The 72,089-nt window shown below is 34.9% G+C and overlaps 1 protein-coding gene across 5 annotated transcripts; it reads left to right on the top strand.

The window, feature by feature from the left end:
• The first annotated feature begins 4,548 nt into the window (after nucleotides 1-4,548).
• Nucleotides 4,549-57,327, top strand: GABRA1 (gamma-aminobutyric acid type A receptor subunit alpha1). Of its 5 annotated transcripts, none has more exons than XM_003808011.5 (11): nucleotides 4,549-4,770; nucleotides 5,548-5,779; nucleotides 8,147-8,235; nucleotides 11,508-11,620; nucleotides 23,089-23,156; nucleotides 30,497-30,717; nucleotides 32,943-33,025; nucleotides 39,937-40,080; nucleotides 48,274-48,426; nucleotides 53,027-53,229; nucleotides 54,472-57,327. In XM_003808011.5, exons 3-11 carry the CDS (start codon nucleotides 8,162-8,164, stop codon nucleotides 54,781-54,783), a joined length of 1,371 nt encoding a protein of 456 aa, XP_003808059.2. In that variant the 5' UTR covers nucleotides 4,549-4,770; nucleotides 5,548-5,779; nucleotides 8,147-8,161; the 3' UTR covers nucleotides 54,784-57,327. The 5 variants fall into 5 exon arrangements, with proteins under 5 accessions (XP_003808059.2, XP_057158357.1, XP_034816810.1 ...); XM_057302374.1 differs by lacking the exon at nucleotides 4,549-4,770 and adding an exon at nucleotides 5,088-5,143; XM_034960917.2 differs by lacking the exon at nucleotides 4,549-4,770 and having other exon boundaries at nucleotides 5,324-5,779.
• Nucleotides 57,328-72,089: the final 14,762 nt, after the last annotated feature.

The following is a 72,089-nucleotide window of genomic DNA, read 5'->3' on the forward strand; positions in this document are numbered from 1 at the left end:
CACATTAAACTCTTCAAATATTTAAACTAGACATATCCTAACATGCCAGCAGGTTATGAATAAGCTGAATGCAGTTTCTTGCTACAAATATGCCTAATGGTTTTCATTATTTTTGATATATAATCTCTCTAAGTTGACTCTCTCACTTAGATCTATGTTTCTTTCTGCAAGATAGACACTTAGTCGTTGTTACTGATTGGATATGTATTCATTCTGTTAACTTTAACAATGAAAAACATAAGTAAACATACATTCCTATGGTTTAAAAGGAGTTTACACATAGACTATGTGTGTGCATATATTTATGCACTTTAATTTTACCAAAGGAGACACATAAACATCCTGAATGCCTGATTTTAGCTATAAATTTTTTTAATTGCATGTTTCATCAATCAAGTTATATAGGATACAGCATTTTAAAGTATTTAATCTAGAGAGTTGTGACAGCATTTTAATAAATTATATTTATTTTCTTACCTCCCTCCTGACTTACATTAGTCATCATGTTACCAATTTTATTTGGAGAGTCAAAAAATTCTTCTTCAAGGATTTCAAAAATAATTTATATATTATTTGAACTTTTAAAATAAATAATTGTTTCTAATCATCAGCTTATTATCATTTTTCCTAACTCTGAATAAATCTGCATTTACCTTCTTGGATTGATGGGTTAGACATCTGTGAAAAGAAAAGTCTTTGAAAGAAAATGGGTGAATCTGGGTTACATTTGAGTTGCTGATAAACTGAAAACTGCCAAAAGAGGAAAATTGGATAGTGCCCTACTTACATTACTGTTAAATAGACTCTGATTCTCACATACATATTTTTATTCCTGATGAGTATTTGTTGCATCTTATGGAAAAATAATGTAAATGTATCTTTTGGGAAGCCTGTGGTTGACTGTACTAGCTGTGGTTTGAACATTTGCTGTGGTTGGCTATACCCTGTATTATATTCTCTTCAAATGTTACTGGTTTAACGTGTATGTAAAATACTCTATGCCCAAGGCCCATGTAGGAAAATTTCCCCGACTCAACATCTTAAAAATAAAAACATGGGCCTAGGATTAAGATGGCACAGGAGCTAGCTTTTCCCACTACCTGTCTAAGTGAAAATTTTATTTCAACAGTATGCAAAATGTTGACAGTACTATCAGTATTATTAGTTATTTAAACATGCTGTAGATAATGCACTAAAATGCAGAGAAAAGAATAATTTTATGGCAAGAAAAAAGAGAGAGGAAAATTGGCATTCATTAGATGTCTATTAGGTGTCACACAAGAGGGCTATCTGATTCACACTTGTTTTCCTATGTAATGCCACCACCAGCTTATAAAATATCATTACTTCATTTGAAAACTTCAGAAAAGTTTAGCAATGTGCCCACGGCCTTACAGTTCTGAAACATCTGTGACTTCAAGTATATATTAGTGCATAATCATTTATTGTGCCATGCTAACCTGGGTTCTACTTCTGTAAAGATCATGTGAAAAGTTACGTAAGCTTTGTGACCTGTCAAAGTGGTTGGGGCAAACAATCTCTAAATTCCACTAGAGTGCCAAACACTTATGACTCAAATATACATAAATTTTGTTTTTGCTATATTTACCATGTTTCTCTGTATGCTGAAATACCAAATGAGACTTCCAGCCTGGGAAATATAATTTGTCTAAATAACCCAGATGACAAAGATGTCTAGATTAAGGTACAAAAAAAATAACCTATTACTTAAACCACATTTATTTTCTTTTACTCCTACTGAGCTATTATTTCAATATCACTTATAAAAGAAGAGACATCCCTCTGGATATGCTAGTATAGTCAATTAAACATGGTGGTCTGTATTATATACAGAGGAATTAGAAAAGTGGGACTACATAAATGAGTGTAATGAAATATTCCATATAACTATTCATATATATAATGTATAATGCTAAAACACAATTTCATTGTAGATATCTGAGCCATTCAAATACACTTTAAAAGATCAATTTTTTCTGAGTTTCAACGAAAGTTTATTTGATATTTTATTATTTTTACTTATTTCTTTTCCTTCACCCTACATTATTTTGTAAACGATAAAAAGACACACTGAATAAATGAGAACACTCTTGCTATTTTTTTCTCATTTGGTTCACATTTAGTTAAAGAAAGTAAAAACGTTTCTCTGTTGAATAGAATCAGCACCACTTCATCAATTAGGTCAGGGCTTCCTGCCATTTAAAATTGACAGGAAAAGCGAAATGTACCAGACTGCAGCACTGGAGATAGAGTGATTAGGCATCCCTAGGATCCCTGGTTCTAGATTTGACCTCAAATTCTTTCTGCCAAGACTTTGTAACTGCTCGGAGGGTCTTGGCCACCGGCCTCATGAGACAAAAGAAAAGTAGCTTAAATCTCTGAAATACTAAAGTAAGCCTGATTCTATGTTGCAGTTGGATGTACTGGATCATCAAAATAAAACTCTTGCCATGAATAAATAATAATAAATATTCAGAGATGAGTTTTATGTGACTGATATAAAGGTGGTCTAGCATGGATATAAAATGAATGAAAAAGATTTTACTATGAGCTCACAGTCTCACAGTAAGGAAAGAGAGTAATGTAGGAGTGTGGTTAAGAGAATAGGCTTTGAAGTCAGAGCATTTGGATTTGCATTTTAGTGTGGATATTCACTAGCTGTGTGACCTTAGGCAAGTCTTTTGACCTCTCTAGTCTACAATTTACTGAATGATTTGTATAACAGAAATATTAAGACCATCTCTCATAGAGACTCATTTTGAGAATCAAATTGAATTATTATGAAAATTACTTTTCACATTACTTGGCACCAAGTAAACACTCTAAGAATATTAAACACCATAGTTATTATCATTAAAAAAACTGACATCATTATATGCACACATAGTTTGAAGTGGTTCATTCTGGCTAAAACAAAACACAAGAATATCAAAAATTATATAAAATATTGAATATAAAAACAATATAAAGTAAGTATTTTCTTGTCATTAATTTATTATATTTTATGGTAGTATGTGCATATATTAATGACATATCAGATGGAACACAATAAACACACCCATAATTAGAGTATCAATTGATGTTTTGGAGTATTAAAATATCAATATTTTTAAACACTCACAATTTATGAAAAATATAGATGTCTTAAAGCAAATTACATGTATGTGTGTATGTATACATACATGCATATATATATTACAAGCTGATATGCATAGAGAATCATCTAGTAAAATCTACCTTGTATTACATTTTAAAGAGAGAATCATAGTATAGGTATTTCCATTTCCATATACACACTATAGCCCCCAAATTATTTAATATTTATTTCTTTAAATGTGTGAAAATGCTGTGCAATTGTATCCTGCTTCATAGTCACATAAAATTTTTTAATCTGAAGCAGAATGTAATTGGCATTGCTCTGAGACTATTGTTCACATGATGAAGCTTCAGTGAATTTGTTTGCAAAACCAAAATCAGTAGATTGATTTGGTTGTGTTTCATTAGATAAAGGATATAAATTTATTTTCAATTTGTAGAAGATCATAAAAGGACCTGCAACAGTTTAGCCAGGAGAACACTAAAAATTCAGATTTTTATAACTGTTGACTTTCATTAAAACAAGACAAAACTGTGGAATTGCATTGTAGATGAAGTAAAAGAATAATGTTTTCTAATCGTTAACTCAGGATTTCATTATTAATTATAAATCTCATTAAATTCAGTTTTATTCTCAAAACCACTCAATAAATTAATTAATCAATGGATAAGTAAATAAAAATTGGGTAATGACACATAGGGAAGCTGTGATGTTTCTTCAGCGAATATCTTTAAGAATACATTGGCATTTATTATATCTGAACATAACAGGCAATTAACTACTGCCCAGAAACAGGGCTATCTTAACATAATCTTCAAATCTCTCTTCCAAAAGTTTATCTCTAAAATCACTTCCCAGTTGACCCTTGACCACAAAACTCAGAAGGTAACCAAGCCCAACCCCTAATGTGGTCTTCAATTTTATATTCCTTATTATTGCAATCACCTTATTTAAGTTTTAATCATTAAGCTGATTGCATTGCTGCACAAGGTCAAGAGGCACTTGTAGAATCAGAAACCCCAAAGTGGTTATGGACTGGCTACTCAGATTTTTTTCTTCACTTGCTCAGGCTCCGCCCCATCTGAAACGTCTTCTCTGCTAGGAACTCACTAGGAGAAAATGACCAGTGAGCTTACCAAAGCTCAGACCTTATCCACCAGAAACATTGCATGGGGCACCTCACCTTTTCAGCACCTCCTGCCATAACAGGACGGAAGTGCTGAAGGGACAGCTCCCAGTGTTTTAGGTCTTAGTAAGCGCTCCCAGGAAGACAGCACCCATCCCCTCTCTGCTACAAACAGCCATTCACAAAATCCGAGGAGGAAACCAAGTCATCCCTGATTCCTTGGAAATTTAGTTAGACTGATGTTGAAACACACCCCCCTTTCCTAGTGTATAATTATTTGTGGGTGGAGAGCTACCAGGGAGGGTAACAGAAGATGCCGGAGAAGGGGGGGAAAAAGTAGATGCGGATTTCGTCCTGACTTCTAAAAATTCCTCCTCTCCCTCTCCCATTTTCCTAATCCGAGAATGATGGAGCTCGAGGCAAAGGAATGATTCCGGAAATGGAGATATGATTCTCAAACCTAGAAATGATCGGAGTGATTTATTAGTTAAATATTCTTCGTTCAGGAACCCAGCACAATTCAGAGGTAACGGCGCCTGCGTTTTCTCCATGATAACATAGACAAACAGTTGCCTCCAAAGGTAAAAACCCGGTTCCGGAGGGTATTCTTGCTGTCCTCTAAGCTACAGAAGAAGGTGGGGTGGAAAGCGCTCCCAACCTGAGAAAGTGTGAAAGACTCTAAATCCAGTAGCCAATTTCCTACCTGCCAGAACTCTTTCCTACCATCCGTCACCATTCGTGACTCTGCAAGACACGGGGACTTAGACATATGTGTGGGAGTGTGTGTGTGAGGGAGAGAGGCGAGACGAGTGCTCTCCCCACACGTGTAACCCTGCATCTCCCTGTTTCAGAGCTTGCGTTCATTCATATGCAGGCAGTGGTTTAATATTTGATCAAAGGTAGAATAGTTGCACTAAATAGTTGTATTTTTAATGGGCTCACCTTAAAATCGGGTGTTCATAAATTGCAAGTGTGAAAAGACTCTAAGTGCAGTCCGTATGTCTCTCACCCTTTCTACCCTTCCCTCCCCCATTGCCGCTCCCCTCAAAAAGAGAAGCTTGCAGCAGATTGTAGAAGGATTTGAGCCTGCAGCTAGCGAGAAGGGGATTAGGGCCAGAGTGGTGCAAGTTAAATTGTGCTGCATATAAAAAATGGGCGGATTGGTCTCCAGATCCAGAGGCTGGTACCACCTTCCTTTCTAAAATAAAATCTCTCTGGCATGAAGTCACCGCCTATTTCACATCCGGTTTGCCCTGGGACGTATTACTACTGTCTTGGTAAAGAGAAATCTTTTGTTGTATAGCTGCAGATTGGATATTGGGAAGCAAATTTGGGTGTGAAATCTTCAGCAAAGGAGCACGCAGAGTCCATGATGGCTCAGACCAAGTGAGTGAGAGGCAGAGCGAGGACGCCCCTGTGCTCCGGCGCTCCCGGACTCGGACTCGCAGACTCGCGCTGGCTCCAGTCTCTCCACGATTCTCTCTCCCAGACTTTTCCCCGGTCTTAAGAGATCCTGTGTCCAGAGGCGGCCTTAGGTAAGTGCGACTTTGGACCACGATACACAGACAGAGCTTTGAACGTGGCTTTTCCTAGCTGGAGAGACAGGAATGTTATAGTCGGGGGGGGGGGCGGGGGGGAGACGGGGGGCAGAGAGAGAGAGAGAAGAAGGAGAGCGAGCGAGCGAGCAAGGGAGCGAGCAGGACAGGAGCCTGATCCCACAGCAGGTAGAAACAACGAAATGTTTTTCTTTCAGGGTGAAACCGCAGCAATATAAGAGCATTATTTTTTTTTTCCCCGCTGTCTTTCTTCTTTTCCTCTCCTCTTTCTTAGGCATATTTGAATGTATTCCGCAGGGTGGGTGGTGGCATGTTGTTTTGGTCTTTTATTTATTTATTTATTTATTTGCAAGGGGGAGCTGGGGTGAGTTGGGGAGGGGCGTCGGGGGCCATCATCTAAAGTTAAGACGCTGGGACGGAAAACCTGTCTCACTGTTCCATCATCCTAGGGAAGGCACGCTCTTGTCCTGGCTGCAAAATTGCCTGTTTTTCCCTTTCCAGTGGACGCTGGTGAAATGCCCTCTGGTGTAGGGGTCTCTCCCATTCTGAACACGAAAACTCAACTTAGTCTTTGATATGGATGGCATGGGATGGTAACGTTTGGAGTGTGTGTCTAGGGGAGGGGGAGGTTGAAGGTAGAAAGCGGTAAGACTGCAGCTTAGCCTTTCTTTTAAACTATTATGTTTGTATTTGCAAGAAACTTTCTTAACAACTGAAGTGCCATGATAGGTTTGTTTTTCTCTTTTAAAAATGTCAGAAGAGGTCAAAAAGCTATGGTGCCTTGTCAAAGGGTTTTGCTGTGTTTTGTTTACCCATTCAGATATTCAATCTTTTTAAAAAGATCAACAAAAATTAATAGGGCTAAGAAAAGTTGTTTTTCCCTTGTAACAAACGATGAAGATTAGTAAAAGGGTAAATTAAAATTTTGCAATTTAGATGTAGCATTTTAACATAATATTTATCCAAGATTTCTTGTCATAGTCAACTAATCTGTTTCAAAACCAGTCACTAAATTACTAAATTAAGGAAAAGCTATGATGAGGCTCAGAGTTCTTATCTCTAGACCATTTCGCTCTAAACATATTATGTTTCATTGCTTACATGCCTGTTTGTAATGGTTTTTAGTGATTTAAATGATTTCCCGAGACTGCAGAAAGCATTTTGTAGATGTATTTAAAGGCATACCACATTAAACTATAGAGGGTTTAATGAAAAAGAAGCTTTAAAAGATTGCAGTCTATTAATCACTTACCCTACAAAGAAATATAGATTAAATACTTTGAACATTCCTTATATTATGACTGGAATTAATTACAGAACATTAAATGTTACCATAGCTGCTCCTTATCCAGGTAGTGCATTGAATTTCGAAAACTGACTCCACACATAGACTATATACATTTTTAATTCTCTAAGCTTTCTGTACTCTTCCAGTTCTCCAACATTCCACTACCAAGTCTAAATTCAACAATCAGATGGTGATTGATTGCACTTTACCTAAGAGGTAAAAAGATACCTTTATTCATGCAAAGCAAAGCACTCCAGCTTCCATCTGTTTGAGATGAAACATTTTCTAGCAGCAACCTGGCAGAATTTGAGAGGGCTTGAAAGATATGTGTGGGCATGTTTGTGTGCATTTGTGTGTGTGTGTGTGTGTGGTTTGTATGTGAGAGAGATCAGCACATGGCTTGACTATAAAGTGTGTCCTTTAGCTTCACAGAAACATTAGGAAGCATGTTTAACAAAGCAGTCACAGGAACAGAATAAAAGCACGACTCCGGCATTCAACAGTGTGTTTCCTATGTTTTAAAATAGAAATAAATACAGTTGCTTCTGAAATCAAGGTACCTGCAGAATTCAAAGAGGAATTCAGCCATCACAACATGTTAACCTATCCCATCCAATCCCTAAATATGTTCTTCCTGTTAGAGACACCAGCTTAAAAATTTTAATGCACAGTTCACTGTGGAAACTGAAATCATAAAAGTCCAAATTTTTAGATGATAAACAACAAGAAGAGAATAAACCAAACTATATTCTAAATATAAAACCTAGAGGTAAACAACTCACAGTTTTTATGTTGAGCAATACTGTCACCTGAAAGCGTTTCAGCTTGTATTCTTTTACAGGAGAATAAGGACACTGATATATTTCTGAATGGAGAAATGGAAGGGAAAGTGGAGAATGGATGGTCCAGGTTTCCATTGCTTCCAATGAGGTGTCATATCCCAGTGAGGTCATTTCCTGACTTCAAAGCATTCATCTAAACTGCCTCAGTCAGCCCTGGTGGTTATAACCTGATGTTTCTTGCTAGAGACATTGATCTCTACTTATTCTACTTTTCAGCTGCTCCAGCCCGCGATGAGGAAAAGTCCAGGTCTGTCTGACTGTCTTTGGGCCTGGATCCTCCTTCTGAGCACACTGACTGGAAGAAGGTGGGGACACTTTTTTAAAAATCTGCATGAAAATTTCTGTAACTTTTCATTTATTTTATCGGGGGAAGAAAATTGTCCTCAAATGAATTTATGACTAAGGGAATTCAGAAAACTTAACTGCAATAATTTCCAGCTAAGAATAAAGAGGAGCAGTATGAAACAAATCATTATGTTTGCACGTTAGTTAGAATACAATTAACAAGCCATTGTTAAGACATGTATTAATTCAACATTTAAGTCTTAGATTGAACTTCTCACTGTTCAGTTGGAACTGAACAAAACGTGCGGTTTCCTAATTCATAGAAAAAGTTACCCCAATTAGTGGTTGCATACTGTGTAACCTGATTTTACAACAAGAAAATTTCTAGCCTATTGTAAAGATCATAGAGTAACTTTTGTGTTTATAGAAATGGAAAGTTTTAAATAATATCTGTTATTTGAAAATCATGTCTCTCTAAATGCATATGCATATCATGTTTTGAAATCGTTATCTATATAACTAATAAAAGTGGACTATATGAGACAAATATTTAAGAACTTTGGTAAAATCAAATTTCCCTATTAAAAAAACAATTACTAATTGTTTATAAAGCTTAATCATAGTCAAAATATGTTCTAATGATCCAATCAAGCATGTGAAATTAATATAATAGAAACTATTTACATGACTAAGTATTACAGATTTTTCTTTATCTGCTTTTGTATTTCTTGTGTAGCCTATTCCTGTGACCCATAAGAAGGTCAGACATATAATAAAAACATGAGTTTATTCAAAATGTAATGGCAAGGGGACTCTTAAGAGTTAAGATAGGGAGATGGAATAGTCTGGAAAGACATATGAATTTAGGAAGATTTATTTTAATTCAGAAGTTTTCTGTTGTTGTTTTTTGCTATTGTGTATGGTAAACACTGACAGACAGGCATTATTATCAGATATCCTTAATGAGAGAAGTTAAATGTCTTTACTGCTTTTGAAAAATTATATGAAGTGTTACTATTGCAATGACCTGTAGATGGAGTTAGTGCACAGTGTTTTATTATATAGTGGTTCATATGGAATCAAAATCAGGTACTGTAACTGGCATTTCTCTTCAAAATATATATTCAGTTTAGGAAACACTACATTGGGATGAGTGTTTAATACAAAATGAATAAGCATCTTATTCGTAGGGTTTTTTTCTGGCAATTAAAACTTGACATAGTAAGTTAGAAGTAAAGATGAAATGTCATTAAAAAATCACGTAAAATAAAGATTTCCATTCCAGCTGGGAAAGCAGAACTGGTCTTGGGGAAAAGGCAGTGGTCTCTTTGGGCATCTGCATTCCAATGCAAACAATTGGTGAAAACATTTGTAAGATAAAACCAGGAAGAAAAGCATTTTCTGAATTTCATATAAGCTGTAAAAACTTAGAGGGTGTAGATAAAGGTAATAAACACTCTATATTGTAAGAATTGTTTTAATAATTTAAGTTTATTTAGTCATGTTACCCCATTTCATCTTTATTTCTTCTTATTGTATTGCTTTCTTCCTCAGAGTTCCCGATCAGGGCCTCCTCACAACTTAGGGTGTTCTAGCATTTATTTTCCATCTTTATCAAGATGACCTTCCAGCATCCTTGAAAGATGCAGGGATGGCAGTTGATTTTGTGACAATGAGTTTTTATAAATAATTGCATTCACAAAACTATTTTTGCCTTACTGTTGTCTTCTGCCAATGAGACATACTGGAAGACACTTAGCTTGTTGAAAATTTGATTTAAAAAAACAGCAGGATGTTTAATTTTGCCAAAAGAGAGTAAGCCCTCAATCTGCATGGCATCAATGTTGAAATTAGGAGAATGAAAAATTGTTTCAAAGAGACACATTACATATATCCAATATTATGGATAGCCTTTAGTTTTAGTAACTTTATCAAATTAAAACTTTATCAGAATAATAGCCATTGCATTTTGCCGATACGAAATTAATTACCTGCAAAACAGTGTTTGTTTTTGAAATGATTTTTTGATCATATATCTTGCTGCTGTCAAATAAGTGAATTCTGGTTTCAAATGTTACTATTTTTCTTATATTTATCAGTAACATCAACACACAGGAATGAAGCCCAAAGCATATTAAGTAGAAAATACAAAAGTGATATATTTGTGGCAGTTTCTTAGTTTACACCCTATATTCATTTTGCTTTTGTACTCAAGGTCAGAACTATGATTGAAATATATCAGTAAATGTGATCCATCCTAAGATAGAAAACAATTCTCTCAAAGGATTTTGGAGTTGTCATGCTAATCATCACATAAAATATGATTCAAGGAGCATAGATAGCAATGTGATTGATGTAGGAAATACACAATTTTTGAACTGAGGTCACTATGTGGTCGAAACACAAAGACTAATAATGGTAAGGGATACAAGCTACATCTCCAACTAGCAACGTTTAAATATAAATAATTATCCCAATATAGAAGAAGAAAATAAAGTTTCAGACTAGAATTTGAAGAAAGCTAGGTTCTAGGTCAAGGTTTGCTCACAAATAGGTGTGCCTTCTTAAACAAAACACTAAAACTGTGCTGCAGCTTAGTCAACCACAAATTAAGATTATTGAACTTGATCTTTCTAAAGGATCTTTTTACATCTGAGACTAGAAATAATAAAAATTAATTAGATGTTTGAACAGACAAATTTTAATCATTGGGTCATGAATCTTAAGAGGAATGGAAATTTGCACACTGACGTAAAAATATAATTGTCCTAAGAAATGTTTTACCTAAATCTCTTAAAAGAACATCAAGAAAATCCCACCAAAACACAGACCTATATGAAGTGAATGAAGGAAAGGATGTTGGTAGGTAAAAACTTAGGCTTTTGCTGCATGTTAAATAAAAAAGAAAATCAGTTGTTTTGGTAACTCTTTTTAATTTGGAAAGAACTTTCCTAGGTTTGTTTTCTCTATTTTTTTTTATGTGCATTAGCATTCTTGCTTGCTCAGAGAAGACGTGCATTGCAATGTAATAAACATGATGAGAATTCAAAAAGTAAACAGACAGAAGTCATTTCTTACAATTTTCCTTTCACATTTAAAAACTGAAAATTAAAAATATAATTAAATGCCCAGAGTTTAAAAATAACATTCTTTTTTACCTTGTGAAAAAATAATTTTCAAGTTAAGGTTCAGTAGAAACCAAAGTAGAAAAACTGAGAAAGGATTTATTTGGAAAGAGGTTTTAGTAGAAATGTATAATTTAGCTATTGCTTCTCTTTATGTTTTTTTTCAGCTATGGACAGCCATCATTACAAGATGAACTTAAAGACAATACCACTGTCTTCACCAGGATTTTGGACAGACTCCTAGATGGTTATGACAATCGCCTGAGACCAGGATTGGGAGGTAGATTGCATTATTGTATTTTTGTTTTAGAGAATAATATGAGATCTTTACTATCACAGCCTTAATTTACCTCTAAATGGTCAAATAATAAAAATGGTGACATGTAATTTAATGACAAATCTATTTTTAATACATCACTCTATGTTAATTCAAGTTACTCTGTAGTTTCATATCCATACGTAGTAAAAGGCAGACACAAACTTCTAATAATGACACGAAGCAGATGCTACATTTATATGATAAGCACAGTACTTTCTGTGTAACGATTTTATCATATAGGTAAAAACTGGGATAATATTCTATCTTCCAGCACAATGACTGCAGCTATCTCACCTGGTACTGCTATGTCTGCATTTAATTCCAACAGGATATCTTTGATTCTATTGGTTCAAACATTTATTTTGGAATATTTCATATTGATCCACTATTATGTGTTAAATTGCCACCACCTCTAGGATAATAGGGGAATGAGATAGATGGTAGTGTTGTGGTTTAACTGTGCATTTGAACTTATACCCTAATTTTCTGTAATACAATTTTATTTTACTTGGTATATCAATTACTCGGTTATATTGATACATTTCTGCTTAGGAAGAAGACAGCACTTAATAACATAATATATATAACAATAAGAGTAAATAGTTCTAGGAATTGCACACATTTGAATAACACTTGAATAAGATAATCAAGCTATCTTATTTGGTTAAACAAAGACTGATGAAGCCAAATCAAAATATTGATCTCAGAGTAAAACAAGTGAAGCAAGGAAATAAATTTTCTTTCAAAGTCACACAGAAAACCAAGGTTAGAATCCATGATTCCCAACTATAGCTGATACTGAACCTTTCCTAAAGCATTTGTAGTAGCTATTTAATAGCAATATTTAAATAGTGATTAAATGGCAATATTAAGAAAGCCACTTTTTCTTCATTTAGACAGCACAGATAAGCAAAGAATAAAAAGCTTACAAATTCAAACAATGATTTTTCAACTAAATGGTTGCATGGATTTACAGTTACTTTTAAATAAATATTTTTCACAGTATAATGACATGGATGTGTATTATGGGTCTATTTTGAAGCTGCCAAATGTCATTAGTGTCTCAGAGGTTTAAGGGAAACTGCCTTGGCAAAGACACAACCCAAATATATGTCAAAGGTCTTACCAGGTGTCCTTTCTAATCAATTTCAAACATTCATTTTAGGACATACTATACAAATTTCCCCAGGTTTAGACTTCACCAAGTTTATATTGAAGTTTTTAGAAAAAATTCTTTAAGTCAAAATAGAGTGGTCACAAAATGGGGAGCCTAATTTTGTATATGATATGTTAAAATACTGCTTGTGTATATTTAAACATCTCAATTGGCTTCAAATTTTTTTTATTTATAAAATTTGCGATAAATTACAAAACTAGCTAGATGAGGAATGTATGAAAAGAAGAAATAGCCAGGCTAGTGATATAAATTTTACATAGCAAGACTTTTGAAAATACTGGTTGTAATGTACCTGATTACTTTACCTAATCTCCTCCCTACCCTATGATCTCATTCCCTAAAAAGTCAGCAGAATTTTACAACATATTTAAAAAATTTCTCTTCATCCTAGTTTAGAAAATTCTATTTAATATTTTGGCATGTAAATATGAGTATTATTTGACAGATTTGTGCGTCATCTTCAATTTATTAAATAATTTTACACACAAACTGTTAAAATATTAGCCATGTGGTTATATTATTGTTCAGAGTACACGTAGCAAGCTGTGACTGTTCATTTCCTTTTAATTCATTTCCTTTTAATTGCATAGAACAACTCTTTAATAAACGTATACTTTAACCCATTCATCAAATAAATTTTAGGTGAAATTATTTTAACTAATTCTCATATGCACTCCTAGACCCTGGAGAGCCATAGACCTTGGAGATATAAAGATTAGACTGAGAGTACATTGAAAAGCTAATTTTCAATACTGGTGATACTGGTAGATTTGCTTACAGAAATAACTACATTAATTCATACTGCCACACTGCTATTTTTGTAGAATCTACTTTTATCATCCAGTTAATCCCAGAAAATAACAAAAATAGATATGTATTTAAAGAGCAGAAATAGTAGTTGTCCAAGTATAGACAAGCTATCTTCCTTTTAGTGAAATGAGCCTAATATGCTACAATAATTCCAGGACTTGAGAAAATTAACAGTGGATGTGCTTTTATCTTTACTAAAGATGGTTTTTCTGATATTTCTGATTCCTGGTAACAATGACTTTTGAGGGCATGATAGAAATTAAAACAAACAAAAAAGTAGCTCAAATATTTTCTCTATTTTTATTCTAAACATCCTATTGGAATTTAGTACACTTAAATGTGATGGATTTGAGATTTATGAAAAAACTTTGATACTGATTAAACTTTTTTTTAAATATTCTTTTTTTGGAATTTTTTTAATCCTTAAGGAATAAAATGGCACATGTTTATTACTTATATCTACAGAGTCATCAACATTTTAAAGTACATTTTGAGAAGGTATCTGTCATTAGAGAACTATAGTTTAAAATACTAAGTACAGTTTTAAGACATCTTGAAAAACATAACCAGCCATAGACTTAGAGAAATGTGATAATACCATGATAGCTGGCTGCTATTAAGTTGACATTATTGTGGCTTTTTTTTTTTTATTTTTGCAGATTTTGAAGTACTTAATTTTATTCATCTACCATGAATTTTTGGTACTTTAAGTATGACATGCATCCCAGTAGATCCCAATTGCAAAACAGACACTCCCTTTTTACTTTTTTTTATAGGAGCCATTTGCCTCCAGATGAAAAGACTATGTAAAGGAAATACGTGAGATTATCATTAGCTTCTAAGGGAGTAAAAGTTTTCCCTTAGTAATTTTATGATCACAGCTAGGATGATTTCCTCTTGCAACATAAAGGTGCCCACTGTCTTCTTTATTATGACAAAAGTCTTTTTTTATATAAAAGTAACAACATTATGCAAAAAACGGGGATTTTTGCTTCTGAATGTCCTCAGGAAATAGAAAAATGTGATAAGCTGAGACTTGAGACTAATACAAGAAACTCCTGTATTTGCAAATCCATCATGACCTGTTTTTTAGAAACACACACTGCATCAGAAGGTATAGCACTGTTCTTAGTTTATATGTACCTTGGATTCAATAATTAGAAAACAAAATATATAACTTGGTTAATCTAGATGATAGGAATCAGTTTGCAAATACTGTAAAACTATTTTAAAAGACTGCCTTTTCAGGGATAAGAGCAACCATGCACAACTGCAAATAAAAGGATGACTAATAAAGAGGTATCTCCAGGAAGGGATTTTTAAAGGTAGGAGAGCTACAAAGGATTAGAATACATGGAATTCTAAAAATTTAATATGGTCTATTTGGGATTGTAAAGAGAAAAATAAGATAGCTATGTTCATAATTTAAGTGCAATGTCAATGAAGACACTTTTAAATAGACTTGGGTTAAAATAATCAGTATCCAGAAAATACAAATAAAAATTATCAGTAATTACTGAATTCATTCTTGTCCATAATCGCTTTATTTGGTGGCAAGGTGTGGGGGGCTGCTACTTTCTTACAACTAGAAGCTGAGCAATGTATTTGAAAGAACTCTCACCTAAAGCATGGTCAGTGTAGAAGAATAAAATAAGGCAGAAAGGATAAAAGTCAGAAAAAATGGGAAGATGTGAAAGAAAAAAGTTAAAAAAAAGGAAAGCAAAAGAGGATAGAAAATAAAGAGAGAACAGAGGGGAGGGAGAGGAATTGAGGAAGCGAAGGGAGCAACACAGAGGAAATGAAAAATGAGAGGAATTAATCTCATGAGACTGGGGAGACTCAAGTGTCCCTTGATCAGTTTATATGGCTCTTTTAGTTTTAAATCAGGACGAAACCAAAATTTTCCCAGGAAATTCATTTTCCCAAGTTTTCTCCTCTTTGCCCGTATTATAATATACGAAGGAAGCCTGGATGTTCTCCAGCTTCCTAAAAAATTAAATAATGCTCCTGCTGTACTGCACCCATCTGCGTGAAATTTCAGTCACTTTCATATTGGCTTCCCCTGCACTTTGGGCATAAGACAAAAATAATCCATAAACAGAGATTTGAAGCTGAATTTTGAAGGAAGATAATCAGGCTTTTATGGATACTTAATACTCTTCCAGTGATATGTTTCTCCTCCCTTTTGCCCCACCATATATACAGGCTACACTTTATTTACAATAAGCCAAAATCCCAGGTGAGCCACAATGATGTACAGTTTATCACTAAGAGGTGATGCCACCAAGCTAAGGGTTTTTTGTTCTTCTGTACATATGCTCATTTTCACACATCTAACTTACAAAGATGTATTATTCTATAAACACATTCATTTCACTTCTTGGAAAACAAATTAGGGCAGATACTTCTTTAACTAGAACACAAACATGCTATAGCTGAAGGAATGAGGTCTTGAGTGACATTTTGAATTTCAGAAGAAAGACCATTTCATCCTCTCTCTCCCTGTTAATGGTAGTTCCTGGAAATATTGTTATAATATCTGAATCAGTCTTCAACTTAATATCAGCGTATACTAACTTGGATGATAAATGCCCCTCAAAAGTTTTGTCCTCAAACCACATAGATAAAGACAGCAAAGGAAACAGAGATGATTGTGTATTCCTAAAACGACAAACCCTGAGAGAAGAGTGGAGAGGCAGATGATAGAGAAGTAAGATTGTAGGTAGAGAATGGCCTACCTTTATCCCTGCTACACATTTAACAGATATTTAGTTAACATTTTCTTTTTTCTGTAAATGTTGTAGATTTGGATTTTTTTTGTTTTGGGGGTTTTGTTTTGTTTTCATTTATAGAGTTTCTTTGACAGCGTCAATTAGAAGAGCGTTAGTAACTGGAGCTGTCTCTGAATGTATTTTAACAGTAACATATTATTTTACAAATCATTTATGCCTCAAAGCAGACTTTCTCCTTACCATCATATTTTTTCCTAATCTCGAATTATTTATGCCAATATAAAACCTTTAAGACTAACCTTTAGCCTAGTTGTTGCAAGAGATCTCAGCTTTAAGATGTAAGAATTCCCAACTCCCAATGCAAGGCAGCTGGGTTGGAAATTCCCTGCAGTTGGCAAGATGCTGTTGGCTTCTTAGGGAATTGGCTTGGGTCTTGGGTTCCATTTCTTTATGTAAAAGTAAGAAAAAATGGAAAACTAAGAGTGCTCTAAAAAGATCAAAGTATTTTTTGTGCAACTTTGTAAAATTTAGGTGACTCGAGGATAGGGAAAGCAGCACAGTTTAATTCTTTTAAAATTCAACTTTGAGCTGTCCCGGGATGATAAGATACCTGATATTCATGTGATCTTTTGTTTTTTTAATATCCCTTGTAACATTGAGATCAGAGAGAAACATTTTGTTCATGTTCAACTAATGTCAAAATATCTATTTTGTATTTATATTAAGAAAACAAAATTTCAAAAAATAGGACAAAATAATTTCTGTCACAAAGTGATAGCATTAGATAAAATAATCTAAATTACTGACAATTTCCAAATAAAATTAAAAGATGGTTAGGTTTATCCAATCTCTTGTTGTTGTTTTCGTTGTGTTTACTTTACCAGAGAATAGCCTTTAGTATTACGTTTTGAAATTCTACTCTGGAAACCTTCCTTTTGAATTTGCTGTCGTTTTCTCTGTGGCTTTTAATGCAAGGTATGGAGCAGATGCTCAGACTTTGGCAAAATGCAATACCTTTCCACAGAAATACTGTACCTAGACATTTCATAATTCAACAAATTATAGAGAGAAGGTAGTTACCAAAACCCCAAGAAGAATTGTTAAAATGAACAGAGAATACGTTTTAACATTTACTCTCCGAGGTCTACCATCAGCTCATGAAGCCACATTGTCTGATGAATTTAACCGAGCTACCCAAAGGAATGTTCTAGCGTGTTTAGACAACTTGCTACTTTCATCTTTTCTGTGGTATATAAACCATCTACCTGATCAGTGTCAATATTTTCCTGAGATAAAATGAAACTACTGCCATGTTTGTCTTTCTGTGCCCACCTTATTTCACTCAGCATAATCACCTCCAGTTGCATCCATGTCACATGTTCTCACTTATTAGTGGAAATGAAAAATCAGAGAAATTAAACCCATGGAGACAGAGAGTAGAAGGATGGTTATCAGGCAGGGTAGGGTAATGGGGGGAGGGAGGTGGGGATGGTTAATGGGTACAAAAGAAAGTACAAAAAAGTAGGAAAAATGACTAAGACCTAGTATTTAATAGCACAACAGGGTGACTATAATCAATAGCAATGTAACTGGACATTTTAAAATAACTAAAAGAGTATAATTTGATTGTTTTTAACATGAAGAATAAATGCTTGAGGTGATGGATACCCTGTTTTCTATGATGTGATTGTGATGCATTGCATGCTTGTATCAAAACATCTCATGTACCACATAGATATATACACCTATTAGGTATCCACAAAAAATTAAAAATGAAACATTTACAAAAAAGTAACCACTGCAACTATGTCCAAGTTATAAGATGCACAGTATTAGTAAACAGCCATTTTTTGTGCAGCTACTCTTGACCTTTTTATATAGTTTCAATTTCCCGTGTTGATTCCAGATGCAATGTGGGATTTTAACAAAATGTTTTCTATAGATCATTGCTTTTTTTTTCTGGCAGGATCAGAATTCTGTACTTGAAAAATAATGTAGTGTTCCTGAGATGAGAATCTCATTTGGTATACGTCACAGAATGCCATTTTTGGAAAACTTAAGAGAAAGCAAGGCCCTAAGTATTGGCATATTTCCATAAGATTGTTAATAGTATTATTCTTGTATAACTAAAATGCTACCCTGTGAATGTGAAATAGGGTGCCTGAGAGTTATCACAGTTTGTACAGTTTTGATCAAGACTTATACTGATTACTCACTGCATGCTTGTATCCAAACATCTCAGGTATTCCGTAAATGCATACACCTACTATGTTCTCACAACAATTAAAAATTATAAAAATTTTAAAAAGACTTCTACGGACCAAAAGAAACCCATTGCTCCAACAGCAAAATATACATTTTTTTCTAAAGATTGGCCCTATGTCCATAGAAACTGCTCATATTACAGCATATGGAGGTAATTTATCAGTGGAAATAAGATAAATAGCTCCTGAAATAATATCAACCTTTCTTCCTAGGACATGCTTGTATCATCTGAGTTCTTGGAATCCCAAAACACTGAAGAATCAGGGACTGGTCAAACGCCTTGAAACTTGGGTGTCTACCCCCATATCTAGACTTAGTAGCTGAATACAGCCAAAATTAAGTAGCTCTACATATCATCTAGGGGATAGTTTCCAGTTTTTCTGAGGTATTAATTGAATGGAGATGAAGGACAGGGGACAAAAATGTTGCTCCAATCAATCAGGTCAGCAGGGAGCTGGAACATTGCTTTATCCAGGAGTATACATTGATGTTTATGTAGGAGCCCAGGATATTTTCAGTTTCCAAACAGGACCATTTTAAAGTAGGGTTTTCAGATACATTTTATTATAATGACTAATATTAGTCCATTTAGTCTCCATGTGGTGCCTACCTCTGTGAATCAATAGACACAAAACAGCTTAAATAAGGCAATAGACCTCCATCATCAGTTATGAACCCATGGAACTGTATTACTCTGAGTTCCTCAGCAGACAGGATTTCCAGGGAAAATATGGCCAATACCATATTAAATAAATGGTTGTGATAGCATTACTAACAAAATACCACCTACAATTCTTTCTTATTCATTCCCTCCTCCATTTTTTTTATTACAGTCACTCTTGCATTTCACTATTCACACAGCATCAGCTATCTTCTTAGACTGCAAGTTACATCATTTCATTTCATTACCCAAAGGCTTCCTATTGCATCAAAATAAAGGTCAACTGCTAGCTGAAATGCACAGGGCTCTTCAGATATGGTCCCACCTACCTCTAGATTGTCATCTTGTGCCATGATCTTCAGCATCACCAGGATCCAGATATACTGCACTTTCTGTTTCTTAAACATAACACATTTAACACATTTATTTTCACCTCAGATCCTTTGCCTCCTTCTTTTCTTTTTTTCCTCTCCTTAATGTATTTCCCTGGATCTTACTAAATTTTTCCCATCTTTAAAGTCTCATTTCAAGTTTTATCTCTTCAAATGACATTTTTTCAGAGCATTTATAATCTGAATTTAATTAGCAGAATGTGTATATATGTGTTTTTGCATAACTCTGTAGGTACTCACATCTCTATCCATCCCCTAATCGACCTAAAATATGTTTTTCCTAAAATAAGTATGTGGTTTGCTACAGAGGAACAGAAGCATTTACAGTTTTACTCATCATTGTATTACTGTTACCTAGAAGAGTGCCTAAGTGGCACATAGAAAATGTTTAATAAACTTTTATTACTAAATTAATGTACTCAATAGATGCCTCTCAAAGTGTTTTGGCACCACAGTGTTATTTGAACATCACTCCAATGCTATGTAGTCATTTGAGCAGGTATTATTTCTTCATCCAAAATGTAAGAATAGAGACTCAGAGAGATTAAAGTATTGCACCTAAAATCACATAGCTTGTTCTCAAGAAAAATCAGTTTAAATCTGAGTGTTTAGATGCTTAATCTATTGTGCTTACTACTTATTTTACTACTCTGCTTTTCTTATTTTTGCCTCCAGTACTAATCTCATCTTTTTGAATTATCGCTTCAAAACATATGTTATTTCAAAACTTACCAGCAAGATATCAATATTGTAGAAAATTCCCAGGAAAAACAGATGACTTGTTGTCTGGGAGTTAGGGGATGTAATATAGTGTTTGTGTGTGTATATATATATATATATATATATATACACATATACAGTGTGTATATGTAAAAGTGAGGATGTGGTTTGAGGAAAATGATTAAGTTTATATTTGAATAGAAAGTGGATGTGTTAGACTATTCTTGAATTGCTATAGAGAAATAACTGAGACGGGTAATTTATAAAGAAAACAGGATTTATTGGCTCAGTATTCTGCAGGCTGTAAAAGCATGACACTGGCATCTGCTTGGCTTTTGATGAGGGCCTCAGGAAGTTCCAATCATGGTGGAAGGTGAAAGGGGAGCAGATGTATCACATGGCAAAAGCAGAAGTGAGAGAGAGAGCCACACACTTTTAAATGACCAGATCTCAGGTGAACTCAGAGATAGAGAGCTCAATTATCACCAAGGAGATGGCCCAAGCCATTCATGGGGATCCACCCCCAAAATCCAAACACTTCCCACCAGGCCCCAGCTCCAAAATTGAGAATTAAAGGTCCACATGAGATTTGGGTGGGGACAAATATCCAAACCATATGAGTGGATTTATGTGGATGGTGGCATTCCAGGAAAGGAAATTTTACTTGTTTTCATGTCTTTCTGAGTTTTTTAAACTTATATTTTGAAGCTTTTTCTTTCTAACAACACAATGTATTATATTGTTATATACGCCTCAAGCGTACCCTACAGCTTTTGAAATATCTTAGAGTAGCAGCCCCAAATAATTTGGGGAAACATGGGTAAACAAGGTTGACCATATTTATTTAAGACATGATTTCGCAGAGACCTTAGGATGTTAATGTTTTCAACAGTGTTAGAAAATTAGCAGAGTTTTTCAGCCACATAAACTTCCCCCCTTGCTGCCCCGCCACTGGACACTTGCCAAGAGCTGATGACAAATCAAATGAAAGAATTTCTTGGGTATGTGGCAAAGGAGATATATTAGAGAGGAAAGTATAAGGAGGGGTTTATTTTCATTGTCATAAGCTATGTTCTCATTTTGAACTTTTAAAAGGGTAAACTGCAGATAATTCCTACATCAAGGGGCTCATTTAAGCAGTTTGAAGTAAATTAATTTTTTTCTTTTATTATTATATTTTAAGTTTTAGGGTACATGTGCACATTGTGCAGGTTAGTTACATATGTATACATGTGCCACGCTGGTGCGCTGCACCCACTAACTCATCATCTAGCATTAGGTGTATCTCCCAATGCTATCCCTCCAAAAATATTGTATTGTTATTGAAGGGAACATCTCTGATTCAAAATTATTTTTTTAGCTGACTTACACATTATGTGTAGGGTATAACATGACCTTCTAGGGATAAATTTATACTGACAGTCTTAACTCTTCACAAGTAAAGTGCTAAGGGAAAAGGGCCAGCTCTTGATTTCTAAAGGAAATCATCATTTTATAAATTCAAAGGAATTTATAAAAGGTGAATCACCTTTTTTATGTTATATGCCAGAGATACAAATACCCTGGCATATAAATATTTGTACATGGCTAGAAAGATCCTCCAGGTGTTTAAGATACTCTTGGGAAATATATAGTGTACTTTAGCAAGACTTATTAACTCTTTAAGGACTCAAGAGTACGTTTTATAAATGTTTGTTTTCTTGCACTAAATCATAACTGAGTTATCCAAATTATTCCCCGGGAAAAATATAAATTAAAAATAATTTAAAAAGTAAATAAAATAAAATAAAAATAAATTAAAAAAAATAAAAAAGTAAATGAACTGTTAGAGATACTGGACTGCATTTTTCAGGGCTAGAGACGAAAATTATAAAGTCATATTTTTCGTTTTCACCCCTCAACAAATTGTTCCTTTTCTGAAAACATTGTTTTTCTATTTCTTGGAGAATGGCAGTATTTCTCTGGAAATGTCTGTGTTCAGTTGTCATAGCACTATAATTAATATGCTTTATTGGTTGATATATGTGCTATCAGAGAACAATAGAATAAAATCACATGGAATGTGAAACAGAATATATTAAGTGAACTTTTTCTGTGCCATAATATGTTCTTCTCATCCTGAAAATTGAAGAGACTTATATAGGATGTCATATTTTCCCCAGGGAATAATTGGATAACTCAGTTATGATTTAGTGCAAGAAAGCAAACATTTATAAAACATACTCTTGAGTTCTTAAAGAGTTAATAACGCTTGCTAAAGTACACTATATATTTCCCAAGAGGAGCCTAAATACCTGGAGGATCTGTCTAGCCATGTAAAAATACTTAAGCTTAAGCTATACCAACATGCTAATGTGTTTTCATTACAATGTGAAGCAGTTGAGTATCATTTAGGCAAGTATGTCCACTCTTGAAGAATTCATTAGGCAGCAGCTGAGTTTTCCATAAAGTCTGCCTCCCAAAGTGGCATATTTAGGCTTCATTCTCCATAGAAAATATTAACTGTGAAATTTTATGTGTAAGCAGTAAATTATCAGGACTACACAGTGGACCAATTTTAGAAATAGCTAATCAAAGACAATCAATTTCCCATTTGGGTGTCAGTATGTGGTGGTGAGATCTAATAAGGACGGTTGGTAGACACTCACTAGCCCAATTTCCTGCTTCAACAGAGCGTGTAACCGAAGTGAAGACTGATATCTTCGTCACCAGTTTCGGACCCGTTTCAGACCATGATATGGTAAGTGGACACTTTATCTTTGCTTTTCTTGAAGAATTTTTAAAATTTAACTTTTCAAAGAAAAATATAAACTAAGTTTTTAGGGAGCAACCTGAAAAGTCTTGGCTATACTTTTGTGTCTTTCTGTGTGTAATATGTAATATGTAATATAATATTTATAAAATAGAAAAATACTCATTTGCATTCCAGATCAGACCTATTTCCATGATTTTCAACCACTGCAGTCATCTTTTTTAAAAAATATTTTAAATGATTGGTTTGCCTTGGTTAATACCCCGCAAGCCATACAGTATGAGTTATGTTTCATTTTAGTTAGCAGGCCATGTTGATTCAAGGATGCTGTTTTCAGGCAACCAGAACTGTTATAGAATGGCCATAAACATTATGATTTCTAAATTATTTTTGGCTACTAAAAACTAAAAGGAAATGAGTGTAAAAGTTGGCCAGAATTAGACAAAAATACTTAAAACACACCACTAGGAAACATTCTGCTTCATTGCAAAAAGCATTCATTAAAGTATTATCCAGAGTGGAAATACAATGAATCTATACCTGCTCTTTTTTTCTAGTTCAAATAAATTAACATGAATTTCTCTTCTGTCTGATGGTAGTTATAGAGCTCTACAGAAATTATATAATATTCCTGAACTAATAACAGCCAAGGTTCTATATAAGCAAAACATCATAAAGTGGTCATGGAAACATACCATTATGAATATTTCAAAGATACATTAATTGAATACTATTTTTGAAATGCCTCATGTTAGCACCAGCTTACTGTAAAAGTATTTTGATTTCAAAATAGCTCACAGAGGGTCAGAATAAAACTTACAGAAACTATGAATTGCAGAGTAAAAGCCCTGACAAGTTCTGAGGTAAAACAAACAAAACTATATTTTATCTGGTGTTTTCACAATTGTATTTGCCCAAGACCTTTTTTGTCATTTGACCCCTGTTTATATTCTGTAGAACTAATATTCTGTGAAGTGAACATTGGGAAATTCTGGCCAAGAGGATAATCAGATATTTTAGATTTTAAGACAAGTTTTGAAATATGCCAACTGGACAAAGAAAAATATGTGGAGTATATAAGAGGTAACAGAGTGGTAACTAAGAATGCAGATTTCTGAACCAGATGGCCTGGTTTATAATGCCAGCTACTTCACATAGAAGGGTATATCCTTAGGGAAGTTACTTAATATCTCTCCGGATCAGTTTCTTCATGTATAAGGTGGGATTAATAATGCCACTTAACAAATTTTAGCCATTACTAATATGCAAGAAATATAATATTAAAGTCAATCATACTTGTGAATGTATGCATCTTACGATTTATTTTGTAATTATGGTCAGTCTGTAGACCACTTTATTGAAATAACATGTGATACAATGTGTTTTACTAAATTGACAACTCTCTGAGGACTCATGATTCTCTCATGTTGGAACTCAGTCTTCCCACACTATTCTCTCATGGTACTTTTATAGTTAAGAATGCTTATTAGGTCCCAGTCATGTTTAAGGTCAAATAAAAACTGTTCTGCCTGTATTCCCATAAATGATTTTGCCACTCTCTGTCACTTGTTCCCAATATTAACTATTTTTTTAGTCCTGCTTTCTGCAAGGCAGTACAGTGTGGGGGTTAGCAGGGCTGGCTCTGGGATTCAAGCTGGTTGAATCCAAATCTCACCATCAGCAGCAGCATGACCTTGAACAAATTGCTTAAGCTTCTAAGGCTCAAAGTCTTTCAAATGTATATATTATTATAGTTGCCTATTCCTGCAACATTTTTATAAGTTTTAAATGAGATGTGCAAATAAAGTGTCTATCAATAGTGCTCAATAAATGATAGCTATTATTATTTTTACCTCTGAGCTCCTTATCATGCCATGCAGACCTCATGGAAATTTCTTCTACTCTACCCATCTAAATCAAATACTTCCACAGAGGCCCAAATCAAGACCCAAACGCTTTATGAAATCATTTTTATTAGTCCAATAAAAAATTGACTTTCCGTTTTTGTATTCTAATCACATGTATTGACTATAAAATACCTTTTAGCTTTCGGCCACATATATAGCACTGCTTTGTAAACTTATTTCTCTTATTTATAAATAAATATCTTATTTTCTTAAATTGTTGCCAAACATGTAAAGGCACATGTGTTTCACATCTTTCACAGTATTAGTTCATTGTTATTTTAGAGTAAATGTTAAATTACTCTTTTCTTGGTGATAGGTTTAGGAGCCTATAATATTAAAAAAAATGAGGTCTTGTGGGACCTAATAAGTTATGCCCTCTTTCTTATCTGTGTTCTGAAACTTTGAGATATAAGACAATAGAGTAGAAGGCATGGGGAATTAAAATGTCATATATATTGCTAATAATGATGATATTACAGAATGTGACTTATATCTGTAGACAAGTAGATTTGCAGAGATTAGGCACCAGAATCAACCAGATTAACCCACCCAGTCATAGGCAGTGTTGACTTTCCTTTGCTGGGGTATACATTATGCATGTTAAACCTCCAGCATGGAAGAGCACAGGGGAATTTTTCACTCTTATAGGCAGCCAGCAGCCAAATGGAAAAGACAAGAGAAAAGGACTGAAATAGGTAAAATTGACATCTTTTTCCAAATTAACCTATCAGATTAAATCCCCTTCCTTCCTTCTTTTTTCCCCAGTAGAAGAATTGGGGAATTGGGAGCATACAGAAATTTCCTTTTTCTCATTGATGAAAACATCAAGAGAGGGCATGCAACATTCAAAAACATCACACACTGATGGCAATACTCATCTTACTACTTATAATAATGTAAAATTTGCTTAATAGCCATTCTATCTCAGTCTCTGGCACCAGGCATGGTGCATCACAGAGTCAATGTCCAATAGGAGTTGTTAAAGGACAATGCCCAACTGAAGCCACAGGCGATCAAAAGCTTTTCTCTTTTCTTAAAAAATAGGTGGCATGCCTTTGAGTTATTGCTTCAGATTAATTGTGATTCCATAAACCAATGTTGGAGTTTTTAAATCTTAGAATAGGCTTTTTGATACACCTTCAAACCTGTGATTATAATCTACATTTTATATTTTACATTTGGTCAAATATCAGGAAAAAGGAACAGCGTGTCCAACCAACAATATTCCCTATTGCCTAAAACCTCTGAACAAGACAATGTTTCAATTGCTCTGTCAAAGAATCAGATTAGCCATAGGTCTTCCACTGGTTTGCTAGTAGCTGGTAGAAATTGTACCTGACCATCTTGCTTTAGAAGATTAATCATTTAAATTACATTATAGGAGAATTGTGTACAAGAAGAAGCAGCATGATTTAGAAGCAATCAAAATTAGAAGGCAGAAAGACAAAGCTATTTTTCAAAATGGGAAAATTTTGTAGTTTTTAAAGTGAGAACTAATACATTAATCTATATTAATAACATAACAAGATTTAATGCTATTGAATTCTTACAACACATTAGGCACCATGCTAAATGCTTTCTAGATATTTCATCTAATCCTCGTGCAAACCTTTTAGCTAAGTATTATTCTTGTCTACATTTCCTGGAGAAGGAAAGTGACCTGCTAGCTAAGTGTAGCAACTTGAACCTAGGTTATTTAGCCCTAGAGACTCCATAGCTCCCAAGGCATCTGACTTCATCTGGAATAGCAAACAAAATTAGGACAATTCTCTAACTTTATTTTAAAAACCATTAATTGGCAATCAAACAGAACATTCCCAGGGCACTAGGTTCTGACAGAAATATCCAGGCAGTACAATCACAGAGCCTTGTTTTCCATAGTGCTTAAAATGTATTAAGTCAAAATACACACAGATGGTAATAAATGGCACAGGCAGGAACACTTCAATACAATATTTATTTAGGAACATAGTGGATGTTTTGTCCCAGATCTTCAGACTAAGACTCACATTCTCCAGGGACCTACACTATTGAACAAAGCAACTCATACTTTTCACTTGAGTGGTGGGGGCTGGAGCCTGGAAACTTGAGCAAATTATTTAGGAGAGGTTTACCTTTGTCCAACCTCTCTTCCACGGAGTCCCCTCTTTTGCATTTTGTTTTTAGTTAACTTGGTTTCGGCCACCTTCTTACTTTCCTTAGATTTCCTTTCCTACAATCCTTCTAAAGAGAAACACATTTTCATGACCAGCTACATAAAAACCTAATATAAATTTGTGTTGATAAAATAATAAAATGGGAGACAGATAATAATTTCTAACTTTTACTAACAGCTTCCTATGTTCTAGGCACTCTTAAAAGATATTCTCACAAGTATCAACTCACTTCTCACGATTGCAGGGTGAATTATCCCACTTTATAGATTAAGAAACTGGGGACTTAGCAAGAGTAAAATAATTACCTAAGGCCACTCAGCAGGTAGGTTCAGAACTTACATCCATAGTCATTATGCTATAGTTCTGCTGCTCGCCTCTCTCGTTTTCTAGCTTCCTTAAGAAGGGGCTTTGGCCAGGCACAGTGGCTCACTCCTATAATCCCAGCACTTTGGGAGGCCCAGGCGGGCGGATCACCTGAGGTCAGGAGTTCAAGACCAGCCTGACCAACATGGCGAAACCCCATCTCTACTAAAAATACAAAATTAGCCAGGCCTGGTGGCGCATGCCTGTAAATCCCAGCTACTCGGGAGGCTGAGACTGAGCCAGGAGAATAGCTTGACTCAGGAGGTGGAGGTTGCAGTGAGCTATGACCATGTTATTGCAGTCCAGCCTGGGCAACAAAGAGTGAAACTCCTTCAGAAAAAAAAAAAAAGGAAAAAGAAAAAAAGAAAGAAAGAAAAGAAAGAAAGAAAGAAAGAAAGAAAGAAAGAAAGAAAGAAAGAAAGAAAGAAAGAGAAAGAAAGAAAAAACAGAAAAAGAAGGGGCTCTGGCCAATCTTCATCCGGAAGCCCACTCTTGGTCTAATGAACTGTGCCCATGGGGCAAGGTCATCTTATAGGACTAGCTTCTGGGAACTACCTGCTGCTACCACAACAATCACACAGGGAGAGTTCTCAGAAATGGGAGACCAAATATTTACACTGTTGGTTAGGCAGAAACTAATTTTCATCAACTGCTTTTATTTCATTTTGTATTTCAACTTCTAACAGTGCAGAAAATGGAAATGAAGATTACTCAGCGAGTGTTGCTCTGTGTGTGTGTGTGTGTGTGTGTGTGTGTGTGTGTGTGTGTGTGTGTGTGTGTGACTGGTACAGTATTTGAAGGAAGAATGTCCTAAATGAATCTGGGGATTCCATCGTCTGTCATTAGCACAAATAAAGCTGGTGACAAACACAATAAACATGTGAACATCAGGATGTTGGCAAGTCTTGACATAATTTTTTGAAATTATTGCCTTTGGGATACATCTTGTCAAAGATTTGGTAATACATCTGGTTTCAGTTTAGTTTATACTTAACATTTATTTTATTTTCATAAAACCTCTTTGGAGCAAGCAAATAAAATGAACCAAAGGCTCGATTCATGGGAACGTGGTCACCTTCAGCATCCTTGGAACTTTGATTTGCAGGTGGCCATTCATTCCTTCTGCTGTTGACCAATCTAAAGTCATTCAGTTGGACAGAAACTAGAGCTTATATGGCTAAGTCCTGAGTAACAGAAAATTTCGTCATATATTATATCCCTACCTCACAAGCTTGTCTGTCATCCAGAGAGGAAAACCTGCACATCCTGAGGTAGATCCATCCACCCAGTTTTCCTGACAGGCATTGGCACATTGTATCACTTGCTGATATCATCCACAGTCTCCCTTCCCATGGAAAATACTATTCTATGCCCATCGTACACCTTCATGAGTTTTTCTTACAGTGCCCAAGCCTAAACAGTCCCTCCTTTGCTGAATTTATTAGGTGCTTAAGAGATATTTGTTGGTGAGTAAATTCCCTTCATGTATTTATCACAGTGCCTTTCATCTGACACTTCCAGACACAAAATCCTAACCAGGAAACGAGGTAACTTGTCTTGTGTACAAAGACAGTCTGTCACAGGATTACACTTCCTTGTTTCTATCTCAGTAAGCAATTAGTACTATATCTGGTGCATTATAATACATTTAATAATAATTGTTAGTTACTTGATCTGTAAGGGCTCAGTAATGCCAAACATGTGCCAGAGAACACACCTTCATTCAGCCTTCACCCAGTATTGCTTAAGCCCTTGGAAGGAGACATGTAGTTAAGTTCGTACACAAAACTCCTAAGCACATACATTTTATTTTGTAGTTCCTAATGACGATATGTTTAACATTTAAAAAACACAACTGCCTTGTGATGTAAAAGGGCTTAAAGGATTAGGAAAATGTAGTATGATGTTTTCAAGTTAGTTCTCTTTCTGGTTTGGAGTATACTTAGATTAACGGAGAATGTGGTAATCTCTATTTCAAACCATTGAGCTCCAAATTTAGTGCCAGTGTGGCAAGTACTGCAAGAAAGATGGATATTACCCTTTTCAATTTTAGGAGCTGGTAAGTCACATTGCTTGTTTTCAGATTAGCAGATGTTTGTCTCTGGGTATTGCCATAAGGAATGCTGTGTTTATTCAAATAAATAGATTCCCTGGCTGTGAATGATGATGAGCTTCAAACATTTCTCATGTGGCTTATACACATGTCCAATCACAAACACATACTCACACACACCGACACACTCTGCATTCTTATTTTTGTTCTTTTTCCTTTTGAAAAGGATTCAAATTACCAGTAGAAGCAGTTTCTTTGTTTTCATAATCTTCTTTAATGTGTAGGATAATTGAAAGTCTATATACATTATCTGTGAAAAAAATGTTTATTTCGCCAAAAAAAGATGGAATTTTTACATCCATATTGGAATCACAATTTACTTGGGTGTGGGCATGAGGTTTTCAGAGACAATGAGAGGGCCCCCAAAACACTAGGCTTTATCTTTATGGCTGGAATTGTCTAATTTAAACATTTTTTTTCTGTGCATAATACCCTCTAACATGAGTTTGTTTTAAAATTGTGATATATTCTATTTCTTCTAGTGCTGCTGTGATAGGGTGGAGGTGGGGTGTTACTTTCCTTTTACATATCTGAGCAGATAATTGGAAAAATTTTTCTGACCAAAAAAATATGTCAGGCATTTTAGATATTTTTTTTAAAAAATCATTACACCAACCAGTGATTCTCCTGACATCAACATGTACATGCTATCACACGTTTACTTCTAAAAACATCACCTAGCTAACATTATACTTCCAAAGTTGCAAAAATTATGCACTGTCTGTGTTAGATATTTGCATTGCAAAATACAGCACAGTGAACTCTTCGTCATTTTCCAAAATTACCTAGGAATATACAATAGATGTATTTTTCCGTCAAAGCTGGAAGGATGAAAGGTTAAAATTTAAAGGACCCATGACAGTCCTCCGGTTAAATAACCTAATGGCAAGTAAAATCTGGACTCCGGACACATTTTTCCACAATGGAAAGAAGTCAGTGGCCCACAACATGACCATGCCCAACAAACTCCTGCGGATCACAGAGGATGGCACCTTGCTGTACACCATGAGGTAAGGATGGCTGCACTGCCATTCATGAATGTTTCTGTACTTCATTCCCTTCCACTTGTAGGCAATCATCAGGCTGATGAGCCATGGTGGAATATTTGCTTCCTTGTTTTTCAACCTTAACAATCTTAAAAATCTCTCCAACCTGTTCTAATTCCCTCAGTCAAGGATGAAGTATTATTTATGCAAATGTTTATTTGCTTACATCTAGTTTTATTCTTAAATCATTTTCTGTAGCTAGGTGGATTCAATATAAGGAACTTCCTCTCCCTACTATAAAACTCATATATTCCCTCATTCCAGTAAGACCTAAATTTCTAGAAGCCGTCTAATGATCTACATCTGAAAACATTCCTACTAAAAATGAAGTAATAAAAAACAAAAAATATGGAAAGTTACAAAATTCATAAAACACAGATTCATGTAGACATAGGTATTTTAAGAAGTATTTGAATTCACAATGGCGTTGATAGCTAGACGAGAATATAGATACTATTAATTTTGCTCAAACTAAAGACTACGTATACATTTCTGTTTTATAAACATTTCCCTCTCTTTAAGATTGCTGTAAAGCCTAGCATCTATTAAGTGTTGAATACCTTATGACTGAATGAAGGAAACATGAATCAAATAAAATTTTGAATTTTATATAGAAAAAAAGAGATGTTTAAAAGTATTCCTCATTTATGAGAAATTAAGAATTGTCTGGAACTTATTCTTGAGAGCAGCAGTAATTTATTCCCAGATGACTTGTTAGATACGAGTTTTTTACATTTGGTCAATACACAGTAATTCAGATTTTTCAATTATTTCTTTGGTACAAAAAGGTAATAAAGGCAAAATCCTCAATTTATGGATTGTATGCAAGTACAGTAATATTTTGCCTTTGGAGAAAGCTGCCAGAATGCCTAGCTTTCCAAATGCAAACATCCAAAAGAAAAGAAAAGAAAAAATTCTTCAAGAGACACTTTGGATATTGAGCCAACTAATTAAAATGTATTAGGACTTAAAAAAATCTAAAAGATAGAAATAGAGGACCAATGGACACATGTGTTGAGAACTTTCTAGATTATCTAAGCAGGACCTATTCATAATTGAAATTTGAAATATTCCCCCCCCCCGATGAAACACCATACACTTGGCTTTGAGCCTAAATCCAGTACTCATTCCTCTTAGATGGCAATTTTCTGAGGAGAGACTTGAATATCCTAAGTGGTTTATTGATTAATGGTTTCTGATGTATACAGTGTTCTTCATCTGTATCTTTCATCTCCTAAAATTTTCCTTTGCTAATGTGTTTTTACTTTCTTTAATAATTTAATTTAAGAATGCAATTTAATCATAAATTTATACTTTGTATATTTGCTTTAGTTGGTATTCTAATCATTTAATGATTGGCTATAAATCTATCTTACTACGTTTCTTGAGCTACTTAATAATATGGGTAAATATGCTTGCTAAAAATCATATGAAGGACATGAATATCAATTTCCTTATAATTCTACAAACTGAAAGCAAATATATTTCAGTGAACTTCTTTCTTAGCAATCCAAAACAAAACAAAACAAAACAAGAATAGATTTCACATCCACAGAACATCCCAGGGACTAGAGAGAAGCACAGCAGAGTCCTAGCTTCAATTAGATGGTGGGTTTGTAAATAAAACCAAATGGTTTGCAAGTAGTGAGATCATATATGGAGATGTTGTATTAATCTTAATCTCACAAAGCCTGAGGACACATCCCCCTTCAGCTTTTCCTACCTTCTTTTATGCATTTGGTGCTATTTTAGAGAAAGAAGCAGAGAAATATGCACTTAGAACAGGAGAAATTCTCTTCTCTTCCATGCTATCCATGTCTTCCTCTCAAGCAAGGATAAAGTAGTATTTACGCAAGTGTTTATTTGCTTACATCTAGTGTTATTCTCAAACAATTTGCTATAGCTGAGTGGATTAGTTAACGGTCGTTTTGGAAAATATTAACAAGGCTTGCCCATTGTACAATATCAGGGGTTGCCTTGTTTCTTAAAGCAAACAAACAAAAGGATAGAATCCACTCATTATTGTAAATATGTATTTTTAGATCATTTGATTATTAACAGCTCAGCATAACCCTGCAATTATGCCTTCTTTGTTAATATATTTGCTACAGTTAATAACATTCCACTTGTACTTATCAAGAAGTATCTAATCTATATGGCTCTTGTTTGTATTCTATGTTTCCCTTAAGGCTGACAGTGAGAGCTGAATGTCCCATGCATTTGGAGGACTTCCCTATGGATGCCCATGCTTGCCCACTAAAATTTGGAAGTTGTGAGTAAATTTATATGGACTTTTCTTGATTGTAAGTCATTAAGCAAGAGATCTCTAGCTATATCTGTGAGAAAAACGCATAGATAAGGGAATCAAGAAAATTTAAACAGCAATATACCACATGGACTTTCCATAAGTAGTGCTCTGTGACTTCACTTTTTAATGTTGCTTCGAGAGAGGTTATTCTTTATCTACTGAACTAGAAAGCATGGATTAAACTAGTTATTGAAATAATTCTATTTATGCTGAATTTGTATTTATAGAAAAAGAAGTGAAGTATGGATGCTTCTACCTCATGGATAATATTTTCCTCTCAATTAATGGAGATCATTGTGTCTATTTTATATCTTTACTGACACTTGTTTGATCTTAAAAATAATTAAATTCGTTTACCAGATTAAAGTGTTGGTAAATGGCAAAGGACAGTAAGTGTTTCTTAATAATGAAGCCTACACCAAACTGATGTTGCAAAAAACACAAATACCCTAATCATAGTCTTAGAAAATTAGCTGATATGTGTGTGTATCTCATGGCATTCATATATATATATATATATATTAGTGCTCTTGAAAGTATCCTGGATAAATGCCCTTCATAATAACTTCCTGGGTTTCAGCTGTTTGAAAATATTCAGAAACACCTTGGAGCAGCCAAGAGAAAAATGACTGTGAGAGTCAGGTTCTCCGGTCTTTTCTTTACCCTTCTGCTTTCAACTGGTTTACATGCATGGAGTGAGTGGGAATAATGTATTCTTGGTTTCCTGCAGGGGAGTTATGTACAAGGACTGAGTCAACTCCTGGACTACCTAACCGATTTTCTGTTCTCACTAGACAGGCAGTCTAAATGACTATTTTGGTGAAGATATGATTCATAGAAAAATAACAGTGGTAGTGTAGGAAGACAGAAAGTAAAGAAAATAGCAAAAGGCCTTCGGGCTCCTAGCAGCATCAGTCCTGGAGAGAGAATTTTATTTATAAATCCCATTTTGTACTGAAACTGGAAGATAAACTGCTTCAAAAACTCCAGGTTAAACAGGCATTTGGTGATAACTCCCTTCTCCCTGCTTTTTTCCCAATTTAATATACATTCCTTAATATGAACGATTATGTTTTCTCCTGAATAACAGATCCATTTGTAATAATGACAATATGTGCTACATATTACTTGCATGTCAGATAGTATATTAAATATTTGTATATTTATAAGTTCATCTAAATCACAACCTAATCTTACAGTTAGGAAGATCATACGCCATAGTTTGCCTGGGACAGTATCGGTTTATGCCTAATATACTGGTATACTTTTTTTTAAGAGACAAGGTCTTGCTCTGTTGCCATGGCTGGAGTCCAGTGGCACAATCATGGCTCACTGCAGGCTTGACCCCCTGGGCTCAGGCAATTGTTCTGCTTTAGGCTTTTGAGTACCCAGGACTACCTACATGTGCCACCACGCCTGGCTGATTTGTAACTTTTTTGTATGGTTGTGGTATAGACAGGGTCTAGCTATATTGCCCAGTCTGTCTCATACTCCTGGTCTCAAGTAAACCTTCCACCTTGGCCTCCCTAATTTTTGGGATTACAGGCATAAGCCACAGTGCCCAGCCTGGTATAAATACTAATAATTCCCCCTTTTATCTTAAAAAATCCTAATTTGGAAAATGAACTGCATATTTTTAAAAATTAATCAGTAATGCTTTCAGCAGTGAGAATAGCTGAAAAAAGGAGAGTTTATCATTTTATATAAGATGTGTGAAAGTGAGTGCTGATAGATTTCTGATTGGTTCAGCATCCTAACAAGGCCACTGTCTTAAGTTGTCTTTAGATATTCTTTCTCATCACAAGATGGCTGCTGTAACTCCAGTCAATGCAATTCTGTTTGTGATAGAAGGTAATAGTTGGTAAAAATGAAAGGAGTAGTGCCTATATGAAAAAGATAAAAGCTTTCCCTAAAATCCTAGTGGAAATCTACTTACATCTCATTAATCAAATGTCTCACATTGCCAATGATATTTGCAAAGAAGGCTGGAAGTCAATATTTTTAATTGGACACATAGTCAACCTGAAGAATATTAGAGGTATTTTAAGAAGAGGTAAATGTATAGTGAGTAGAAAACAGTGTGTCATATAAGAAAATTGAAGCTAAAGAAAAATAAGTAAGCTGTTTTCCACCTCAGAGCCATATGCTCTTTTCTTTGCTTGGATTACTCTTCCCTTGGTTCTTAGCATGGCTGACTTCTATCTCTCCACATGTCAGCATAAATGTCATCTCCCAGGGCCTTCCCTGATGACCTTATCGAAATTTGCTTACAGTCTCACCAGTCTTGTTGATCACAATGCACATTTATTTTATACCATTTATCACAGCAATGATGATTCATTTTACTTATTGGTTAACTTTTTTATTGCCTGGAGACTGTAACGTCGTGAGAGAAGGACATACTTTGTTCAGCTTTTCCTAGCACAAAGGCAAATACACTGTAGGTTCTCAGTAAATATTTATTGAATGGATAAAGGTTACAAGACTCAGGCTTTAAATGCCCCTTCACTGTTTAAGCTTCAGAAAAGAGAGTGTAAGACCTGTGGGGAATGAAACAGAGCAGACTAGACATTGAAGTGCAGGCTTTGACGGTCATGCTTAGCGGAAAAGAACACCATGGCTAATTACCACTGCCTGGCATTGGCACAAGAAGAGGCAGGGGCGGTCCATTTGTTGTCCAGTCATTTCTCTGACCTGGCCTACTTAGCATATTTCAAAGGTGAAGAAACTGAGGCAAGAGTGGGCTAAAAATATTTTGACTCACTTTTTGAAGTAATCATCTTGCCGAAATATCAGAGAAAAGAATAGACAAGAGGAGTTTTCAATAATTTAGTGGAACAGTCTGTAATAAATGTTTATGAATATTCTGAAGCAACCTTATCCATATGGTGATAAAATCTAAAGTTGAGAAGCAGTCTTTCTTACCGTTCTCTATTAGATTCTGATTGTTAAGGCTAACTTAAACTTTCTACTAGTTATGGATAAAGCTCTGTTTATAAAGTCAGCTAACCCGAGGGCAATGTGCGTGATACAACTGTGATCGTTTCACTGCTTTTGAGAAATATACCAAATAAGGCTTTGCTTCCAAAAGAAGAGACTTGGGTTGCAGATTCTGACATAAAGACCTAGGCAAAAGCTGAATCTATTAAGGCCTTAATATATGATTGTCTGTTGGCTAATTATCAAAAAACAATGCATTGCAAACACACTGAGAGGAATGAGTCAAAATTTGAATGAATTCTGAACAATGTACAACTTTAGAAATCATTTTGTTCATGTGGCTCATACAAATGGAAACACAGAGACTCATAAAAGTGAAATGATAGTGTCAATTAGCAACTCTCCTGATACTAAGTAATATATGTTCCCAGTGTTTTACCACCACAGAGTTCTTTCATAACACCAACCAAAACCTTCTTGTCTTTTTTATTTTATTAATTAATGTTTTTGAGACAGGGTCTCTCTCTGTTGCCCAGGCTGGAGTGCAGTGGCACAATCAGGGCTCACTGCTGGCTCAACCTTTTGGGCTCAAGTGGTCCTCGTACCTCAGCCTCCTGAGTAGCTGGGACTACAGGCACATGCCATCACACCTGGCTAATTTTCAAATAAATTTTTGTAGAGACAGAATTTTGCCATTTTGCCCACACTGGTCTCAAACCCCTGGGCTCTATAGATCTGCCCATGTTGGCCTTAAAAAATCCTGTGACTGCAGAAATAAGCCACCATGCCCAGCCACCTTGTGGTCTTATTTCTAAAACTTTTTTGGGGGCATTATAATTTATTTGAAATTGTAACTTAAAATTTTTGGCTAAGTAGCTGAAGACTCTTTTTAATCTCACTTTTCTTATGCTGATGTCTCTGGTCAAGTACATTTTCATAGGAACTATTTTCTGGTTACTAAAATTTAAGGAAACAATAGGATATATCATCTTTGCTAAGGCCTTAAGTATATCTGTATTCTCCATCTTAAAATACCAACTTGCATCATGTGAATCTACCCTTCATTTTGGAAGATTCTCATGGAGAGACATGGATAATGAGTCATCTGCACCTTCACAATGATGTCATGTTTGTAGTAGATGGCCTACACATTTTCATATGCAATGGTGCTTCTATGAAATTGCAAGAAATGAGACACCAAAATTATATAAAATGAAAAGTCAATGGTAACACATTTTTCCCCCTCTACAACTATATTAGCAGCTCCGTAACAACACATGACAAAGGATAAAAAGATAGGGTGCAGACACTTTTGCTAACAGCAGTGCAATATAAAAGCAAGAATCTTAGTTTGTTGTGAAATGACACAAGATCTAGACTTCGTTTCATCACTAATTGCACGACCACCAAATATCTTTGCTTGGCTTATGCAAACCTATCTAATATACAGTTTTGCCTAGAAAAACACTTACAAAACACAGTAAAGTCAAATGAACGGCATCCTAAGTCTTTATCTTGGTTTTCCCAGTTATTAGTAATGTCTGCTTAAACAAGTCATTTTATTTTTTTCCCTCAGTTTACCATCCGTAAAATGCAATTAAACTCTATGACTTTTGAGGCATTTGCAAATTGAACATTCAATCACTCCATGTTACCATAAACTCATTATGTCTTCTTAGGTAAGATGCTTCCATTAAAAAACAATAATTTATCATATTAAAAAAATTAGTAAATGCGGTTATCTACAAATTGTAAGCGATAGGGTCCTTCTCAAACTAGTGTGCTCTGCCTTCTTCTAAGAGATTTGTAAATCACATTTTACATCCCTCCTAATAGACACAGTACTCCTGCTATACACAATGGTGAAATGCTTTCATTTTTAAGACCATGAGGATAACCACAATTAAAAAGGAAAAACAAAGATAAATTCAAAATTATCCATTTCGTACTTTTACATGTCCCATGAACCACTAAATTAAGTTTTAGTTCATTCTCTTAAACTTATGGAAAATTTTCTTTTTAAAAACCATCTGATTATAAATTGATGCAGAAGTGATATTGGAACTGGCAGGCTACCCTTATAAAATCAGGGAACACTGGCTACATTTTTCTGCATCACTCACCTCAGTGAAAAGTAATCACATTAGAAGCTTTGTTTTAGGGACTGAAAGGCATGGCTCACATCTTTTTTCAGGCAACCTTATTTTCATGTAAAAAAGCAACTATAGTTTTACACCTCACTATATCTTATCTGGGGAAAATGTGTATTGGACAGAACACAAAAGCCTGGTTATTTAAGTGGGGATTGGGTCAAACAGAGGTGCATTATGACTTTTATGAGCCCTAGGCACTTTTGCCTTTGGAGGCCATTCCTCCAAGAAGAAAATTAAAATTATTTCATGACCAGGTTGCTACAAAGATGAATATAATCCAGATTATATTATATTCACTTTATCTTTGGATTTCAAAAGAAATTAAAATATTTTTGTGGCCTCCTAAAAGTATTGAGGGCCTCGGGCCCTGTGCCTAATAGAGAAGTTGACTGTTGGTCAATGAGTCAAGCTCTTGTCATAGGCCAACATTTACTATGATGCCTCCCCCTCAAAAACACTGGAAACAGCTTGCTTTTTCTAATGTGATATTTTCTTTAATGTTTAACCTCATTCTGCATCTAAATAGAAGAGAGTATGTACTATCATTCCAACCTATGTGAAGTGGGTGTTATAGGACTAGAAATCAGAAAAGGTATGGAATTCCTTTTCCTTCTCTTTCTCTCTCACTCTATACAATCTCTCCCTCTAAACTGTGTAAATTATCCATCAGAATTATGACCTAACCTCTTATTAGGAGACGGCCAAGTTCAAAGTGACATGGCAAATAAAAATGATTGAGAAGAGTGATAGAATGTAACTCATCATCATGGAAAATATCTATAAGAATGATAATCAGTAGAAAAGAGGAGAGTAAACTCAGACTTGCTAATGGACATGCAGCAAAATTTCCAGTGATTTTTACATTTATCAAGACCTTCGCATTTAACATGACCTTTTCCTGGCTTAACAATAATTAGGACCAAAGCTACTGCCTCTAACCTCATTTCATCTCTCATATGCTTCACTCTAGTCAAACTGGTCTTCCTCAAACTAGTCAAGCTTTTGCCTGCAATAGAAGAAAACACTTGGGAGGCTGAGACACAGGAGGATTACTTGAACCCGGGAGGCGGAAATTGCAGTGGGTTGAGATGGTGCCACTGCACTCCAGCCTGGGTGACAAGAGTGAAACTGCATCAAAAAAAGAAAAAAAAAGAAGAAGAAGAAGGAGAAGGAGAGGAGAAGGAGGGGCAGGGGGAGGGGGAGGAGGAGGAGGAGAAGGAGAAGGAGAAGGAGAAGCAGAAGAAGACACTTGTTAGTTTGTCTGTTGGACAAACTCTTCCCCAAGATTTTCACATGTATCTGCCATGTATTTGTATAAATGTTACTTCCTCAGAGACGACTGTGTCTGAGCCCCTTACCTTACTTAGGATAAGTCTCCATCCCTTCATTCTCTATCTTTTTACTCGGTTGTGTATGACTCTATCACACTTATCTCTACTTGAAATTACATACGTATTTGCTTATATGTTTTTGTCCCCACTGCTACAATGCATATTCCATAAGATAATGAACATTTGTTCTTATGTTCACTACTGTATCCCCAGCACAGTATTTTGTCCTTTGTAGATCCTTATAACCATTTGTTGGAAGAGTGAATAAATGATTTAAAAAAAATCAGAAAAAGTGTCTTAGTTTTTGTAAATTAAGGGATATGAGCTCATCTTTCCTAGCCTGCCCTCTGGAACCATGATATAGAAAATATGAAGCTGATAAAAGGTACCGACTAAATAAGAGAATTAAAGTGGTAAAATATATGGATCATTTTCTACTGTTTCCTTTTAGATGCTTATACAAGAGCAGAAGTTGTTTATGAATGGACCAGAGAGCCAGCACGTTCAGTGGTTGTAGCAGAAGATGGATCACGTCTAAACCAGTATGACCTTCTTGGACAAACAGTAGACTCTGGAATTGTCCAGTCAAGTACAGGTAAGTACGATTTTGTTACTTCAGTTATGGAGGAAGAAGCAGAACAATATTTTGTGAGAACTCAATAAATCATTCAGTAACACAAGTCTAGGAGAGAGAACATTTCACTAAATTGGGCATCAGTTGAGCTGGGAACTAATGTAAACTCAGTAGACCTGTGACCTTGGACATGTCATTTAATGCCTCTTGGCCTCTGTTTCTGTTTGTCTGTTTGCAAATTGAGAAACTGGCTATATGTAATTACTGTAGCACAACAGGTAGCTATGTGAACTCTTAGAGATGAACATCTGGGTTAAATCCTTATTCCCCAACCTTGTCAGTTGTTTGTAGTCCCCTTGCAGGGTGGTTGGAAGAAATACATTAAATTCTTAAAGAGTACTTATCACAATTCCTGACACATCAAAAGCTTTTCATAAATAACTATTTATATAGTCTAGGCTCCACATATTACCATTAGTTAATGAATTTTGCTAAATTTGTAGCAGTGATTATTACACACAGAACATCAAAAAGCCAATTCCTTCTACAAATTCGTTTGTATCTCTAACCAAGCATCTTCCGCAGCTAAAGCCAACAGAGTCATAACCACATCATTGATCACTCCATGTAGGAATTAAAAGTAGGTAGCATGCCATCCTTTTTAGTGTAGTAACTGATTTACTAATTCTATACTCAGAACTAGACCTGACACTGTGGAAAAGCTGGACCCACATCTTTAAAGCTGTTTCGAACAATAAGATAAAAGTTTTGTTATTCAAGTATCCATTTTGTACTATCTGAAATGTGATCATCAGACCAGATAATTATAAATAAAAACTGGACTCAAACAATTAGAAAAATACATGCCCCACAAAGCCCATTATTTACTGAAAGCTTTAACAAGGGTCAAGAATTATTTTTTCAAAATTATGTCTTTCAAAATTTAAGTTGACTTTATTCACTCTTATTTTTTATTTCTAAGGAAATATGATTTAGTAATAAATAAGAGGAGTGGTGCTAAAAAAACTTCTTCTGATTTCATGCTTTATATTGGGACCCTCACAAGCATAATACATTCCAATAATAGGTCAACCTCTCTTGCTATGATTATTAGATAAGTTCTGACTAACAGGATCTGTCTCTTGCTTGCTTAGGAGCCCCCATTGCTAGCCCAGAAGCTTAAATGTTTATGTGTTTTATTTTATTTTTTAAATGGAAACTGTTTCTCTTTTTTTCTTATTTCAAATCCAAGTGGCATAGTGGAAAGGTCATAGGCTTTGTAGTGAGGGAGATGTGAACTCAAGTTCTGACCTTGTCGCTTAGAAGCTTTGTGACTTTGGGCAAGTCATTTGTTCAGTTGGAAACTCTAGTATTGCCTAAGTAATGATAGTCCTGTATTTTGTATTAAAGATGAAATAATATAAAATATTGCAGACTGTTATATAATAGGTACTCAAACGGTAAGTAAGAGCTGTTACTATGGTCCTGAAATATCCCAGAACATGAAAAATGCTCAAGATTTTTCCTTCTTACAACATATTATGTTGGAAAAGATATGAAAGTAAGCTGTGTTTACTTTTTAAAACTTGAATGTCATTATAAGCTGGATATAATGGCAGTCACTACAGATTAAATGATAGACAAGCTCAGATCTTGCTGTCATGGAACTTGAAGTCTAAAAGAAATTGAACACATAAACTGTAATTATCAAAATAGGTAGTTTAAGTGCTGTGATTAACATTTTTTTGTGATGGAAGAGACCACATCTGTCTTCTCTATCCCTATTATTTTCTGTAGTAGTTGATACATAGGAGGCATTGAACAAATATTCTGAATTAATGAATAAAAAGTAAATCCAGCTTAAGATGATCTAGGAAGGATTGTTGCAGGAATTGATTTTTCATTTTGTTAGTCTGAATATATTGGGGGATAAATAATCACTTTCTAGGCTCCAGGCAGACCAAATAATGCACACATAACTTTTCCTCAAGGAACTCTTCATCTATTTTTGTTAGAAAGGAAGTTGGAGAATGTTGGGAAACAAATCAAATGCAGTAGTATGCAGGCATATATGTATGAAGTCTCAAAGGTTGCTTAGAGGAGGGAATATTCCTACTCTAATTTTAGCTTTAACAACCTTAGTCATGTTACTATAACCCTCTTATGCCTGAGATCCCATGTGTTCAAAATTAGAGGCTTAGTCAAAACAATGGAGGCCTTCCTCACCTTTGGCTTTCAAGGGATTCAACCTGTCTACATTCTGGATACTCAGAAAAAATACGCAGTCATTTAGTAGAATGAGAGACAGTGGCCCAACCCATTGACACCTATGAGGGTAGACCTCATGGGCTGGGTCCACCAGAAGTAATCATTCTGTGCTAGAGCAGTAAGTTCACCTACATAAAATAAAAGCTTTTTCCTGTCACCACATAATGAATATTAGGGGGTAAGAAGAATAATGAGCAAATTCTCAAATGGAAGCTCAGTTTGATGTATGTTTCAACTCCACAGTAACACTGAATTATACTTCCTCTGGGACCACTTTAGCTCACCAAGAATCCACCTTGATAGATTTCAGTAGAAAGAAACAGAGACCTTTGTGTAAGGTCTGCAATGCTGTATTTTACGTCTCTTTGTGGAGCCCTGAAAACATCAAAATAAATGACCTTGGGTACCATTACCTCCCTGTTTCTGTCAGAAGACTAGAGAATAATGGTGAGAGAGAACACACACATTGAGAATGACTAGATAAAAGGCATCTTCTTCTACTTTAAAATTCTCCCTGGAGAGAGAATCATTCAATCCCCTTGGTAGTTTAGAAAGTGCTGTCCTACTTACCTGCCACCAACACATGGGAAAACATAAACACACAATCCTACTGACCTCTTTGAGTCAAAATATTTTCTAAATCACTTCATTAACGTAAGAGGCAAGAAGATGGAAATCCTAGCACAATATTTGAATTTCTAGTTCAGTACAAATACGTTAGATGTACAATTCCTTCCTTGGATACTACCATTAAATTTAGGAAAAGAATATTTAGTTACAGCCTTAGTTTTAAGTGCACTTACTCACCTGGCAGAAAAATACTACTGGACAGAGTATATGGCAGAGAAATAGGCAAACGGGAAAGATGATCCAGTTAGTTTTCAAATCCAATATGTCTTTATTATTCATTCATTTATCCATGTAATCCTTAAATCACTTGTTCATTTACTGTGTCTGACACTGTGACTGGGCTTGAAGAAGAGAGATGAAAGGCACAAAACCCCTGCCCTTCAGAAGTTCTTAGTTGAGTGAGATAAATAGCTAACATGCATTGGTACTGTTCTATTCTTCACATCTAATACTCACAAAAATCCTAGAATTGAGGTAATATTATTATCCCCATTTTATAGATGGGATATATGGGGGCCCAGAGAAGTTTAAACATTATTCCAAGGTCATACAGCTGGGAAGTGGCAGAACTGGGATTTGAACCTGGGTTGTCGACCTGCAGGGTATGTACTCTCAACTACATGTCATACCAATAACAGGCATCAGAGACACATAAGATGTGGAAGCATAGTTGTTAAGAGTATGAACCCTGAAGTTATACTATAAAGATTTCAATGATGGTTTTGCAACTTATTTACTGTGTGACTTTAGACAAGTGTTTTAATTTTTATGGGTTTTTTTTGTATGTATCTTTTTCATGAGCTATTGTGAGATGGAAATAAGAAAATGCATGTAAACTGCCTAGAAGAGTATCTGGTTTGTAAAATGTATGCAGTAAGTGTCCGATATTACTATTAATAATAAGAGTAGGCCTGGGTGCAGTGAGTCATGCCTGTAATCTCAGCACTTTGGGAGGCTGAGACAAGCAGATCAGATCACTTGAGCCCAGGTGTTCCAAACCAGCCTGGGAAACGTGGAGAAACCCCATCTCTACAAAAAATTAAAAAATTAGCTGGCCATGGTGTTGCATGTTTGTAGTCCCAGCCACTTGGGAGGCTAAGGTGGGAGGATCACCTGAACCCGGGGAGGTAGAAGCTTCACTGAGTCGAGACTACACCACTGCACTCCAACCTGGGTGACAGAGTGAGACCCTGTCTCAAAATAATAATAATAAAAATAATACTAATAGTAAAGCTAGTGTAAGGGAACTACATGATGGCATAAAGGAGGAAGAGGGGTCATTTCTACTTGATGTGTCAAGGGTGGCATAACCCCTTGTCTCTTCCCACCCTCACCACATTATGCTTTCTAAGTAAGTCTTCAAGGAGAGCCCATGCAAAAATTACTACAGTGGCTTAAGGACATGAAATATAACTTATAAAGAAAAACAAAATAATGAAATTGATCATGAAGCATAATAATATCAGTGTCCAGAAAACATTAATAATGTAATGCCATGCAATGTTTTAAAAACACACAGTGATGACTGCAAGTTCTCCATATTTACCTAAATAAATTTGATTATAAGAAAATTTGATAAGTTTGGTGAAAAAGAAAGTTTCTTCTGAATGACTATTGTTAATCCTTAAAAGAGATGACTAATAAACGTTGTAGGATTCTCTTTTTTGGACACAGAGTCATCTTTGCATGAGTTGATGTAGTGATGACCCAGAAGGGTCAAGATAATAAGAAAAGCAACTGTCTTCTTTGACTATGGAGTAACATTGGTGATCATCATTCATCCAAAGAGCCTAGGGGCTTCCATTTATGAAGCCTAGTACATGGTCTCCAGAGAAATAATTATAACTATAGAATATAAGTCCTGGGGAAAAAAAAAAGACTTCTGTGGTCATTTGGTCAAACCATTTATATTTCAAATGAGGACATGGTCCCAGAGAGGCTAAATGATCTAGAACTATAATCAGTGTTCCCTTATCTCTATTTAGAATCTCTGAAGCAATTAAAAAACATAACCACCACTTTCTCAATAACATTTTTGATAGAAAATTCCTTTTGCAATATTAGTATCCATAGAAAACACCAAGTTTAGAATACTCGGAAGGAAAATGACAGCTTCACATGGAATCAATGTTCAATACAATTTTGTTGAATGACCAAGTGGTTGATCTCTGAGTTAGAGAGAGAATGCATGTCTGTGTTTTTAATCTTCACACTGTAAATGTCCATAGAAATAGAGTTTTTAAAAAGTGCTTTCACTCAGATTATGTAATTTTATCCTCACATCCTCCTAGGAGACAGTTAAATTAAAAACTATTATATTAATTGGACAAATAGGGAAACTGTAGCCAAATGAACCTATGCAAGGTATTTACCTCCAAGTAACTAATATTTGAGAAGGCAAAGATTGAAAGCCAGGTCTAAACAAATCTTTAATGCTGTTTTGAAAAATTATATTAGTTTCTTTTCTTCCACTCTCCTTACTTTTGTATTGCAATATATCAGAAATATTGTCACATCTAATTTGCAAGCTTCCTTCAGGGTTAAATAAACTGCAAGAATATTTGAATTACAATTCCCCTAGACTGTTGAAGGAGGGGAAAATAATTTGACATGCTTTGTGCATAAGCACTTGATGTCTAGACGTATTATTTCAATCCAATTTAGGTGACTGGGTTTTTTGTTTTTGTTGTGTTTTTCTTTCATTTTAAAGCTATTACAACATGATTCTGATGTTGCTGCCCTTTTCTTCCTTATTTGAAAGTTTTGTGCCAACACTCTTAAAATTGTATTTAATTTAGGAAAAGGTTTCAAAACATTGGAATTTCTTCTGTTAGGGAAAATCTGTTAGGGAAAAAGTTGTTTATAAAACAAAAATAATGTCAAATAATAGCTCTTCAGATCTCCAAACATTATATTCTTTTCAGGATCTTTGCAAAAATGTCATGTTGAGAACAACAAAAGATAATGGAATGTATACAGACATTCATTTTTCTGACATTATATACAGATGAATTTTTTTTCTTTGAACTGGTGACATTTTGCAGGCTGCAGTTGAATGAATTCTTAGGAATAATAATGCATGCCCCTGAGATGGTGAAGTGTAGCATGGGTATGTCCACATGAGACTATATTTTAGTAGTGTTTTGGGAAAATTGTTTTTCTACATTTTTCTTAAATTTGGATCACTTCCTTCTTTTCAAATGACCTTAAAGATATCACTAGAGGAACACACAGAAAATAATAAGAAATTAATCTGGTAACATTCCATTTGTCCTTTAAAAGAAAGATTCTTATGAATTTTGTTTTGATTGAGTGACCGTAAGCCTCAGTGCATCCATTTTCACTATATGAAGGTATTAAATACTGAGGATATGGCCGGTCATGCTACATAACCAAATAACTATTCTTCTTTTAATTAACTTTCAGTTTGGTGGGAGGAATATATGTATGTAGTTAAATAACTAAAATGCAAAGTATGATATATTATAAATATAAACAAGAGATATAAAGTTGAACACAGTAAGTGTTTAGTAAAGGGCAGGTGCTATTATCAATAACAGTTAATAATGAAAGCAGGCATAAGTGCATAGATAATTTCCTGCTACAGAAAGCAGGATGTGTTATTCTACCAACACTTCTACCAATTCTGATTGAGGAGAAGTGTGAAGAAAATGGAGAAACAAACTAAAATTTATTTTAACATTATAATGTGGTTACATAGTATCATCTTAATTAGAGCCATTCTTCTTTATTATCCCCATATTGTGCTTCTGACTATTTTGTAGACAAGAAAACTAAGGGTAAGAGAGTTTAAGTGACTTACCAAAAGCTACACAGCAAGAAAATAGCAGATCTGGGTTTTGAAGTCAAATTCATTTGCTTCCAAATATTAATACATTTTCTTCCATAGGACAATAATTTCTATTCCACTGTGGACCTGGTACTTGGGCTGGAACCAACATATAGATGAGCAAAATATTCAACTGCAGAAGATAGGTAGAGTTTTGTAGGCCAATATATTGAGATGTTGAAATGTTCGAAGAGACAAGAGAATTCAGTGCATATTAGAACTATGCTATGCATACTCTTAAATACAGATTAGGAAGTTTGCTTGTTACTTTGTAGAGCTTGAGTCAGTTTATATTGTCACACAAGAGAGGGGCAGCTGTTTGCTACTGGCCTCTAGTAAGTAGAGTCCAGGAATGCTGCTAAACATTCTGCAATATATAGGACAGCCACCTTCAATAAATGATTATCTGTTCAAAAATGTCAATAGTGCTGAGGTTGAGAAAGCCTAATGCTGCTAATCAGTCTCCATTAAGATATTTTAAGTTAAAAAAAAAAGAGTGGCAGAATCGCACATGTGAAAGATCACTCTACATCAAAATTTAGGAAAAATTGGAGTTAGGATGTGACTAGAGCCTATATTAACCCTATATTTTGAGTGAATAAGGCTAAACAATCCTAAGATTTTTAACTGAGAAAGTATAAGGCAAAAAGAGAAACAATAAGGCTCTCCTGCAATTTGGGTTGTGTGTCTACTGCTTTATACCTCTAACTGAAGTCAGAATTTGAAGTGTTTAAGGACCTTGGAGAGCACCTAACTAGACCACTGTTTCCCAGATCAATCTAGGAATTGGGATAAACTCAAAATCTGGTTATTAATACAGATTTTCCTGACCTTTCAAAGAATGGTTTGTAAATCTAGTTGGGATTTGAAGAACTGCATTCTTCAAAAGTTTCCCAGGTGATCCTGGAAAATAAATTTTGAGAAACAAAAGATTCTAGATTTTGTTTTGTAGATCAGGCCATGCTAAATTACTCATCTGATGTCAAAGAGATATTTAATGCAGTTTTGGAGCTAAAATTAAACTGTCCTGATGTACACGCCAAAGCTTCTTCAGTAGGTATTGTGGATATGCTCTGTAATGGACACACTAGAGATCTGATCTGTTTCTGACCCATTGGTCTATGTCACAGGGTTTAGCATATTGCCTTCTCAGTCAATTTAAGGATTGGAGCCAATCCTTAAATCTAAACCCAGATTTGTTCCTCCAATATGTGATGTATTTGAATTAAGAGGTAAGAATATCTTTAAAGACTCTGGCACCTCAGTCTCATCCTCAGAGTCATTTTACTGTGTGTTAAGTATGTCTCTTTTATTTTCTGGATAAAAACTTTTTCCTCCAAGAACTGGATGTCACATGGAGAAAGGATGTGTCTAATTCCCAGACCTTTGGTACTCATAGTAAATCTCAGAGATTACCTTTTTCCAAAGTCAAATTGCTCATCTTTCTTCTCTGTTTTACTTCTCAGGAGAATATGTTGTTATGACCACTCATTTCCACTTGAAGAGAAAGATTGGCTACTTTGTTATTCAAACATACCTGCCATGCATAATGACAGTGATTCTCTCACAAGTCTCCTTCTGGCTCAACAGAGAGTCTGTACCAGCAAGAACTGTCTTTGGTAAGTCCCAATCAAGATACATACGCAAGGAAGGGTGTGGAAGACAAGTTATATCATATCTGTGACACTGCAAAGAGAAATAAAAAAAATTATACACTCAAATATTAAGTTCATACAACAGAAAGTTTCAAGGAATTGCCACTCTCATTATGGTATATATTTTTTAAAACTATTTAACTAGCAAGCTGTTTTAGTATTTGTGAATAGATGGCATTAATGAATATTTGATTTGATATTTTTAGATAAAAATGAAGTGAAGCAGGCATAAAATGCATAATATTAAAAACTCATAAATAAAAACTTAATATTTAAATAATATATTTAGAATATATAACATGAATCACTGAGTTGTTTGAGAAGCTTAGAAAATATCAGCAGAACTACTTATTTACATTTATAAAAAGCAGAGCTTCTTTAAGTAGGGAGAGCCAATTAATGACCACCATATCACTACAGGAATAAGTCATTTTACCTGATGTGTGCACTTCTGTAGAGTTACATGCATTCATTTTTTCTATTACAATATTTTTAATGACCTACATGCTTCAAGTTAAGAAATCTAATTGAGTATTGTTTAAAGGGTAAACAACCTTTTACTAATAGGAAAATTTATTTCCTCATGTATTATTTTAGAGGGTGCATTTGATATAAAAAGGTATTTCCTGCCTATATCCCCGTATACTATTTCAACTGTATTTTTCAGGCTGATAAAAATGAAAGATTCCAATACAATATCTTCTAGACACAGAATGCAGTAGTGAACTGAACACAAATCACCACTCTCGTTATGAAAATTGCATTCTGAAGCTTAAAATTGAGTAATCATAAAATCAAATGCTTTTATACTAGGCGCTATTCTATACAATTAGCCTGTATTACTTAACTATAAAACAAATTCTATCCACTATTATTATTTCCATTTTTAAAAGTGAAATCTAAGGAACAACAGATTAAGTAATCTGCCCATAGTTAGAAGCTATTAGATGGAGCCAGGACGAAGACCCTAGCATTTAGCTCTGGAGTCTGTTCGCCTAATGACAATGCTGTATCGTCACCTCTGAGCTATCCTGCTGCAATGAAAATAATTGAAATGGGAGTATTGTGGTTAACTTCATTTGGAAATCACCACTACATATTTATTGGTGAGAGGTGCAATTATCAAGGTTCATTCCACAAATATCAACTAGGCACCTGCTGTTTTTAAGAGCTGTGCTAAAGGATAAAAGCCTTAAGAAGCTTATAGTCTAAACTGAGGATTATTCACCTGAAGAGATTCCTATGGTATCATTTTTCAATAATATGTAGTGTATGAAAAATCAGTTATCTCAGAAAAAAAGCAAGACTCTGCTATAAGTACCAGAAACGTGTATTTTCTTCTGAACTTGGCAATATGCTTCTAGATTGGCAAACACCAAATCATTGCTCTGACAATAGCCTAAGCATATAGCTAAATTAATATTCAGAATAATTGCAGCTGCAGAACAAAAGAGCAGTTCATTGCATACTCATTCTTTCCCATTACCACGTGTCGATATTAACTAGCAATGAACTCACTAAAGACTAAGTCTTGTTAAGATGCTTATATCTGTATGAGTATGCCTTTTTCTCATTAGGAAATTAAAACAAACAAACAACAACAACAAAAAAAACAAACAAAAAACACAGGACAGGCCGGGCACGGGGCCCACGTCTGTAATCCCAGCACTTTGGGAGGCCGAGGCGGGTGGATCACGAGGTCAGGAGATCGAGACCATCCTGGCCAACATGGTGAAACCCCGTCTCTACTAAAAATACAAAAAATTAGCCGGGCGTAGTGGTGGGTGCCTGTAGTCCCAGCTACTCGGGAGGCTGAGGCAGGAGAATGGCTTGAACCCTGGAGGTGCAGCTAGCAGTGAGCCAAGATCGTGCCACTGCACTCCAGCCTGGAGCAACAGAGCGAGACTCCTTCTCAAAATAATAATAATAATAATAATAATAATAATAAAATAAATAAACACAGGACATATTTATGTTTTATTTATTTTTTGTAGTATGAGTACAACACTATATTGGAAAAGGTTCTTTTAAAAGGTGATTTTCCCCTTCCCACACCAACGAATTCTAATCTTTTGATTTGAAAATCATTTACAGCATTTCAGATGGTGTATGTCAAAAAACATTGCTCTTAACTTTTTCAGCAATCTTATATCTCAACAGACTCATGGCCTTTGATAAACATAACTATATGTCTGTAAACTTAGTTGTGACAAGTATTTTTGTGTTTCAAGTTTTATGTTTCTAATATTTTAAGTTCACTAGAATCACAAATACAATTTTCTAGACTTTTAACCTTTTAACATTTATTTTGTACACATGTTTCTATGCTTTTTAGTTTGAATTCAGCACATTTTTTTTCTGAGCTCTGTGAGAAGCCTAAAAGGATCATGTAGATTCAAAAAGAAAAAAACAAAAGAACCAACCAAACAAAGTTGTACTTTATAACCATTTATTAAAAGACATCCAGAATGAAAGAAGGTTGCAGTCTATCTTATGCCTTAGAAGACCATATTCTTGGTTTTCCATGCTGTGTCTCATTTGGAGGCAGTGTGGTCACTTGATTTTGCTGTCAAATACATCCAAGTTTGAGATTCAGTCTCGCCACCTACCAGCTGCATGGCATTGGCAAATTTACTTCCTCTTATGGAGCTTCGGTTGTCTGTTAAATGAAAGTACAAGGAAAGTAAAGTAATGCTGTTTTTTAAAAATTGAAGCAAATAAAAAAATGTACATTGTCAGGTTCAGTACTTGTAACTTAAAAGCTGTTCAACAAATCTGTGTTCTTTTCTCTTTTCCTATAACAGGAATTGTATTTTCCTATGGCACAAATTGTATCTTCATGTTAATCTTCTCAACTGCTCTTAATTTATGGACACACTTGGTTTAAAAATACCCATTACCACATTACTTCTGAGAACTGACTACATAAACGAAGATTTTTTTAAAAAATTGAATTTATTGTAGTAGGGATTTATCAAAAAGGACTAAAGTTGTCAATTATAATAGTCATTAGTTTTGCCCTTATTATCAGGCTAAGAGCTAAACACTTCATTGCATTACCTTACTTAATATTCATAATAGCCTTCTGAGTTAAACTTATTAAATCAACTTACAAGAAAAAAATTTTATAAACCCCAGAAGCTCGTGATTTTAAGTCAATTTTCTCAAGGTCATTCAGCAGTTATAGAACAGGGATTTGAAACTCGGTTGCCCTGGACTTTTAATTACCCTAATATTTGCTCAAGTTAATACTGACATGTAAATTCAGGAGCCTGAATTTACAAATCATTGCATTTAACCCTCATGATAGTCTTTTGAGTGAGTGAGCAAAAATGTCCTTCTCCTAGAATTTCAACAATGGTATAGACAGTGGAGAGAATGAAAGACAAGTCATCCCTTTTACAGATATGGGCACAGAGTTCCTACAGGTTAAATCACTTAGCAGAGGTCATAGAGCTAATAAGTGGTAGGGTTGAGACTAGTCACTGGAAGAGGTCAGAATTATTTCTACAATATGTAGCCTGATCCACCCTGAATGGGTCACTGTGACTGTTTTTTTTAACATTTTTATATGGCTTAAAGGGAACCTGACCGCATTATACTTTTATACTGAGTATAGTGCATTACAAATAGTAGGCTGATAGTATTTGGTAAATGAACATTAGAGGGTATCATCTTTCTCATACTAACTTATATAATTGTGTAAGTAAACTAAAATGTGCTAACTTGAAAACTTTTTTTGAATAGAGGGCATTTTAATCACTAGGGATGGATTTGCAGGGTAGGAAAGATGAGGCAGGCTTATCAGAAAGAAAACAAGATTCTAACATTTGAATCAGAAAAACTGGTGTTCAGATGTTGGTACTGCTACTTCTTAGCTATGTATTCTCTAGCAAGTTACATAAAATATATTATTATATATATGTGTATATATATATGTGAGTGTGTGTCTATATGTATATGAGACACACATGTTTCTATCTATCTATATATGTCAAATTTAGGAATTTCTTTAAAAGTGTAGCTATTTTTGAATCAGGAAAGATAGTGTAAAACCATGAGTCAATAAAGTGGCAATTTTCCCTGAATAGTTCAATTATCTATAAATTATCAAAAAGTCATTCACTTTCTGGTTTATATATTTGGGGTACATAGAATATTAAACAGAGCTGAGTATCCAGAAGTTACCTGTGGATCACAGGCAAGTGAAGATCTGTGATTTCTATATCAAGAACTAGATACAGTGAGGAATGTTATTTCTTGTTTTACCCAGGACACCCATGTTCAAAGCGCCAATTTAAAGGAGCTTACTATCTTCTGAAGAGCACCTCAATAGCAGAGCAATTTATTCCTACAAGATATCCCCCTCAATGCTGCCATTCCATGAATCACAGACTACACTGGGGTTAAATTAAGATTCATCAATTCTAAACCAAAATAAGATGGTCTAGAAACCACATTCTGTCATGATACTGTTGATTTCCTTTTGTTCAAGTAGGCTGTCTTATCATGATGAAATTTCACAGTATGAACTGGCATCACGTATGTTTTTTTTTCTTTACAGGAGTAACAACTGTGCTCACCATGACAACATTGAGCATCAGTGCCAGAAACTCCCTCCCTAAAGTGGCTTATGCAACAGCTATGGATTGGTTTATTGCCGTGTGCTATGCCTTTGTGTTCTCAGCTCTGATTGAGTTTGCCACAGTAAACTATTTCACTAAGAGAGGTTATGCATGGGATGGCAAAAGTGTGGTTCCAGAAAAGGTAAATGCTTTAATAGTCACTGTAGTACATCAATATTATGTCTCTTTAAACCTATGAAATGAGATGTTTTGGCCTGTGGTATTGGATGGAGTATGCAGAATAATAAGGATTCTTTTTTTCTTATGTCGTAAACAATTAAGTGCCATGATAATTTAGTTATTGATAAAGGGAGAGGTCATTTAGGTGAATAGATGTACAAAGTGGAGGAGATAAAGGAGAGACAGGAAGGCAAATATTTCTAGTCAAATAGGCTTTCCTGTGGTTTCTATTGATTTGAGAACAGTTTTAATGAACCTGATATTAGGAGCAAATAAACTTAGTCAAATCCTTTATTTACCAAGTGCGTTATAATTTTGTAACTTGAAAGTTATATTCTTTTGGTTGTTTTCTGAGCCTAATCATTTGGTCATAAATGTATAACCATAATGCCTCAATTAAATTAAGTTTGCCACATGAACCATCCCTAGTTCTCTGCAAAGTCAAGGGCAGGCACATTTTCTCTTTCCAAAATAGACATATGCTTTAGGGATCATAACACACAGAAATTACCAAGAAATGCCTCATGGTAGAAAATGTTCAAGTTAAGAATACTGCTGCTTCCCTCAGTTAGAACCTATTACACAGTATGGATTTTATGTCACAGCTTGGGAGGATAGCTGTGTTTGTGGGGTTTGAAGAACAAGCGTGACAAAATGCAAGTAAGCTTTGGGATGCTGTGATGAAGAGCAAAGACAGAGACAAAGAGATTTTAAGATGTTTAGAAATAATCTAGAAGGAGTCACTTGACATAAGCTTTTCTGAAACTTTATTCTATAGAATATTAATTTCTTAAGATACTCCCTGAAAATTTAGTTCTTTGTTGATGCCCACTTGAATATTGCTGCATACTGTATTTCCTGGTCACAGCATATTAAATGGGTTAAGAAGTTCTGTAGTAAATAAATTGGTTTAACTGTGTTTATCCCATAGTTACACAAATGCATTAGATAAGAAAATCCTCTGTAGTGGTAACATTTACCATATTTAATAAAATCTAAGGTGTTGCACTTCTTGATGGCAAAAGGCTATTAAATACTGCCTGCATTTTTAATTTATTATAATAAGACAGGCATAAATTATGTTTTTAAATTCTTAAATAAGGCACAGATTTAGGCTGCAAAATAAGGGCCACCTTGCTCAGCAACTTATAATTTTGCTTCTCACTGTTTACTAAACAAAATGCATTGCTCTTTCTTTCTACAGCCAAAGAAAATAAAGGATCCTCTTATTAAGAAAAACAACACGTACGCTCCAACAGCCACCAGCTACACCCCTAATTTGGCCAGGGGCGACCCAGGCTTAGCCACCATTGCTAAAAGTGCAACCATAGAACCTAAAGAGGTCAAGCCCGAAACAAAACCACCAGAACCCAAGAAAACCTTTAACAGTGTCAGCAAAATTGACCGACTGTCAAGAATAGCCTTCCCGCTGCTATTTGGAATCTTTAACTTAGTCTACTGGGCTACGTATTTAAACAGAGAGCCTCAGCTAAAAGCCCCCACACCACATCAATAGATCTTTTACTCACATTCTGTTGTTCAGTCCTCTGCACTGGGAATTTATTTATGTTCTCAACGCAGTAATTCCCATCTGCTTTATTGCCTCTGTCTTAAAGAATTTGAAAGTTTCCTTATTTTCATAATTCATTTAAGAACAAGAGACCCCTGTCTGGCAGTCTGGAGCAAAGCAGACTATGCAGCTTGGAGACAGGATTCTGACAGAGCAAGTGAAAGAGCAAAGTCATGTCAGAAGGAGACAGAATGAGAGAGAAAAGAGGGGGAAGACGGTTCAAAGATACAAGAAAAAGTAGAAAAAAAAATAACACTTAACTAAAACCCCTAGGTCATTTGTAGATATATATTTCCAAATATTCTAAAAAAGATACTGTATATGTCAAAAATATTTTTATGTGAAGGTGTTTCAAAGGATAAATTATAAATGTTTCATGAAGAAAAAATTTAAAAAATCTATGTCTTTATTACACAAACTATGGTGTGCTTATGTTTTTGTTTTGCTTTTTAAACTGATGTATAGCTTTAACATTTTGTTTCCAAAGCTGAAGATCCCCATTCTTTCTCTTTGAAAAAAAAAGCCTAATGCATTATTTTGTCATAAAATGCTATTTTAAAATTCATGGAACTTTCATAGGTAAAGGTGCAGTTGCTCATTGTAGAGCATATTTAGTCCAATGAAGATAAATGCTTTAAATAGTTTACTTCACTTTCATCTGAGCTTTTACCACTAGACTCAAGGAAGAATAATTTTAACAGACATGTATACTCCATAGAAACTAAACCAAAATAGTTTAAAAATATTCCCTTTTTCACCCTATTTTCAGATAGCACATGAGCCCAACACTCAATTCTCATTATGAAGATGTTTTTAGAGGGGCAAAAATATTTTGCAAGCTCTGGAATTGTTGAATGTATTCTTTTATATAACTACATTAAAAGCTTTAGATTGAAATTTATGACTAGCAAACAAAAATAGAATATATAAACGATATATGTAAATATACAGCATGAGATTGTACTTTTTTACTTTTTTAAAATTGTGTTCTTAAAATATTGTGTAAGAATCACTGCACTTGGCTGTTAGAATGTTGTTAAATGCTATGGAAATACATTTAGAACCTGCATTTAAGAACAGAACAGCAAGTATGGACCACATGGAACTTAAAACATATGGGTGTGAAGTCCACTTATGTAGACAAAACTTATAATTTCCAAACTGTTGTCTAGTATACAGTGATCAGTTGCTCTCTGTTCAAGTCATTCCACACATTTCCCTATTTTAGGCTATTATAATATAGAAAGAAAGTGGGAAGCATTAGTTGGAGCTAGAAAATGAACTGTATATTATTGCTATATTTGCTAATACCAACTATTTCAATAAGTGTTGTACCATATGTAGCATTAAATATAAAATACATAAAAGAATGTACAGAAAATAGCTTTTATTGAGTAATATTATTACATTTCATTTATACTGTAGCAATATATTTGTAGGTATACTATGTAAGGGCTTTAAATAAAAGAGGTCCATTAATACTTCCTTATAAAAATTCTAGTCTGTTTCATTACTGCCCAGATGTTTTAGAGATAAATATTTATGCAGAAGGTATTTTTGAAGTCTCCTTTTGTCTGATAGAGTTTAACAGATATTTAAATTTAGTGTTCAGAATCCACAAGTCATGGTCTAAACACACTTAGAATACTACAGCATAAATCTGTTAGCATTATTGCCAAATAAGACAGTTGGGATCCAAACCCAAGTCTTGAGCAATGTTTTTCTCAAAAAGCTGCTATCCAATGATACAGGAAAATACATTGTGTTTTCCTAAACACACTTTTCTTTTTAAATGTGCTTCATTGTTTGATTTGGTCCTGCCTAAATTTCACAAGCTAGGCCAATGAAGGCTGAATCAAAGACATTTCATCCACCAATATCATGTGTAGATATTATGTATAGAAAATAAAATAAATTATGGCTCTAACTTCTGTGTTGCTGTTTATCTTGTTATTTTTCGGCGTTATACTAATGTGTTTATTGACAGCATTTTACCTTCCAGACTTCTCATGGCTAACTTTTGGTCTGTATTTTGCTCCTTAGATGTGAATATTTCTTATTAGTCTGCTTCCTGCTACGCAATGACTGCATTTCTATCATTTCTCAGTTTGTTAGTATATGTGGATAGTATTCTACTGTATAAATGATTGCAAAGTTTATCAAAAACAAATTATTATATGTAGCTTTTCTACAGTGCTTTGCTAAACCATGTAGTACTAGTTAAGTCTTCCTTGAAAATAAAGATACACTCTTATAGGGGACAGTTCCTGTTTACTCCCAGGAAACTTTTTTAAAAGATGACACTGAATGTTTATTGCACTTTAGTGCAGTGAAGTGGCAATAAAACCTAACATGAATCAAGGTTGTTTATGGCAGATGCATGTGTTGCTTTACAGAGTTTAGCAAAAGCTCTTAATTTTATGTCATACTGTATTCTACTCAATAATAAAGCTAACATTATTCAATAATAAAATGGAATACTTGACTCTCTTTTCATGTTTTGAAAGGACTTTTCATTGCTCTGTTTTAATGCATTTTTACATTAGAAGCACCTGAAAGTACCAAGTGCTAGCAGGAATCTGCTAGCCACTAGAAAGATACTAAAAAATGTCAATAGTATGATCCTAAACTATGATTTTCAAAAAATTATTTCTAATATAAAAATGAATTAAACACCAGATTTCTGGTATTACTAGTAGCACTTTGAAATTTATGAAATATAAACATAAGAGAGTGAAAATGCTGAAATGATAATGGAATTTGTTCATATGTATTGATAGCATAGGAAACTCATTTTTCATTCAATCCTGAGACTCTGATTTAATTGTTTTGAGGTTGCATCTGAGCACTGTAGTTTTATAAGCTATCCTGGTGACTCTCAGTATGTAGCCAAAGTTGTTACATTGTTAATACTTTTCATTTTAACTTAAACTCCTTAAGGTTTCTGTAATCAGTCACATCAAGGCAAAAAAATTTATAATCACATGCAAGACAATAGAAAAATCATTTCAATGATAGACATAAAACCATAATTGGATTCTACACACCAGACCACATGAGACAAAATTTCTGCTTTAGATGATGGTCTTGCCAGAACAACGTAAATTGTACCTTCAACAAATAAAACCTACATATTCCCTAGTAATGACTCACAACTTTATAAAAACTCACAATTAAAAATCCTCCGACGGCTGGGTGCGGTGGCTCACGCCTTTAATCCCAGCACTTTGGGAGGCCGAGGTGGGCAGATCACGAGGTCAGGAGATCCAGACCATCCTGGCTAACACGGTGAAACCAGGTCTCTACTAAAAATACAAAAAATTAGCTGGGTGTGGTGGCGGGTGCCTGTAGTCCCAGCTACTCGGGAGGCTGAGGCAGGGGAATGGCCTGAACTCGGGAGGTGGAGCTTGCAGTGAGCCGAGATCACGCCATTGCACTCCAGCCTTGGCGACACAGCGAGACTCTACCTCAAAAAAAAAAAAAAAAAAAAGTCTTCCAACTAAATTATTTATTCAAATAAAACTGTCAATGTAAACTAGCTGAACCATCATATTTGTTGATTTCTGGGTTCTCATAAAAAAGAATGTGGTGAATGATGAATATTTTGTCTATCAAACCAAATTCATGTCAAGGCTCACCACATAATTATCAAAGAAATCACAATAAGAAAGGGCTTGGCATTATTGCTGACCATCTGTTTGAAATTCATTGTACCAGTTAGTTATAACCTTCTGTTGGATTTTTCTGAAATCTATCCAGCTCTTATGACCAACAATAATAAACATCTAACTTGACTATATTATACCCACAATCCAGCAAAATAGTTTAACTTCAAATGTTGATTTAATTTAATTAAACTAAATTCTACTAACATTGGCTGAGTCTTTTCCCTGTACTAAATACTGTACTTGATGATGGGGATGAAGACTTAAATATCGCCATTTTCCTTACAAAAATAATGGTTAGGAAAACAATCAGACAAAGATAATAAAATAAGTATTATGATAAAGTAGAGGATGCTAACCAGTATGTAAAAGAAGTGCCTTGCCACTTTTCATAAGGCTAGCAAATTGGATTTGTAGAAACTAATGTTGTTCAAGTTGAAACTTGAAGTAGAAGAGGAATTGAAACCATCCTGGACCTGGACTATGAGTGAGTGGACTTCTGATCTAATGCCAGTTTTGTGAGTTGTTAGCCATTAAGCCACAAACCAAACATTTGAAACCTCTAAGATCCCTTTAGCTACTGGAATAGATACTGAGCTTGCAGAAATGAAGATGACAATATAATCTTGGAAAGCTCATAAGTTCATAGAGATTCAGAATGAATCTAAAATTACAATACTTCCTATATTACATATAATTACTGAAAAATGTGCAAGTGTAGGAGACTTACCTGGGGAGTGGTATGAGGGAAGTCTTTAAATGAACATGTTAGCCAAGCTAGCTTTTGTTTTGCTTTAGGAATATAAACTTTATTTTTTCAATACCAGCTCCATCAATTCAAGACACTTCTGTAAGCAATGATACCAGCCGTTCAGTCCATTCCTAAATAACTGAGGGTCCTGGGAATATAACCATGTAAATGAAGTATTTTTTACATTAAGTGAAGAAAATGAGTGTCTTTTAAAAATTGTTAAGATCAGAAAACAAAAAATGTCAGAAAGAGACAAATCAGGACTGTAATGATTTCCAGTCAAAACTCTTGCAAAATTGCCCTAGTTTGATGAGATGCCCAAGCAGCATTGTTGGGGTGGAGAAGGACTCTCTGATGAAGGTTTCTTGGGCATTTTTCTGTAAAAGCTTTGGCTAACTTTTTCAGAATACTCCCATATAAGCAGATGTTATCATTCCTTGGCCTTCCAGAAAGTCAACAAGCACATTGTTTTTAGTATCGCAAAAAAACTGTTGTCATGATCTTTGCCTTTGACCAGTCCGCTTTTGCTTTGATTGGACCACTTTGATATCTTGGTAGCATTGTTTTCAGGATTGTGTTGGTAGAGCCCGTTCCATCTTCTGTTACAATTCTTAGAAGAAATGCTTCAGGCTTGGACACATTTATTTAAATTTCCACTGAAAGGTTTGCTATTGTCTGCAACTGATCTGCGCATAATAGTTTTGGCACCTATTAAGTGGAAACTTTGCCCAACTTTGATTTTCAGTAAAATTGTGTAAGCTGAACCAGTTGAAATGTCTATGGTGTTGGCTGTTTGTTCTGCTATTAGTTGTCTTCAATTAGAGCATGAACAAGATTAAAAATTTTATATTTGCAAGTTGATGTAGATGGTTTGCTGCTGTGGGCTTCATCTTCAACATTATCTTGGCCCTTCTTAAAAATAGTTATCCATTTATGAAGTGTCTATTCATACCCTTTGCCCACTTTTTGATGGGCTTGTTTGTTTTTTTCTTGTAAATGTATTTAAGTTCTTTGTAGATTCTGGATATTAGCCCTTTGTCAGATGGGTAGATTGTGAAAATTTTCTCCCATTCTGTAGGTTGCCTCTTCATGCTGATGGTAGTTTCTTTTGCTGTGCAGAAGCTCTTTAGTTTAATTAGATCCCATTGATCTATTTTGGGTTTTGTTGCCATTGCTTTTGGTGTTTTAGTCATGGAGTCTTTGCCCATGCCTATGTCCTGAATGGTATTGCCTAGGTTTTCTTTTACTTTTTATGGTTTTAGGTCTTATGTTAAGTCTTTAATCCATCTTGAGTTAATTTTTGTATAAGGTGTAAGGAAGGGATCCAGTTTCAGTTTCCTACAGATGGCTAGCCAATTTTCCCAGCACCATTTATTAAATAGGGAATCCTTTCCCTATTGCTTGTTTTTGTCCGGTTTGTTAAAGATCAGATGGTTGTAGATGTGTGGTGTTATTTCTGAGGCCTCTGTTCTGTTCCAGTGGTCTATATATCTGTTTTGGTACCAGTACCATACTGTTTTGGTTACTGTAGCCTTATACTATTGTTTGAAGTCAGGTAGCATGATGCCTCCCGCTTTGTACTTTTTGCTTAGGATTATCTTGGCTATTGTCTTGGCTATGTCTTTTTTGGTTCCATATGAACTTTAAAGTAGTTTTTTCCAATTCTGTGAAGAAAGTCATTGGTAGCTTGATGGCGATGGCATTGAATCTACAAATTACCTCGGGCAGTATGGCCATTTTCATGATATTGATTATTCCTATCTCTGAGCATGGAATATTCTTTCATTTGTTTGTGTCCTCTTTTATTTTGTTGAGCAGTGGTTTGTAGTTCTCCTTGAAGAGTCCTTCACATCCCTTGTAAGTTGGATTCCTAGGTGTTTTATTCTCTTTGTAGCAATTGTGAATGGGAGTTCACTCATGATTGGGTTCTCTTTCTGTTATTGGTGTATAGGAATGCTTGTGATTTTTGCACATTGATTTTGTATCCTGAGACTTTGCTGAAGTTGCTTATCAGCTTAAGGAGATTTTGGGCTGAGACAATGGGGTTGTCTAAATATACAATCATGTCATCTGCAAACAGAGACAATTTGACTTACTCTTTTCCTAAATGAATATCCTTTATTTCTTTCTCTTGCCTGATTGTCCTGGCCAGAACTTCCAACACTATGTTGAATAGGAGTAGTGAGAGAGAGCATTCTTGTCTTGTCCTGGTTTTCAAAGGGAATGCTTCCAGTTTTTGCCCATTCAGTATGATATTGGCTGTGGGTTTGTCATAAATATCTCTTATTATTTTGAGATACATTCCATCGATACCTAGTTTATTGAGAGTTTTTAGCATGAAGGCTGTTGAATTTTGTGGAAGGTCTTTTCTGCATCTATTGAGATAATCATGTGGCTTTTGTCGTTGGTGCTGTTTATGTGATGGATTATGTTTATTGATTTGTGTATATTGAAGCAGCCTTGCATTCCAGGGATGAACCCGACTTGATCGTGGTGGATAAGCTTTTTGATGTGCTGCTGGATTCAGTTTGCCACTATTTTATTGAGGATTTTCTCATCGATGTTCATCAGGGATATTGGTCTAAAATTTTCTTTTTCTGTTGTGTCTCTGCCAGGCTTTGGTATCAGGATGATGCTGGCCTCATAAAATGAGTTAGGGAGGATTCCTTCTTTGTCTATTGATTGGAATAGTTTCAGAAGGAATGGTACCAGCTCCTCTTTGTACCTCTGGTAGAATTCGGCTCTGAATCCATCTGGTCCTGGACTTTTTTTGGTTGGTAGGATATTAATTATTGCCTCAATTTAAGAACCGGTTATTGGTCTATTCACAGATTCGACTTCTTCCTGGTTTAGTCTTGGGAGGGTTTATGTGTCCAGGAATGTATCCATTTCTTCTAGATTTTCTACTTTATTTGCGTAGAGGTGTTTATAGTATTCCCTGAAGGTAGTTTGTATTTCTGTGGGAATGGTGATGATGTTCCCTTTAAAATTTTTTATTGCATCTATTTGATTCTTCTCTCTTTTCTTCTTTTTTAGTCTTGTTAGTGGTCTATCATTTTTGTTGATCTTTTCAAAAAACCAGTTCCTGGATTCATTGATTTTTTTGAAGGGTTTTTTTTTTGTGTGTCTCTATCTCCTTCAGTTCTGCTCTGATCTTTTTTATTTCTTGCCTTCTGCTAGCTTTTGAATGTGTTTGCTCTTGCTTCTCTAGTTCTTTTAATTGTGATGTTAGGGTGTCGATTTTAGATCTTTCCTGCTTTCTCTTGTGGGCATTTAGTGCTATAAATTTCCCTCTACGCACTGCTTTAAATGTGTTCCAGAGATTCTGGTACGTTGTGTATTTGTTCTCACTGGTTTCAAAGAACATCTTTATTTCTGCATTTGTGCAGCCAACAGACAAATGAAAAAATGCTCATCATCACGGGTCATCAGAGAAATGCAAATCAAAACCAAAATGAAATACCATCTCGTGCTTGTTAGAATGGCAATAATTAAAAAGTCAGGAAACAAAAGATGCTGAAGAGGATGTTGGTGGGAGTGTAAATTAATTCAACCATTGGGGAAGACAGTGTGGTGATTCCTCAAGGATCTAGAACCATAAATACCATTTGACCCAGCGATCCCATTATTGGATATATACCCAAAGGACCATGCTACTATAAAGACACATGCACAAGTATGTTTTCTGCAGCACTATTCACAATAGCAAAGACTTGGAACCAACCCAAATGTCCATCAATGAATTACTGGATTAAGAAAATTTGGCACATATACACCATGGAATTATATGCAGCCATAAAATAGGATGAGTTCATGTCCTTTGCAGGGACATGGATGAAGCTGGAAACCATCATTCTCAGCAAACTATCACAATGACAGAAAACCAAACACTGCATGTTCTCACTCATAGGTGGGAACTAAACACTGAGAACACTTGGGCACAGGGTGGGGAACATCACACACTGTGGCCTGTTGGGGGATGGCGGCTGGAGGAGGGATAGCATTAGGAGAAATACCTAATGTAAATGAAATTGATGGGTGCAGAAAACCAAAATGGCACATGTATACCTATGTAACAAACCTGCGCCTTGTGCACATGTACCCTAGAACTTAAAGTATAATAATAATAAAAAATAGTTATCCATTCGTAAAGTGCTACTGATTTCTTTGGGACATTGTCCCCATAAAATTTCTGTAATGTATCAGTGATTTCACCATTCTTCCACACAAGCTTCGCCATAAATTTGATGTTTGTTCTTGCTTCAATTTTAGCACAATTGATGTTATCCTTCTTAGTGCCTCAAACTAGATCCAGAAACAGAATTTTCAACATAGATTTCAGATCCAGGTTTTAAAAACTGGAACACATTGCTTAATTTTCCCACAAAATCAGTCTTATTCTCAGTAATACTTTGGGATATTTGTCACTGAGATGTACTGTTTCCTTCAGCAAAAAATTTTTAATTTTTTTTCAATTTTTTAAATTTAAATTTTATTTTCTTCCATCAAAGTATCCTCTACTACCAAGTTCCAACAGATGACTCAACTGGTTCTTTATAAACAAAAGACAACCCAACAACAACATAGACTTATATTTTTCAAAGGAAACAAGAATGTATCTTCTTTTCTTGAACAAGGATGAGGGCTGACAAAGATTCTTTGCTTGACTAAATTGTCATCAGGTTAGTGAGCCTTCTTCTAGGCCCATCAGTGCACTTCCTTGTAAGAACTAGGTTTAACAAAGAACACTGCTAAATCAGTTTATTAACAAAGAACACTGCTAAGTAAGTGTAAAGAACTCCAACCCTTGACTTATCTTATCAGGTTTCTAAACCTCCACCATCTCCCAGGTCTGATCGCCCTGGCCTGAATCCATTCCAGCTGGCTTAGCAAGACTTCCCCTTTACCCCAATACTTCCTTTTAGCAATTTCCATCCTCCGACCCCATCCAGCTTCTTGGCTGCAAACCCCCATTGACCCATGCTATGTTTAGTGTTGATCCCAGCCTCTCACTCCCACTGCAAGACCCCATGGCAGTGGTCCCTACAACTGTTGTGATAGTGCTTAATAAAGTCTGCCTTACCATGCTTCAAGCTAGGATTTGAAGGACGACTAGACACTTATCAGACACTTTGGTGACGGAGATGGCAGTTGATGATAAGAAATAGAGCCTTTATTAAAAGATAATGTTAACCAACCTAGGTGTACACCAAAAAGTGAATTTATAAAGAAAATGTGACATAAATACAATGTTAGAATAGTATTTTACTTTTTCTTAAAAGGAAATTTTTTCATTTATGGAAACATAAATGATCCTGGAGAACATTGTGTTACATGAAATAAGCCAGGCACAGAAAGACAAATACCACATGATCTCACTTGTATGTGAAACCTACAAGAGCTGAACTCATCGAAGTAGAGGGGGAATGATGATTACCAGGAGCTGGGGAGGTGGGTGTGGTTGGGGAGATGTTGGCCAAGTGAATATAAAATTTCAGTTAGAAAAAATAAATTGAAGAGATTTGTTGTAAAATGTGGTGACAATAGTTAATAACAGTGTATTGTATTCTTGAAAAAATGCCGTGAGGAGTTTTAAATATTCTTACCACAAAAAGTGATATGTGAGGTAACACCTATGTTAATTAGCTCGATTTAGCCATTGTATACATATCCACAATATATACATCTTTCAAAAAACAACATACTGTACATGATAAGTATATACAATTTTATTTCTATTAAAAATAACTTTTAAAAAGGATATAACCTAAAATATTAAACACAAAACAAATCAAAACAATGAAACAAGAAAACATCAAAGGAATTAAAAATAGTACACTAGAAAAATTCTACTTAACCCACAAGAAATAATAAAACAAGACTAGAAGATTACAAAAGAATTAGACACACAGAAAGCAAATAGACTGTCACCTGGCAGCATATACAAAAATAATTCAAATTAAATCATAGATCCAAATATAAGCACCCAAACTATAAACTTTCCAGAAGAAAACATGAAGGGAAATCTTCATGATTTGGGATTAGCCAACAGTTTTTGGACACACTAAAATCAAAATCTATAAAAGAATGGTCATGGTTAAATTACACTTTATCAAAATTAAAAATTCTAGTGCTTCTAAAGACCACATTGGAAAATTAAAAATAACACAATCTGTTAGAAAATATTTGTAAAAATTATATCTGATAATGAACATTTATCCAAACTGTATAAATAACTTATAGAACTATATAATGAGAAAAACAACAACCCATTCTAAAAATAGGCTAAATATTTATTTGTTTTTTGTTTTTGAGACCGAGTCTGGCTCTGTCGCCCAGGCTGGAGGGCAGTGGCCCGATCTCCACTCTCTGCAAGCTCTGCCTCCCAAGTAAAAATAGGCTAAATATTTAAGTAGGCATAAGCAAATGACTAATGAACCTATGAAATGCTCATTACCATTAGTCATTAGGAAAATGCAAATTAAAGCCACCATGATAACTTTATATCCATAGAATGGCTATAATCAAATTATAGACTATAGAAAGTGTTGAAGACAATGTGGAGAAATTGAAACATATATACATTGCTGGTGAGAATGTACAGCCACCTTGGAAAATGGTTTGGCAGTTTCTTATGAAGTTAGACATAAACTTACGATATATCTCAACAGCTCTACTATTCAAACAAATTAAAAATTATGTATTCTTACAGAATTGTATGTACATATTCATAGATACATTATTCATAAGAACCTAAAACTGAAAATATCCCAAATGTCTGTACATTAATTAATGGATAAATAAAATGTTATTCAACAAAAAAGAAGGAACAAAAGCTTGATACGAGCTACATGGATAAACTTCAAAAACATAATAAGTGAAAGAAGCCAGACACAAAGACCACATATTGTATAATTGTTTTTACACTAAATGTCCTGAAATGTAAAGACAGCAGATTGTCGTGTCTGATACTGGGGGTGGCAGTGGGAACTGGTTGGAATTGAGCATGAGGGATCTTTTTGGCACAATGGAAATGTGTTAAAATTGTACTGTGCTCATGGCTTCACAACTTTATTAATTTACTGAAAATTTTTGAGTTGTACATTTTAAGTAGGTGGCTTTTATACTAAGTAAGTTTTAACGCATTAAAGCTACAAAAATAATGATAGTTAACGTGAAGAACTGTTTTGAGGCATCACTGATATCAAATTTATGTAAAAGAATCAGGCATACTTCCTGTCCTATAGTATATCTTGCAAATTTAAATAAACTATTAAGATAAGGCTTCCATTTTTAGATTGCAACAAATAGTTAAAATTGAGTCTAAGGAGAGAAAAAAAATTACCAATGGGCGAAACACAACACATAATAAAATAGGGTAGGGATTTCTTATCTGTAAATCAGAAGTAGGGTTAAGGGTCAGTATGGATCCAAATATCTAAATAATCTAGTCCACATATATGAGGCAGGTGACTTATTTAAAACATTTGTAGAAAGATTCAACCCACCTCCTTACACACTGTGTGCATACTTCCACACTTGAACAAAGGTATTCCCTGTAGGGAATAAGATAATACAGCACCTGAGTATCCTGGAAAGCCACAGACCAGTGGTTCTCAAACTTCAGCATGCATTAGAGTTGCCCAGAAGGGCTTGTTGAAAGACATATTGCTAAACCGTACCAACAGACTTTTTGTTTCAATAGGCCTGGGGTGGGATACATTTGCAAATTTTATTTTATTTTATTTTTATTATTATTTTTAAGACAGAGTCTCGCTCTTTTGCCCAGGCTGGAGTGCAGTGGCACGATCTCGGTCACTCCAACCTCCACCTCCCAGGTTCAAGCGATTCTCCTGCCTCAGCCTCCTGAGTAGCTGGGACTACAGGCACATGCCACCTCGTAAGTCCCCAGCTAATGCTGATGCTATTGGGTCCACGAAACACACACTGAGAAATTTACACGTAATATCAACATTATCCACAGTCCATGTTTATGGATTAATTGGTTTTATTTCAGAATTTAAATTAACAATCCATGTGCTTGAGAAAGGGGAAAAACAGGTTTTAAACAATAAAGTATGGCCTTATTAGAGAAAGCATATACATTTTATTATTAATGACAAGGAATTTAAAGTTTTATTAAATCTATGAGATTTTTGTTTCATTCAGTATAAAACTGGTAATTATAATAAATTCCACCCACAAATGGAAAAGTGAATACAAACACAATAAAGAAATACAATTCAATAAGCCAGTTAAAACAGAGATTTTTTTACACAGAATAATACTCAAATATTTTTGAAAATTACTTTGTCCTTTAAAGAGGGAAACTCAATTTCAGACACTATAAGTGAGACTATATTTTCCTCTCTACATTATTGCACAGCTATTTGTAGGTCAGCCAGAAATATTTTCTCCCACTGTTTGTAGCTGTATCTACTTTGCCTATTAGCTCTAGTGATTTGAGAGCAGGGAAACGTCCGTGAATATTATGATTATTATAAATGTTTATAATCTTGAATGATGACGTATAATTTATGCTTAGAATAATCTCATTTTAGAGGATGGCAAATGCGCAAATAATAGACACTGCCTAGATGTTTATAATATTGATGGTTGAAAAACCATATTGTTGAATATAAATTTGAATTTCTGGCATCACAATTATCTCCAGGTAAGGAGTACAATAAGAGTCTCTTCATAGTATTCTTGAGTACGTCTCTTTAACAAAGCTATTCAAATACTAAAAGGTAAACACTTAAAATTGCTTTTATTAATACTGGTGATTTTCTGTTCTCCAGTAGCCATATCTCTTCAGACTACCAGTGGGAGTGGGTAAATTGACATACGGAAACTGAATCCACATATTGGGAGGCCAGTTGTCCTCATCAATTTTCTTTATGGCCCCTGCAAAAATAGAAATAACAAAACATAATATACCAAAACTGTTCTCCAATTCAAACTGTTAAAGCAAGCTAAATATGGCCTGAGAAGGATTCCGTTCATCTATATTTGGGTCCTTGTGGATGAACTGTAACCTAGCTTAATAGACAAAATTGAAAACCTAATTTAGGAATAGGTATCTGTAACAATAGCTGAGTTTTGGGCAATCCCAATGGCCATACTTCAACCATTCATAGACTGTTAGGTGTTCAAACTGTGTTCAAATAAGGCTAATGCCAACCTGTAACCAATCCACCTATTTCTGTACGTCACTGCTGATTTCTGTACTTCATTTCCCTTTGTCTATAAATCTTCTTCCACCACGTGGCTGTGCTGGAGTCTCTGTGAATCTGCTGTGATTCTGGGGGCTGCCCAATTCACAAATCGTTCATTCCTCAATTAAACACCTTTAAATTTAATTCAGCTGAAGTTTTTCTTTTATCAAACCTTAGGTAATACTTATGAAAGAATCAGGAACGTACTTTGATTCAAAAACTATTTTCTTGAAGAAGGCACTATATAAAGGTAAGATAGAGGTGAGGAAAATGGGCAGATGTTGGTCAAAGGGTACAATCTTTAATCATAAGATGAACAAGTTCAGGGGATCTAACAAACAGCATAGGTAGTGATGTGGTAATTAATTTGATATGCATCATTACACAAAGTATATTAAATCATCACATTGCATACCTTAAATCTATACAATATTTTGTCAATTAAACATTTCAAAATTAATTCAAATAAACTTTTGATATGTGGCCCAAAAAAGGGGACTTTATCCCCTTAACAAATTTTAGCTAGTGACCAGAAAGAAGTTAAATATTGATGTACAATTATATCTCTGAACTCCATGTATCCTAAATATAACTTTCTATCAGAAAATAAGCTATTGTATGACAGTGATAACAATCATTATTAGAAGCTCACGATAATGTGTTGCTTTTTAGTGTCAGGGATTACGCTATATATATATATACACACATTATTTAATTCTTACATCACTACTTCATAGGGATGACAATCTCCATTTTATGGATGAGAAAACTGAGACTTAAAAAGGTTATAAAACTTGCCCGTTGTTATGTAGATAAAAAGTGCCAAACCAGGCTTAGAAACTTAGAATTGAAACTAGGTCATTTTTTATGAGTTTAAGTGGATTGAAAAAGTTATCTAGATTAATTCTTTTATTTTATAAATAAAATAAGAAGCCACAATGGATAAGCCCCCAGCTAAAGGTAGATTCAGGATTATAATACACTAATACACATTTCTCAAATTCTAACAACAAATAAAAATATGAATTGGTTCCTTTGCGTTAAGCTTTTTACTGTGTTGTCTTAACCCTTAACTATTGCAGTTTACAGACAGAGAGAGAACCGGCGATGGGGGGGAGAGAGAGAGAAAGAGAAAGAGAGAGAGAGAGAGAGAGAGAGATTTAACCCAAGATGTAACTTTCAGGCTATGGGTACTACAAGAAATTAATTCATTGAGTAGATACATGTTATGAATTGCTTATGTGTCAGGAAATGTTCTAGACACTAGGAATACAAATATGATTATAATTTGTATATATTCTCTCTCTCAGAATACCTCTCCCTTTAAGAAAACACAGGTAGCATAATAGGCCAAAGGTTCTTTGGGACACATATGAGCAGAACTATAGGGGGCTGAATGGTAGCTCTTCAAAATATATGTCCATGTTCTAACCTCGTAACCTGTGAATGTGACCTCATTTGGAAAAAGGATGTTTGCAGATGTAATTAAGGATTTTGAGATGAGATCATCCTGAATTATCTGGCCCTAAATTAAATGCCAACCCCTTAAAAGTCATTATAAGAAGGAAGAGAGAGATAACACAGACCAGAGACAACACACACGGAGGAGAAAGCCCTGAAGAGCGGAGTGATGCAGCCACAGGAGATTCCTGATGCCACTAGAAGATGGAAGAGACAAGCAAAGACCCTCCCCATGGAGCCTTCGGAGGGAGGCTTAACTGAGGGAGGCTTAACTTTTAAGCCTTCAGAGGGAGACTTAACTTTTGACCAACATCTTAACTTTTGACCATTGGCCCCCGGAAAATTGAGAAAATAAATTTCTGCTGTTTTAAGCCAGTAAGTTGTGATAATTTGATACAACAGTCCTAAGAAACAAATATAGGAACATATATGGATTTTCCTAGCCCTAGAAGAAGAGGTGCTCTAAGCAACAATTTTTGAAATAGATCTGTCATTAAGCTTCCTCTAATGTGGCCGTGACCTAAATAGCAACAGATATTTATGTTAAATGTCTGTATCAAGGAAGTTTCCTATAATAAGCAATTAAGAGTTAAAACTTTGGGTCTGGCATTGTGGCTCATGCCTGTAATCCCAGCACTTTGGGAGGCAGAGGTGGGTGGATCACCTGAGGTCAGGAGTTCGAGACCAGCCTTGCCAACATGGTGAAACCCCGCCTCTACTAAAATACAAAAATTAGCCAGGTGTGGTGGCAGGCACCTGTAATCCCAGCTTGGAAGGCTGAGGCATGAGAATCGCTTGAACCTGGGTGGAGGAGATTGCAGTGAGCCAAGATCCTGCCACTGCACTCCAGCCTGGGCAACAGAGGGAGACTCCATCTCAAAATAAATAAATAAATAAATAAATAAATAAATAAATAAATATAAAACAACTTTGAATTTAAGAAATCTACTAATTATCTTATTTATTAAACAACAGGCTCTGAGTCTTGAAGTACCAAAGTCTGTGACTATAAAACATGGTACATTTCTAAGATTTTCCCACTGTACTACATAATGGTTTAATAATCTATTTAATGGTATTCAACAGCTCTTCCACATTTGGAACCAAATAATTAATTCTCACAAGTTTGAAAACATAAGCAAGCATTATTTATCATGAATTTAAACATTTAACAAGAATGCAGCAGAAATAAAAGCACTATTTTCTTTATAAAACTCTGTCTCACTGGGATAAAATATAATCTTTGGACCAACCTAGCATCGTCATCATCCTACTCATCTTCATAATTTAATCTTCATCCAAAAAGCCTGCATCTACTAAAATACTAGGTCATAAGTCGTGTTGAATAAAAATACCAAAACACAAAAGTACTGTTCACTTGAAAGGAAAAAAGATGAAGGTTTAGAACCCAAATGGATCATTTGTAAACATTTAAATACTAGGAATCAGAATCACTTATTTTCTGAATGAAAATTCAGGTTATGGAACTTGAAAAGTACATCCAGGGAAGTAACTTCACATCATAGATGAGGTCACTACATCACAGAGAAGTGAATTACCGAATTTGCACAGTCTATGGCAAAGGTGATATCTGAAATGTGATCTCGATTCCCTAGCCAATGCTATTTCCAAGATTCCTTATTCACATTTTTATATCTAAATAATGCATTACTATCAATGTTACCAAGACAAGTGAAGGGTTTTTTGTAGGTAGGTGTTGGATTAGGGAGAAGAAGAAGCTTGAGATGATCATTCTATTGCATGAACATCAATAAATTTCATATAATTATACTTCCCACACAAAGAGTAACCCAACTTAGATTTAATGATCATGAACTGTTATTTTGTTGGCTTAAAACATATGTTGTCTCAGTAAGTAATATATTCTAACAGGTGGCATTCAGCTATTACTAAATTCCTACCTCTACCCATTGAAAGGTTTTAGAAGGGTTTCTACTCGAAAGCCCTAGTCCTCAAATGCCCGCCAGGCTATTATGAGATTATTTATTTAAACCACACAGTCTTTTCAAGTGTACAGACATTTATAATTCTTTTATATACTCTGACAAAAGTTGCAATTCTAACAATAACCTTAACATTTAACCAAAATACACTTAAACTACACTTGTTAGAATATAAATATTACACTCATCCATA

Source organism: Pan paniscus, chromosome 4, assembly GCF_029289425.2.
Source record: "Pan paniscus chromosome 4, NHGRI_mPanPan1-v2.0_pri, whole genome shotgun sequence".
Classification (NCBI taxonomy): Eukaryota; Metazoa; Chordata; class Mammalia; order Primates; family Hominidae; genus Pan; species Pan paniscus.

Excerpts from the sequence above, each read along its gene's own strand:
- GABRA1 (XM_003808011.5), top strand. The coding sequence starts at position 8,162 with ATGAGGAAAAGTCCAGGTCTGTCTGACTGTCTTTGGGCCTGGATCCTC. Across the intron at positions 23,157-30,496 it reads CCGTTTCAGACCATGATATG|GAATATACAATAGATGTATT; the intron begins GTAAGTGGACAC and ends AAAATTACCTAG. Across the intron at positions 33,026-39,936 it reads CCCACTAAAATTTGGAAGTT|ATGCTTATACAAGAGCAGAA; the intron begins GTGAGTAAATTT and ends GTTTCCTTTTAG.